Below are 72089 nucleotides of genomic sequence, written 5' to 3' on the forward strand. Positions count from 1 at the left end.
TCTCTAACTTAAATGAATAACCGTATTGCAATAAACATGATCAAATCATATTCATGCTCAACGCAAACACCAAATAACACTTATTTAGTTTCAACACTAATCCCGAAAGTATAGGGAGTGTGCGATGATGATCATATCAATCTTGGAACTACTTCCAACACACATCGTCATCTCGCCTTTTACTAGTCTCTGTTTATTCTGCTACTCCCGTTTTCGAGTTACTACTCTTTAGCAACTGAACCAGTATCAAATACTGAGGGGTTGCTATAAACACTAGTAAGTACACATCAATAACATGTATATCCAATATACCTTTGTTCACTTTGCCATCTTTCTTATCCACCAAATACTTGGGGTAGTTCCGCTTCCAGTGACCAGTCCCTTTGCAGTAGAAGCACTTAGTCTCAGGCTTAGGTACAGACTTGGGCTTCTTCACTTGAGTAGCAACTTGCTTGCCGTTATTTTGAAGTTCCCCTTCTTCCCTTTGCCCTTTTCTTAAAACTAGTGGTCTTGTCAACCATCAACACTTGAAGTGGTCTCGTCAACCATCAACACTTGATGTTTTTCTTGATTTCTACCTTCGTCGATTTCAGCATCACGAAGAGCTCGGGAATTACTTTCGTCATTCCTTGCATACTATAGTTCATCACAAAGTTCTACTAACTTGGTGATGGTGACTAGAGAATTCTGTCAATCACTATTTTATCTGGAAGATTAACTCCCACTTGATTCAAGCGATTGTAGTACCCAGACAATCTGAGCATATGCTCACTAGTTGAGCGATTCTCTTCCATCTTTTAGCTATAGAACTTGTTGGAGACTTCATATCTCTCAACTCGGGTATTTGCTTGAAATATTAACTTCAACTCCTGGAACATCTTATATGGTCCATGACGTTCAAAACGTCTTTGAAGTCCCGATTCTAAGCCATTAAGCATGGTGCACTAAACTATTAAGTAGTCATCATATTGAGCTAGCTAAACATTCATAACGTCTGCATCTGCTCCTGCAATAGGTCTGTCACCTGGCGGTGCATCAAGGACATAATTTTTTCTGTGCAGGAATGAGTATAATCCTCAGATCACGGATCCAATCCGCATCTTTGCTACTAACATCTTTCAACATAATTTTTCTCTAGGAACATATCAAAAATAAACACAGGGAAGCAACAACGTGAGCTATTGATCTACAACATAATTTGCAAAATACTATCAGGACTAAGTTCATGATAAATTTAAGTTCAATTAATCATATTACTTAAGAACTCCCACTTAGATAGACATCCCTCTTATCATCTAAGTGATTACGTGATCCAAAGCAACTAAACCATGTCCGATTAACACGTGAGATGGAGTAGTTTCAATGGTGAACATCACTATGTTGATCATATCTACTATATGATTCACGCTCGACCTTTCGGCCTCTGTGTTCCGAGGCCATATCTGTATATGCTAGGCTCATCAAGTTTAACCTGAGTATTCCGCGTGTGCAACTGTTTTGCACCCGTTGTATTTGAACGTAGAGCCTATCACACCCGATTAACACGTGGTGTCTCAGCACGAAGAACTTTTGCAACGGTGCATACTCAGGGAGAACACTTTTATCTTGAAATTTTAGTGAGAGATCATCTTATAATGCTACCGTCAATCAAAGCAAGATAAGATACATAAAGGATTAACATCACATGCAATCAATATAAGTGATATGATATGGCCATCATCATCTTGTGCTTGTGATTTCCATCTCCGAAGCACCGTGCTCGTGATCTCCATCTCCGAAGCACCGTCATGATCACCATCGTCACCGGCTCGACACCTTGATCTCCATCGTAGTATCGTTGTCGTCTCGCCAACTTATTGCTTTTATGACTATCGCTACCGCTTAGTGATAAAGTAAAACTATTACATGGCGATTGCATCTCATACAAATAAAGCGACAACCATATGGCTCCTGCCAGTTGCCGATAACTCGGTTACAAAACATGATCATCTCATACAACACATTATATCACATCATGTCTTGACCATATCACATCACAACATGCCCTGCAAAAACAAGTTAGACGTCCTCTACTTTGTTGTTGCATATTTTACGTGGCTGCTACGGGCTTAGCAAGAACCGTTCTTACCTACGCATCAAAACCACAACGATAGTTTGTCAAGTTGATGCTGTTTTAACCTTCGCAAGGACCGGGCGTAGCCACACTCGGTTCAACTAAAGTGAGAGAGACATACACCCGCCGGTCACCTTTAAGCAACGAGTGCTCGCAACGGTGAAACCAGTCTCGCGTAAGCGTACGCGTAATGTCGGTCCGGGCCGCTTCATCTCACAATACCGCTGAACCAAAGTATGACATGCTGGTAAGCAGTATGACTTATATCGCCCACAACTCACTTGTGTTCTACTCGTGCATAGCATCAACGCATAAAACCAGGCTCTGATACCACTGTTCGGGAACGTAGTAATTTTAAAAAATTTCCTACGCACACGCAAGATCATGGTGATGCATGGCAACGAGAGGGGAGAGTGTTGTCCACGTACCCTCGTAGACCGACAGCGGAAGCGTTATCACAACGCGGTTGTTGTAGTCGTACGTCTTCACGATCCGACCGATCAAGTACCGAACGTACGGCACCTCCGAGTTCTACACACGTTCAGCTCGATGACGTCCCTCGAACTCCGATCCAGCCGAGTGTTGAGGGAGAGTTTCGTCAGCACGACGGCGTGGTGACGATGATGATGTTCCACCGACGCAGGGCTTCGCCTAAGCTCCGCAACGGTATTATCGAGGTGTAATATGGTGGAGGGGGGCACCGCACACGGCTAAGAGATCTCAAGGATCAATTGTTGTGTCTCTGGGGTGCCCCCCTGCCCCCGTATATAAAGGAGCAAGGGGGAGGCAGCCGTCTAAGGGAGAGGTGCGCCATAGGGGGAGTCCTACTCCCACCGGGAGTAGGACTCCTCCTTTCCTTGTGGGAGTAGGAGAAGGGAAGGGGGAAGGAGAAAGAAGGAAGGGTGCGCCCCCCTTCCCTAGTCCAATTCGGACCACACCATGGGGAGGGGTGCGGCCACCTTTTGAGGCCTTTCTCTCCTTTCCCGTATGGCCCATTAAGGCCCAATACGAATTCCCGTAACTCTCCGGTACTCCGAAAAATACCCGAATCACTCGGAACCTTTCCGAAGTCCGAATATAGTCGTCCAATATATCGATCTTTACGTCTCGACCATTTCGAGACTCCTCGTCATGTCCCCGATCTCATCCGGGACTCCGAACTCCTTCGGTACATCAAAACTCAATAAAACTGTCATCGTAACGTTAAGCGTGCGGACCCTACGGGTTCGAGAACTATGTAGACATGACCGAGACACGTCTCCGGTCAATAACCAATAGCGGGACCTGGATGCCCATATTGGCTCCCACATATTCTACGAAGATCTTTATCGGTCAGACCGCATAACAACATACGTTGTTCCCTTTGTCACCGGTATGTTACTTGCCCGAGATTTGATCGTCGGTATCTCGATACCTAGTTCAATCTCATTACCGGCAAGTCTCTTTACTCGTTCCGTAATACATCATCCCGCAACTAACTCATTAGTCACAATGCTTGCAAGGCTTATAGTGATGTGCATTACCGAGTGGGCCCAGAGATACCTCTCCGATAATCGGAGTGACAAATCCTAATCTCGAAATACGCCAACCCAACAAGTACCTTTGGTGACACCTGTAGAGCACCTTTATAATCACCCATTTACGTTGTGACGTTTGGTAGCACACAAAGTGTTCCTCCGGTAAACGGGAGTTGCATAATCTCATAGTCATAGGAACATGTATAAGTCATGAAGAAAGCAATAGCAACATACTAAACGATCGAGCGCTAAGCTAACGGAATGGGTCAAGTCAATCACGTCATTCTCCTAATGAGGTGATCTCGTTAATCAAATGACAACTTATGTCTATGGCTAGGAAACATAACCATCTTTGATTAACGAGCTAGTCAAGTAGAGGCATACTAGTGACACTCTGTTTGTCTATGTATTCACACATGTATTATGTTTCCGGTTAATACAATTCTAGCATGAATAATAAACATTTATCATGATATAAGGAAATATATAATACTTTATTATTGCCTCTAGGGCATATTTCCTTCAGCACAATGCTTGGGGGAGCTATCCTATTTTTCTTAGAACGCTCACCTTGTGATCCTTATCAAGTGTGTGTTGGTGGAATGCAAACCTTTTATTTTTGGTACTTTGTGCCATCATGAAACTTTGTAGAGCACTTGGTTTGTTCGGAACCATTCTCTCTTTTGGGAGTTTGACATCTTTCTTTTTGTGTTTATCAATGGATATCTCATTCCTTGATGTACCTTTCAGTTGATATCCTCCAAGTGTTGATTTATTCAATTGGTATTTTTTCTTCACTTGGTATTTCTTTGTCAACTGGTATTGGTTCTTGAAAGTATTGAGCATGCATATTAACTTCATGTAGTATCTTTGGCATGCTTTCTTTCTTTGACCCAATATATAAGGGAAACTCCACCAAGTCTCAAATTGGATGAGATGTACATGAAATTCATTTTCATATATATATATATATGCACATATTTATGTGGAGTTTGTCCTATGTATTGTTGGTTCTCTAACTCTTTGGTCCCAATGAGGTTGGATGATGTCTACTACACAACCTTCTTCTTCTAGACGTTGTTGGGCCTCCAAGTGCAGAGGTTTGTAGGACATTAGTAAATTTCCCACAAGTGGATGACCTAAGGTTTATCAATCCGTGGGACGCGTAGGATGAAGATGGTCTCTCTCAAGCAACCCTGCAACCAAATAACAAAGAGTCTCTTGTGTCCCCAACACACCCAATAAAATGGTAAATTGTATAGGTGCACTAGTTCGGCGAAGAGATTGTGATACAAGTGCAATATGGATGGTAGATATAGTTTTTGTAATCTGAAAATATAAAAACAGCAAGGTAGCAAGTGGTAAAAGTGAGCGTAAACGGTATTGCAATGCGTTGAAACAAGGCCTAGGGTTCATACTTTCACTAGTGCAAGTTCTCTCAACAATAATAACATAATTGGATCATATAACTATCCCTCAACATGCAACAAAGAGTCACTCCAAAGTCACTAATAGCGGAGAAGAAACGAAGAGATTATTGTAGGGTACAAAACCACCTCAAAGTTATTCTTTCCGATCAATCCATTGGGCTATTCCTATCAGTGTCACAAACAGCCCTAGAGTTCGTAGTAAAATAACACCTTAAGACACAAATCAACCAAAACCCTAATGTCGCCTAGATACTCCAATGTCACCTCAAGTATCCGCAGGTATGATTATACGATAAGCATCACACAATCTTAGATTCATCTATTCAACCAACACAAAGAACTTCAAAGAGTGCCCCAAAGTTTCTACCGGAGAGTCAAGAAGAAAACGTGTGCCAACCCCTATGCATAAGTTCACAAGGTCACTGAACTCGCAAATTGATCACCAAAACATACATCAAGTAGATCATGTGAATATCCCATTGTCACCACAGATAAGCACATGCAAGACATACATCAAGTGTTCTCAAATCCTTAAAGAATCAATCCGATAAGATAACTTCAAAGGTAAAACTCAATCCATCACAAGGAGATAGAGGGGGAGAAACATCATAAGATCTAGCTATAATAGCAAAGCTCGCGATACATCAAGATCGTGCCACATCAAGAACACGAGAGAGAGAGAGAGATCAAACACATAGCTACTGGTACATACCCTCAGCCCTGAGGGTGAACTACTACCTCCACATCATGGAGAGCGCCGGGATGATGAAGATGGCCACCGGTGATGGATCCCCCCTCCGGCAGGGTGCCGGAACAGGGTCCCGATTGCTTTTTGGTGTCAATAGAGGCTTGCGGCAGCGGAACTCCCAATCTAGGTTTCTTTCTGCGGGTTCCTGTATTTATAGGAATTTTTAGCGTCGATCTCACGTCAAGGGGGTCTCCGAGTCATCCACGAGGCAGGGGCGCGCCCAGGGGGGTAGGGCGCGCCCTCCACCCTCGTGGACGGCTCGTGATTCTTCTGGCCCAACTATTTTACTCCGGGGGCTTCTTTTGTTCCATAAAAAATCATCAAAAATTGGCATGTCAATTGGACTCCGTTTGGTATTCCTTTTCTATAAACTCAAAAACAAGAGAAAAAAAATAGAAACTGGCACTGGGCTCTAGGTTAATAGGTTAGTCCCAAAAATCATATAAAATAGCATATAAATGCATATAAAGCATCCTAGATGGATAATATAATAGCATGGAACAATCAAAAATTATAGATATGTTGGAGACGTATCATTGGGTACCATTTTGTTTGTGTTGTTGTTCTAGGAACAATTGGAGATACATTGGAGCTTGGCTCACTACAAGGAAGGTGGTGTCACCATGTGCTTATTAGAGTCAAGCTAGGATGTTCAATGAACTACTATCTAATACCTTCAATTGGTATCTTCTGCATCCTTCCGATGCTATCTCGGTAACAATTATCTATTCATGCTTTCCTCTCTTGCATTCAACCTTGTGTAGGTTGCATCTTGGCATGATATTCATTTCATATCTTATGATACTTGTTTCCTTTCTCAAAGCATCCCAACGATGATCTCTTGTTGCTAGTTGTGATGTCTTTGATGGATGTGTGGTTGGACTTCATTTATATACAATAAGACCATATCTAGCCAAGTTCTATGCTTTCAAGCAAATATCTTATTGGTATATTTATGACTTCCTTGTGGATATCTTGTACTTTCCTTTTTTTAACTTTTTCATGTGTACATCCTTCTTTGTGGATTGATGTCATCATGATCGTCATCTACCTAGAATCTTATACACATGAGAGAAGTTGCATATCTAGTTGGTATCCCTTTCTTTCACATCCACCATTTCTTTCTCATGTTATTTCTTTGGTGGCTCCGTGAAAGTGTGTGCCTTGAGTGCGGGTCATATCTCGTTGCATCTTGATGCACTCTTGTGTGGTGAAGATCTTTTTGCTCATGCTTGTCTTGACGAGGCTTTTGCCATCTTAATTGATATCCCTCGTCTTGATGAGGCTTTCACTTTCTATCTTCACCATGGGTTGTTACAAGCTTGGTTGTAATTTTGCTTTTTAGTAAGCTTGTGTATCCATTTGCTTGGTGTGTGTGTGTGGGAAGGACATGTCATGCACCTTGTATCTCCACTATTCAAGACTATGTTGATGCTTAATGCTCACCCTTACATTAGTCTTCTCAAGTGCTTTGCCATGACTCACACACATCATTTTGGTTGAGCCTACTCCTGCTTCTTTTATATGTTGCTCAACTATTTGTTTGTTGCAAGTGCTAGGCTTTGTTTCCTACATGCTCACTTGCACTTGTTGTGAGTTTCTATTGATTTTCGGGGAGTGATGACACTGGTACATGTCGGTCCTAAACAAACGTTTTTTAACCCCTTTCCCCGACGGCATTCGGAACCGTCTGTGGGCGATAGGGGGGTCCTTCCCACACGACCCAGAAACCGTCGGGGATATGCTATCCTGGCACACACGCTTGGCAAAATGAGGTCGTGTGCGACTAGCGAGCACTCAAATACAGAAATATGTACAGTAGTGCTGATACGTCTCCGTCGTATCTATAATTTTTGATTGTTCCATGCCAATATTATACAACTTCCATATACTTTTGGCAACTTTTTATACTATTTTTGGGACTAACATATTGATCCAGTGCCCAGTGCCAGTTCCTGTATGTTGCATGTTTATGGTTTCGTAGAATACCCTTATCAACCGGAATCCAAACGGGATAAAAACGGACGGAGAATATTTTTGGAATATTTGGAGAATTCCGGAAGAAAAATCCACGCGAAATGGTGTCCAAGGTGGGCACGGGGCAGGGGGCGCGCCCCACCCCCTGGGGGCGCCCCTGACCCTCGTGGTCCACCTGTAAGGCGGTTAATGCCCTTCTTCGGCCGCAAGAAAGCTAATTTTCGGGAAAAAACTCACGGCAAAGGTTTCAGTCCAATCGGAGTTACGGATCTCCATATATATACGAAACGGTGAAAGGGCAGAAAACAGAACGCAGAAACAGAGAGAGACAGAGAGATAGATCCAATCTCGGAGGGGCTCTCGCCCCTCCCATGCCATGGAGGCCAAGGACCAGAGGGGAAACCCTTCTCCCATCTAGGGAGGAGGTCAAGGAAGAAGAAGAACAAGGGGGGGGGGCTCTCCCCCTCTCTTCTGGTGGCGCCGGAACACCGCCGGGGCCATCATCATCATCCCATCTTCACCAACCACTTCACCGCCATCATCACCAACTCTTCCCCCCTCTATGCAGCGTTGTAACCTCTCTCTTACCCGCTGTAATGTCTACTTAAACATGGTGCTCAACGCTATATATTATTTCCCAATGATGTATGGCTATCCTATGATGTTTGAGTAGATTCGTTTTGTCCTATGGGTTATTTGATGATCAAGATTGGTTTGAGTTGCATGTTTTATTATTGGTGATGTCATATGGTGCTCTCCGTGTCGCGCAAGCGTGAGGGATCCCCGCTGTAGGGTGTTGCAATACGTTCATGATTCGCTTATAGTGGGTTGCGTGTGTGACTGAAACACAAACCCGAGTAAGGGGGTTGTTGCGTATGGGATAAAGAGGACTTGATGCTTTAATGCTATGGTTGGGTATTACCATAATGATCTTTAGTAGTTGCGGATGCTTGCTAGAGTTCCAATCATAAGTGCATATGATCCAAGTAGAGAAAGTATGTTAGCTTATGCCTCTCCCTCAAATAAAATTGCAATAATGATTACCGGTCTAGTTATCGATTGCCTAGGGACAAATAACTTTCTCGTAACAAAAGCTCTCTACTAAAACTAATATAGTTGTGTCTTTATCTAAACAGCCCCTACTTTTTATTTACGCTCTCTTTATATTCTTGCAAACATATCCAAAAACACCTACAAAGTACTTCTAGTTTCATACTAGTTTCCGGTAAAGCGAACGTCAAGCGTGCGTAGAGTTGTATCGGTGGTCGATAGAACTTGAGGGAATATTTGTTTTGCCTTTAGCTCCTCGTTGGGTTCGACACTCCTACTTATCCAAAGAGGCTACAATTGATCCCCTATACTTGTGGGTTATCAAGACCTTTTTCTGGCGCCGTTGCCGGGGAGCAATAGCGTGGGGTGAATATTCTCTTGTGTGGTTGTTTGCTTTATCACTAAGTAATTTTTATTTGTTGTTCTTAGTTGTTTATTATCTTTAGTTATGGGTAGGAAACGCAAAATACCAAAAAAATTAGTTGTACCTACTGAACCAATGGTTGAAGAACCACTTAAAATCTATCGTACTACTGAAGCTTATTACATGGATCATCTTCGATCCCTATGTGCTCGTGCTGAAACCCCAACTAGCTTAGTTGAGGGCAGATCTTTAGATGAGCATGCTTGTTATGTCCGACACCGCATATCCGAAAAAGGGAAACGTTTACTGGATCAAATTCATCGTTTGCAATGCTATGCTTGGAATTTATGTGAAATTTATGACGTGACTTGTTGTTCTGAAGATCCTAAGAAACACCTTCCCTACCAATGTTTATTTAGTGATAATGGAATCGTATCTTCTTATGCTAAAGGGGTTTATAATTACTATGATGTTCAACAAATTGAAGAATTTGTTGCTTTTATGGGTGCTTATGAAATTGCTTCTTTGATTGAAACGTATGATGCTACTCTTTACAAATCTGAAATTTTTGCCATACTTCAATATTTCTATGATGATTATGCTTCTAATGCCTATGTTGAACCATATATTGAGGATTACCCCACTATCCAAGAAGAGACTAATATTTTGCATGAGTCTATGGAAGAAGAAATTGATGAAACTGTGAGCTCATTGGATAAAAAGATGAGGAGAAGAGCGAAGAACAAAAGGAGAAAGAGTGGATTAGCTACCCGTGTCCACCTTCTAATGAGAGTAACTCTTCAACTCATACATTGTTTAGTTTCCTTTCGTGCTTACCAAAGGGTGATTGCTATGATGACTGTTATGATCCCGTTGATTCTCTTGAAATATCCCTTTTTGATGATGCTTGCTATGCTTGTGGCCAAGATGCCAATATGAATTATGCTTATGGAGATGAACTAGCTATAGTTCCTTATGTTAAACATGAAATTGTTGCTATTGCACCCACGCATGATAGTCCTATTTTTATTTATTTTTTGAATTCTCCTGATTACACTATATCGGAGAAGTTTGCTTTTATTAAGGATTATATTGATGGGTTGCCTTTTACCGTTGCACATGAAGATTTTGATGAATATAATATTAATGTGCTTGCTGCTCCTACTTGCAATTATTATGAGAGAGGAACTATATCTCCACCTCTCTATGTTTCCAACACGATAAAATTGCAAGAAACTGTTTATACTATGCATTGACCTTTACTATGTGTGCATGAATTGTTCTTTTATGACATGCCTATGCATAGGAAGAGGGTTAGACTTCGTCATTGCTTGATATATGTTACTTTGTGCTCATTACTAAATTACAAATCATTGTTAATTAAAACTAGCAAAGTGGCCCTCCCGATGTGCGGGCTAGAATTTTATAATGTTTTTATTATATTACATTATTTTATTTGTAAAGAAAATTGTAATCACATTCATGAATATGAGCCTTTCGTAAACTTAGTTTTGTCATAGGTATGTTTGTTTTTCTCACAGATAATAAATATATATGATATGCACCTTAATTTTTGCTATTTTTATTTGAATTATTTTATTATCTATGTATGTATAATTACATTATCTCTTTTAAAGGAAATATTTTTTCCTCTCTATAGAAGGAAAATGAATTATAAGATCTATCTTTGACTACTCCCTCGGATTCTAAAACGATGGTCGCTCCTAAAAGAGAAACACAGGAAGCCAAGGCAATGTGGGATCTGACTCCACATCCAGACCTGCATACTGGATTTTCGTCCACATTGCTTCAGACATGTGCCCGTGCATGCACCTATATTCCCTCCCTCTCCTATTGATATATTATTTCTAGCCAATTAGATCTGAAACAGATTTTTACGTACAAAATCAACTCGAGGCAACTGGTAATGCCATGATACTGAACAGAGCAATAATATATACCAAATATTTAAAATAGCTAATTATGTGATGCAACAAAACCAAAATGGATTTATTAGTTAGTACGAAAATATTGGAAGTTGAGATATGTATATGTAATAAACGCACTACTAAATTTTTTTGGGGATAACGGATGACTACTATGTAATATTTTACAGTATGTTTTAGTATGGTGGAAGGACATGAAAAGACTACTAATATAACGTCATATATCTGCATAATTTATGAAATAAAAAATTGATAGAGAAGAGTAACTACGGTTCCAACTATTTAGAAGAAACCTAAAAAAAGTTAACTCTGTTGTATATGAGCGAGCAAAGTAGATGCATACCTCCCATTAAACACTACACTTTTGCATCAACTGGAGCTGCACAAAAGGAGGAAAGAAAATAGTGCAATTCGGTTTAAGATAAGAAATCTGCTTACGTTGGAAAATATCTAATTGGTGTAACATATTCAGGTCTGCGTGTATCGGAGAATCAGCTGCGGGAAAGGATTCAAAGCATGCGTTTCTCTAAAACAAAAGCAGTACTCACAACATGTGATGATCATTCAGTAACCACTCCTTCACATGGCGTCATATAACTAAGGGGAAAGTTGTGATTGCATAACTGAACCACCTCCAGCCATCATTTCATCATTCATAGAATATCACGGCTGTCATCTTGTGCACATATTTCTCTATCAACTCATGGTACAAAGGATAACACCCTTGTCATTTTTCCTACATTTCTCACTCTCTGTAATTGGTGGAAGCACATTCTTTCAAGGACCAAGGAGCTAAAAGAATGTGCCGAACACAGATGGTAATGTATTGTCTGTACAATTGGTACAGATAGAGCCATCTTATAGATTTCCTAAAATTTGGCATACCAACTAACAAACCTACAATAGCAAAAACAAAAAGAATCATCAGGCTTATTCTGCAAATTAAAAATAAATAAATAGGGACCCACTGGACTTTTCAGTTTTTGCTATACATATAATATCGTTACCTAATTTGCAAGGCAGTTAGGAATAGATGTTTACAAAAAAGTTTCATTAAATTTGCCGTATTGATTTTATTAACCCATTCCCTTGCCTGTCTATGATGTATCTTCTTCCCCCATCTTTCAGTATGTGATGCAAATATAGTTATAAACTAATATTAATTTGGCCTAACCAACAATTCTACTAATACAGATCAATCTAGGTCCACCAAAGAACTCCTCGCAGCTACCCTTAGCAGGTAGTGGTGCTCTAATGGTTGTAAGCAAACATTAGGTAACAATTAAATTTGGGTGGAGGAGATATCATACGTAACTTCGATGAGGAGTGATTTGTATCCGGGAAAGAAGAGACTTCTGTGGCAGAAGGAACAACCTGATGACTTGCTGAGAAGGGAGTAGGCACCAGAGGGACTTGCTGTTAGCAGGATCTTAGACAATATCAACAAAGGATCACTTGAAACAAAGATAAACCAAGTACTGAAGACCGACACTTAAATCTAAGATACTCTAAAGCTAGCAAAAAAATCTGGTTAACGTTATAATTCGCTCAGATGCAAGATGCCAAGACTAAAAGATATTGATCTATTTTAAGTTGTCGGATCTCACAAAATTAGATGACTGTAAAATACGGCGAAACAAAACATACCATTACCTTAAACTATTATGAACAAAAGTTGTATACTTGCACATGCAATCTGAAATCATGGTTGACCATTACATCATGACCATTTTTCCTATTGAAGTAATTAAAAATATTAGAAAAAACTGACCACCTCAGCCCTCCAAATACAAATGCAGCTAGCAGTGCACTGATGTGGGAATAGTAATTGTGTTTTGTACTGGCTCAAAGATCTACTTTCAGTGGATGCTGAAGAAAATTAATTACTCACATGTAGTAGTGCTCTACTCTGGATGCATATTGAAGCAGCTAGAAGCTCATCGTCGACCGGTACCTCATCACGTGCGCACGGCCGGCCATTGTCTCACAGAGTTAACACCAGAGTTTAATGCAACTAGAGCTACGCAGGAACGCATTAGACGCTAGCTAGTTTAGAGATGAGTTTTTTAGTTTTTTCTCGCGGGCCTAGTGCCTGCCCATTGGTCGATAGCAGTGTGTCCGCTTAATACACGTATGAGCGGCCACACTTTTCTTCTCTCCTCATGTCTGCACCCGATCAGATTAATGGCTATTTTGTCGATTGGATCTCGCGAACGGCACTTCTCGCTCGTCTGATCAGGGGAATCTAGGAAATTGGAAGAATATATGGTATGGATAGATAGAGGGGCATGCAATGACATGTGATAGTTTAGGAGATGATCTTAATTCACGGAAAAGAGAGCACACGGTGCTGACCTGTTTGATTTTTCCCTCGTGCAAGAGATCGTCGCTTGGACGTGTTGAATCAAGATCTTCTCTTCCGCTTCTCACGTGAGTTGAGGGCACAGTCTCCGGCCATGGAGGTGAGGACGTGAGGAATCACAAGGAGGTTACCAACGGGCATGCATTGTTAGAGATATATTTGGGATACTTGTATTTAGTAGTCTAGGATTTGTAATCCGTCTCCTATCTTATCTCCAGGAGAGGCGTCTTGCCCTCCAAGTCTTGTACTCAATATATACTCGCCCTCGAGGCTCAATAATACATCCATCATATTCCGCCACAATCCTTCTCTCTCCCTTCTAACATGGTATCAGCCTAATCACGATCCAAACCCTAGCCGCCGCCGCCGCATCCGCACCCGCGCGCTGCCCCCGGGGCGGTCGGCCTCCATGACCGCTGCTGGGGGCCGCGCCGCCCGTACCTAGGGTTCGTCCGCCGGCCGTGTTGGCCGGCTGCCTTAGAGAGTCTTTTTCCGGAGCCCTTGCTCAGGGTTTTTTCGCTCTCTCGCCGGTCGTTTTGATCGGCTTTTTTCTTTTTGGTTTTCCGATCTAATCTTGATCGGTTTGCGTCGCCCGCCGCCGCCGTCGACCCCCGTGCGCCTCTATTCCGACCCCGGCGCGACCAGCCGGCCTCTCCTTCGACCCGGCGGCCACGCGCGCCACGGCGGCCTGTCCGGTCCAGCCGCCGTCTGCGCGTCGGTCCGCCCGTCGCCCTGCGTCGGCCGTCACCGCCCTGCTTCGCCCGGAACACATGCATCACCCCGACCCGGCGGCCTCGCGCCATGCAGCGGCCAATCATAGCCGCCCTGCCGCCCGCCGTCGCCGGCCTCATCGCGGACTCTGCCGCCACCCCGCCTCCACCGAGCGGCGTCCCCAACCTCGCGCGCGATCGGCTTGATCACCCGCTCGCCGCCGCGATCCGCCTCATCTACGCCGCGTGACCGACCTGGCCCGTTGGTTACGCGCGCCTCCGCAGGTCCCGTGAAGATCGTCTCCGAGTTCAGCGCGCCCCTCCACCGATCGAGCAACGGGCTGCCGCTGCGTCGCCCCGTCGGGCCGCAGCGCCGCCGCCCAGTGATTCTCCTCGCGGCTGCATCGACTCGTGCGTCGCCGCTGCGTTGCCCCTACGGGCCGTAGTGCCGCGATACACGGTCTCTGCCGCCGCCCGAGGCCTTCCCCGTGGCTGCACCGACTCGCGCGCCGCCGTTGCGTCGCCCCTTCGGGCCGCAGCGCCACGGCCCGCGGTCCCATCCGCCGTCCCGAGGTCTTCCCGCCGTCGCCCCGACCTGCCCGCCGCCACTGCGTCGCACCTTCGGGCCGTAGCATCGCGGCCCGCGGTCCACTCTGCCGTCACCGCGCGTCGACCTCCCGTGGTATGCGCCGCGCTGTCTCCGTTGGCGCGGGAACGCCACCGTCCGCGCTGGTCTTCGTCACGCTGTCAGGGTTCTTCGCCTACTTCGAGCACCGCCGCCGCACTCCTAACCTAGCTGCCGCCGCCGCCGTCAGGCCGCCGCCGCCGCTCTTCTTTAGCCACTGCCGCCGCTACCTTCGTAGCCGCCGCCGCCCGTCCACCCCCTTCGTCTTCGTCCAAGCAACAGCCCGTCGCCAGCGTCGCCGTCATCTACCCCGACCACTTCGTCTACTCCGACCATCGTTGGTGACATCGGCCCCGAGCCGATGGACGCCGCAATCGTCGTCGAGTTCTTCTCTGCTGGCCCCTCCGACTTCTCCGACATGGCGTACAGCTCGTGCAGGTCCCTCGTCTACGCATGCCCGGTGCTGGCAACACCGATGCGTGCCTTCATCCACGACGTGTCCCCAGGCCTGGCAAGCCTGGTCGACGCTTCGTCAACTTCGTCTTCGTCCGTCTACGCATGCCCGGTGCTGGCAACACCGGTGCGTGTCTTCATCCACGATGTGTCCACGGCTTGGCAAACCCGCCGCGACGCGTCGTCAACAACATTTTCTTCCCGGCGCACCCCTACTTCGACACCACTGCGCCCATGCTAACTCGGCGCCCCTTGCGCCCGCGGCTCCATGGCGACTTTCTCGACACCGGCTACCCCGACTCGACATCGACCACGGCGTTCTTCGCACGGCTACCTCGACCACGGCTACACCACCCTACGCTCTCGGCTACATCGACATCGGCACAAAGGGCTATCATCCGCTTGAGCAACTCGTCGGTTTCCTCTACAGTCAACGCGTCCGCGACGCGACACCGTCCACGACGCTCCCGCTAGGACTGCGGGGGGATGTCAGTCCGTCGGCTGCTATTCTCTCCAGTCTGACCGTCCGCGACGCTCATGTTGTTCGCAACACTACCGCTACGACTGCGGGGGATGTTAGAGATATATTTGGGATACTTGTATTTGGTAGTCTAGGATTTGTAATCCGTCTCCTACCTTATCTCCAGGAGAGGCGTCTTGCCCTCCAAGTCTTGTACTCAATATATACTCGCCCTCGAGGCTCAATAATACATCCATCATATTCCGCCACAATCCTTCTGTCTCCCTTCTAACATGTATGGCGATGGCGACTGCGGCGGCAGCGACGGCATGAGGATTGGAAAGATGGAAGATATTGGTTGTGTGATAGGAACGTGGACGTGAAGCTTTATACCTTTTTTTGGATCGATGGTTTTGTCTAGATCGTGTGTAGGTTCTGTTATGGTCATGGGTCCACCCTTGTATTTAGATCGTGTATAGGTTTATTTAGATTGCGTATAGGATTCGTTCTGGTCATGGGTCCACGCTTGTTTTTACTTTTTTTAGGGGTACCCTTGTTTTTTCTAATATCTAATATCTAATGGTTATAGTTCGCTGATTACAAAAGGCCCACCTAATTAATGGTTAGATCTTTCTAATTATTGTGGGAATTTCTACTCTATTTCTCTTTTTTCTAGTGAGTCTATCAATACTTTTTATATATAAATAGATAGATTGGCTTTGATATACCTTGGGATCTGGGTGGATCCATTACTTGAGCACTATATGCCTAGCTTAATGGCTTGAAAGAAAGCGCTGCCAGGGAGACAACCCGGAAGTTTTAGAGAGTCATTTATTTCTGTTGAGTGCTTTCATATAGTTTAAAAACAATAAAAATAAAGAGAGGAATCCAAAACTTTTTCAAAAAGGAAAGTGAAAGTGAGAGAGACAAGCATTGTTGAAGTGGGAGCTAGCCTTGAACTTTGTTCATGCTCACGGAAACTTTGTGAATCTTGATTACAGAAACTATTCAACAAAAATAATTATCCCCTTGTACAATTCCATTGTATTATAAAAATAATGTGCCAAGGTTTTCCTTTAGGATGTTTACAATGCTTGTTGGTTTGTACGGTGCAGGACAGAAACTTTGGCTGTAGTGCGCGATTTTACATTTTTTTTGCTGGAACGTCAAATGGTTCTGATTCTTTTTGCACTGTCTTTCTATACAAATTGTTTATTTTTCCTAATTTTGGCAGAATTTTTCAAGTATCAGAAGTATGGTAAATGTTCAGATTATTACAGACTGTTCTGTTTAAGACAGATTCTGTTTTTTATGCATAGTTTGCTTGTTTTTATGAAACTATCGATTTATATCAGTGGATTAAGCCATGAAAAAGTTATATTACAGTAGACACAATGTAAAAATAAAATATGAATTGGTTTGCAACAGTACTTAGAGTAGTGATTTGATTTATTATACTAACGGATCTTACCGAGTTTTTTGTTGAAGTTTTGTGTGGATGAAGTGTTCGATGATCGAGAAGGTTTCGATGTGAGGAGAAGAAGGAGAGGCAAGAGCTCAAGCTTGGGGATGCCCAAGGCACCCCAAGTAAATATTCAAGGAGACTCAAGCGTCTAAGCATGGGGATGCCCCGGAAGGCATCCCCTCTTTCTTCAACAAGTATCGGTATGTTTTTGGATTCGTTTCGTTCATGCGATATGTGCAATCTTGGAGCGTCTTTTGCATTTAGTTTTCATTTTTCCTTTATGCACCATGCTGGTATGAGATAGTCCTTGGTTGATTTATAGAATGCTCATTGCACTTCACTTATATCTTTTGAGTATGGATTTATAGAATGCTTCATGTGCTTCACTTATATCATTTGAAGTTTGGATTGCCTGTTTCTCTTCACTTAGACAACCGCCATTTGTAGAATGCTCTTTTGCTTCACTTATATTTGTTAGAGCGTGGGCATATCTTTTATAGAAAGAATTAAACTCTCTTGCTTCACTTATATCTATTTAGAGAGATGACAGGAACCGGTCATTCACATGGTTAGTCATAAAATCCTATATAAAACTTGTAGATCACTGAATATGATATGTTTGATTCCTTGCAACAGTTTTGCGATATAAAGGTGGTGATATTAGAGTCGTGCTAGTTGAGTAATTGTGAAATTGAGGAATACTTGTGTGGTGGTTTGCAAGTCCCGTAGCATGCACGTATGGTGAACCGTTATGTAACGAAGTCGGAGCATGAGGTGTTCTTTCATTGCTTTCCTTATGAGTGGCGGCCGGGGACGAGCGATGGTCTTTTCCTACCAATCTATCCCCCTAGGGGCATGCATAGTAGTACTTTGCTTCGAGGGCTAATAAAATTTTGCAATAAGTATATGAGTTCTTTATGACTAATGTGAGTCCATGGATTATACGCACTCTCACCCTTCCATCATTGCTAGCCTCTTCGGTACCGTGCATTGCCCTTTCTCACCTCGAGAGTTGGTGCAAACTTCGCCGGTGCATCCAAACCCCGTGATACGATACGCTCTATCACACATAAGCCTCATTATATCTTCCTCAAAACAGCCACCATACCTACCTATCATGGCATTTCCATAGCCATTCCGAGATATATTGCCATGCAACTTCCATCATCATCATATACATGACTTGAGCATTTATTGTCATATTGCTTTGCATGATCTTAAGATAGCTAGCATGATGTTTTCATGGCTTGTCCGTTTTTTGATGTCATTGCTACGCTAGATCATTGCACATCCCGGTACACCGCCGGAGGCATTCATATAGAGTCATATCTTTGTTCTAGATATCGAATTGTAATATTGAGTTGTAAGTAAATAAAAGTGTGATGATCATCATTATTAGAGCATTGCCCCAGTGAGGAAAGGATGATGGAGACTATGATTCCCCCACAAGTCGGGATGAGACTCCGGACTTTAAAAATAAATAAAAGAGGCCAAAGAAGCCCAAATAAAAAAAAGGAGGCCAAAGAAGGCCACCAAAAAAAGAAAATAAAAAAAATGAGAGAAAAAGAGAGAAGGGGCAATGTTACTATCCTTTTACCACACTTGTGCTTCAGAGTAGCACTATGTTCTTCATATAGAGAGTCTCTTGAGTTATCACTTTCATATACTAGTGGGAATTTTCATTATAGAACTTGGCTTGTATATTCCGATGATGGGCTTCCTCAAATGCCCGAGGTCTTCATGAGCAAGCAAGTTGGATGCACACCCCACTTAGTTTCCAGTTTGAGCTTTCATACACTTATAGCTCTAGTGCATCCGTTGCATGGCAATCCCTACTCCTCACATTGACATCAATTGATTGGCATCTCAATAGCCCGTTGATTAGCCGCGTCGATGTGAGACTTTCTTTTTTTTTGTCTTCTCCACATAACCCCCATCATATTATTCTATTCCACCTATAGTGCTATGTCCATGGCTTGCGCTCATGTATTGTGTGAGGGTTGAAAAAGCTGAAGCGCGTTAAAAAGTATGAACCAATTGCTCGGCTTGTCATCGGGGTTGTGCATGATTTGAATGCTTTGTGTGGTGAATATGGAGCATAGCCAGACTATATGATTTTGTACGGATGAGCTTTCTTTGGCTATGTTATTTCGATAAGACATAATTGCTTGGTTCGTATGCTTGAAGTATTATTGTCTTTATGTCAAATGATAGACTATTGCCTTGAATCGCTCGTGTCTTAATATTCATGCCATGATTAGATACATGATCAAGATTATGCTAGGTAGCATTCCACATCAAAAATTATCTTTTTTATCATTTACCAACTCGAGGACGAGCAGGAATTAAGCTTGGGGATGCTGATACGTCTCCGTCGTATCTATAATTTTTGATTGTTCCATGCCAATATTATACAACTTCCATATACTTTTGGCAACTTTTTATACTATTTTTGGTCCTAACATATTGATCCAGTGCCCAGTGCCAGTTCCTGTTTGTTGCATGTTTTTGGTTTCGCAGAATATCCTTATCAAACGGAATCCAAACGGGATAAAAACGGACTTTGAATATTTGGAGAATTCTAGAAGAAAAATCCACGCGAAACGGTGTCCGAGGTGGGCACGAGGCAGGGGGCGCGCCCCACCCCCCTGGGCGCGCCCCTGGCCCTCGTGGTCCACCCGTAAGGCGGTTGATGCCCTTCTTCGGCCGCAAGAAAGCTAATTTTCAGAAGAAAAAAAATCACGGCAAAGGTTTCAGTCCAATCGGAGTTACGGATCTCCATATATGTACGAAACGGTGAAAGGACAGAAAACAGAACGCAGAAACAGAGAGAGACAGAGAGATAGATCCAATCTCGGAGGGGCTCTTGCCCCTCCCATGCCATGGAGGCCAAGGACCAGAGGGGAAACCCTTCTCCTATCTAGGGAGGAGGTCAAGGAAGAAGAAGAAGAAGGGGGGCCCTCTCCCACTCTCTTCCGGTGGCGCCGGAATACCGTCGGGGCCATCATCATCATCGCCATCTTCACCAACAACTTCACCGCCATCATCACCAACTCTTCCCCCCTCTATGCAGCGGTGTAACCTCTCTCTTACCCGCTGTAATCTCTACTTAAACATGGTGCTCAACGCTATATATTATTTCCCAATGACGTATGGCTATCCTATGATGTTTGAGTAGATTCGTTTTGTCCTATGGGTTATTTGATGATCAAGATTGGTTTGAGTTGCATGTTTTATTATTGGTGCCATCCTATGGTGCTCTCCGTGTCGCGCAAGCGTGAGGGATCCCCGTTGTAGGGTGTTGCAATACGTTCATGATTCGCTTATAGTGGGTTGCGTGAGTGACTGAAACACAAACCCGAGTAAGGGGGTTCTGTCGTATGGGATAAAGAGGACTTGATGCGTTAATGCTATGGTTGGGTTTTACCTTAATGATATTTAGTAGTTGCGGATGCTTGCTAGAGTTCCAATCATAAGTGCATATGATCCAAGTAGAGAAAGTATGTTAGCTTATGCCTCTCCCTCAAATAAAATTGCAATAATGATTACCGGTCTAGTTATCGATTTCCTAGGGACAAATAACTTTCTCGTAACAAAAGCTCTCTACTAAAACTAATTTAGTTGTGTCTTTATCTAAACAGCCCCTACTTTTTATTTACGCTCTCTTTATATTCTTGCAAACCTATCCAAAAACACCTACAAAGTACTTCTAGTTTCATACTAGTTTCCGGTAAAGCGAACGTCAAGCGTGCGTAGAGTTGTATCGGTGGTCGATAGAACTTGAGGGAATATTTGTTCTACCTTTAGCTCCTCGTTGGGTTCGACACTCCTACTTATCGAAAGAGGCTACAATTGATCCCCTATACTTGTGGGTTATCAAGTGCTCAAAAAAATACAATTATACATGTGAAATCATTTCTGGTCGTAAGTACATCCCACACAGTCAGTCACGGCTAAACGTTTGCGTTCGTATATACATCCCACATAGTCACTCCAAGGAAAACGTTTGCGCAAGGTGGCGTAACGCAAACAGTTTTCAGGAGAATGTTGTGTGTGATTGTCCATTGATCCAACACGGTTTATTCCTAGAAACTGTGTGCGTTGCCTGAGGTCATCGCCCACAGTGTTGTCTCATTAACCGTTTGCAATAGGAAAACCCAATTAGCAAGCTAATTGGCCAATTAGCGGGTTAATTGCCCTATTAATAATAATCCATTTACTAATCTAATTGACATTCATATTAAGCACATAATATATTCCATTTCCATATTAAGGAAGCAGGATTTCATAATTGAAATACATCATAGTACAACATGATATAGCTTCAGCACTCAGCCACCCCATTACACAACTGCATCAGCAGCAGGTTTCACATGCAACATCTAGAACCTTTCGAAATTAGCATCATAGACAGTACATAGAGAGATGCATCTCATCTGGAAACCTGCTGAAGCGGAAGGCGAATATTGAGCCTTCATTCATGTTGAAGGTCTTTGCAACTTTAGGCCAGTGCCTGTGGATGATTGACCGTCCATCCTTCGACCTCTTCAGGAACACTTCAATATTGAACCGTGGTGTTGTATGAAAACTTTCCTTCCCTCCTGACCATGGAGGTGGTTTGAGAGGAAATCATCAGTGAAGCCTGAAAACAAAGATGTGCATAAATATCTTCTCTATATTGGAAATGGGGCAAAGGAATACAAAAAGGCAAGGTATAATAGTTAGTACCATCTTGTAAACCTCAGTGCTTCCCATTGTTTCCCCGCAACACATATAAGGTAGTTAGTCATCAGGTTAAGTAAGGGTTCGCATGCTATCAGTAAAATATGTTGATGAAAAACAAGCACATTGCAGATTCATCAGATTAATTCAAGCCACATGGAAAACCCATTTATCCAAACCAAGCATGATTAAGAACTAGGAAATATAGCACTTGTATATGTTTCTCATGTATTAAGTGCAACCAAATTAGATTTATTCCTCACATGGTATACAATAAGAGAATGCAGCTGCTACCTATTGAGCATGCGTTGGTTTCCCTTGAAGAGGAAAGGGTGATGCAGCAAAGTAGCGTAAGTATTTCCCTCGGTTTTTGAGAACCAAGGTATCAATCCAGTAGGTGACTACACGCAAGTCACCTAGTACCTGCACAAACAATCAAGAACCTTGCAACCAACGCGATAATAGAGTTGTCAATCCCTTCACGGCCACTTGCAAAAGTGAGATCTGATAAAGATCATAAGATAAATATTTTTGGTATTTTTGTTGTATGGATTGGAAAGTAAAGATTGCAAAATAAACGGCGACGGAAATTGGCAAGTTGATGGGAAACTAATATGATGTAAAATAGACCTGGGGGCCATAGGTTTCACTAGTGGCTTCTCTCAAGATAGCATATATATTAAGGTGTGTGAACAAATTACTGTCGAGCAATTGATAGAAAAGCGCATAGTTATGAAAATATCTAGGCATGATCATGAATATAGGCATCACGTCCATGTCAAGTAGACCGAAACGATTCTGCATCTACTACTATTACTCCACACATCGACCGCTATCCAGCAAGCATATAGAGTATTAAGTTCATAAGAACAGAGTAACGCATTAGGCAAGATGACATGATGTAGAGGGATAAACTCAAGCAATATGATATAAACCCCATCTTTTTATCCTCGATGGCAACAATACAATACGTGCCTTGCTGCCCCTACTGTCAATGGGAAAGGATACCGCAAGATTGAACCCAAAGCTAAGCGCTTCTCCCATTGCAAGCAAGATCAATCTAGTTGGCCAAACTAAATCGATAATTCGAAGAGACTTGCAAAGATATCAAATCATGCATATAATAATTCAGAGAAGAACCAAATATTGTTCATAGATAATCTTGATCATAAACCCACAATTCATCGGATCTCGGCAAACACACCGCAAAAAGTATTACATCGAATAGATCTCCAAGAACATCCAGGAGAACTTTGTATTGAAACCAAAGAGAGAAAAGAAGCCATCTAGCTAATGAATATGGACCCGAAGGTCTGTGGTAAACTACTCACACATCATCGGAGAGGCTATGGTGTTGTTGTAGAAGCCCTCCGTGAGCGAATCCCCCTCCGGCAGTTCGCCGAAAAAGGCCCCAAGATGGGATCTCACGGGTACATAAGGTTGCGGCGGTGGAAAAGTGGTTTCATAGCTCTCCTGGATGTTTTTAGGGTACAAGGGTATATATAGGCGAAAAAGTAGGTTGGTAGAGCTACATGGGGCCCACGAGGGTGGGGGCACGCTCTCCTGCCTCGTGGCTGCCTCGTTGCGTCTCTGACTTCCCCTCCAAGTCTCCTAGATTGCGTTTGTTCCAACAAAGATCCTCGCGAAGGTTTCGTTCCGTTTGGATTCCGTTTGATATTCCTTTTCTGCGAAACACTGAAATAGGCAAAAAAACAGCAACAGGCACTGGGCCTCCGGTTAATAGGTTAGTCCCAAAAATAATATAAAAGAGCATATTAAAACCCATTAAACATCCAAAACACATAATATAATACCATGGAATTATCAAAAATTATAGATACGTTGGAGACGTATCAGCATCCCCAAGCTTAATTCCTGCTCGTCCTCGAGCAGGTAAATGATAAAAACAGAATTTTTGATGTGGAATGCTACCTAACATATTTTTAATGTAATTTTCTTTATTGTGGCATGAATGTTCAGATCCGAAAGATTCAAGACAAAAGTTTAATATTGACAAAAAAATAATAATACTTCAAGCATACTAACCAAGCAATTATGTCTTCTCAAAATAACATAGCCAAAGAAAGCTCATCCCTACAAAATCATATAGTTTGGCCATGCTTGATTTTCGTCGCACAAAATGCTCTCATCATGCACAACCCCGATGACAAGCCAAGCAATTGTTTCATACTTTAGTATTCTCAAACTTTTTCAACTTTCACGCAATACATGAGCGCGAGACATGGACATAGCACTATGGGTGGAATAGAATATGATGATGGAGGTTGTGTGGAGAAGACAAAAAGGGAAAAAGTCTCACATTGACGCGGCAAATCAACGGGCTATGGAGATGCCCATCAATTGATGTCAATGCGAGGAGTAGGGATTGCCATGCAACGGATGCACTAGAGCTATAAATGTATGAAAGCTCAATAAAAGAAACTAAGTGGGTGTGCATCCAACTTGCTTGCTCACGAAGACCTAGGGCATTTGAGGAAGCCCATTGTCGGAATATACAAGCCAAGTTCTATAATGAAAAATTCCCACTAGTATATGAAAGTGACAAAATAAGAGACTCTATATCATGAAGATCATGGTGCTACTTTGAAGCACAAGTGTGGAAAAAGGATAGTAACATTGCCCCTTCTCTCTTCTTCTCTCATTTTTTGGGGCCTTCTCTTTTTTTTATTTGGCCTTTCTTTTTGGGGGGGGCTTCTCTTTTTTTATTTGCCTTTCTCTCTCTCCTTTTTCCCTCACAAGGGGCAATGCTCTAATAATGATGATCATCACACTTCTATTTATTTACAACTCAAGGATTACAACTCAATACTAGAAAAAATATGACTATATGAGTGCCTCCGGCGGTGTACCGGGATGGGCAATGAATCAAGAGTGACATGTATCAAAAATTATGCATGGTGGCCTTTCCACAAATACGATGTCAACTACATGATCATGCAAGGCAATATGACAATGATGAAGCGTGTCATAATAAACGGAACGGTGGAAAGTTGCATGGCAACATATCTCGGAATGGCTATGGAAATGCCATAATAGGTAGGTATGGTGGCTGTTTTGAGGAAGATATAAGGAGGCTTATGTGTGATAGAGCGTATCATATCACGGGGTTTGGATCCACCAGCGAAGTTTGCACCAACTCTCAAGGTGAGAAAGGGCAATGCGCGGTACCGAAGAGGCTAGCAATGATGGAAGGGTGAGAGTGCGTATAATCCATGGACTCCACATTAGTCATAAAGAACTCACATACTTATTGCAAAAATCTACAAGTCATCAAAACCAAGCACTACGCGCATGCTCCTAGGGGGATAGATTGGTAGGAAAAGACCATCGCTCATCCCCGACCGCCACTCATAAGGAGGACAATCAAAGAAACACCTCATGCTTCAAATTTGTTACACAACGGTTACCATACGTGCATGTTACGGGACTTGCAAACCTCAATACAAGTATTTCTCAAATTCACAATTACTCAACTAGCACGACTCTAATATCACCGTCTTCATATCTCAAAACAATCATCAAGTATCAAACTTCTCATAGTATTCAATGCACTCTATATGGAAGTTTTCATTATACCCATCTTGGATGCCTATCATATTAGGACTAATTTTATAGCCATAGTAAATTGTCGGTGTGGAACGACACCTATGGGATCACAAGAATCCCTACTACAGTTGCCGGGGCGTGGGGTTGCGAGAAGAGCAGGATTAGTAACCAGCACGAGGATCGTTTACCCAGGTTCGGGCCGCGAGGATGCGTAAAACCCTAGTCCTGCTTTGGTGGGTGTATTTTAGAGAGTTCTTGAGCTCTCGAACTAGTTGTGGTGAGTGTGCGGTTCCAAAGAGCCGAATCCCTCTCCAGTATGCCATGGGCCTCCTTTTATAGTCGAAAGGGGCTGCCACAGTGGCACACAGGAGGTGGAAAGGCGCACAATGCTATGAGCTTATCGCTCGTATTACAGGACAAGACGCATTTAATGCGTAGCTTAGGTGTGCTCTTGCTTTATTGGGGACGGGGGCGAGGCCCGTCCCGTCCGTCGCCGCTCCTCCTTGCTTCAGCACGTGCCCTGGCTAGCGACGCATGTGGCGCCACGTAGGCAGGCAGGCAGCTGAGGTGGCGCGGTGGTGGAGCCTCTACGAAGATCTGCATACCGCCACGCAGGCGCTTGATGAGTTGGCCTAGAAGCTGCTTGTTGCCATGCAGGTGCTCGCCCAGCTAGTTGGGCTGGCAGCTGCATGTGAATGGCGGTGGAAACTTGGTTGGCGCGGGCCTCGCGGTGGCCCCGCTGGCGTCCTCGGTGAGGGCCTTACTGGGCGGCCCGGCAAGGGTCTTGCCGTGCGCCCGGCAAGGGTCTCGCCGTGGCACCCTGTCGTCCCCGGCAAGGACCTTGCCGGGGGTCTGGTGGTCTTCCTCGGCAAGGATCTTGCCGAGGACCGTCGTCTTCTAATCCTCATCTGATCTTGAGTGTTCCTTGTCTTCACAAATATCTGCATGCCACCACGGAGGTGCCTCCCGAGCCCTGGCCCAACGTGATGTTGGAGGCCGTGGGCTCAAGGGTGGCTCGCTCTGCTGGTGTGGGGCGAGCTGCCCCGGCAAGGGTCTTGCCGGGGGAACATGCTTCGTCCCTCTGCTCTTTGTGGTCTTGGCCTTGGCATTGCTCTGGTTGTCTTGGGCTTCGGTCTTACCTTGGCTCACCTCCCCTGTTCTGCTTGGTGTGACCGTGGGCGCGGCTCTGACTGCCCGTGCACAGGTAAAGGGGTACAAAAGTGCGCCCCTCTTTTTGTACACCGACACAAATTACCATGCTATTCTAAAAGACTCTCAAAATAATTTAAGTGAAGCATGAGATATCAATAATTTCTATAAAATAAAACCACCACCGTGCTCTAAAAAGATATAAGTGAAGCACTAGAGCAAAATTATCTTGCTCAAAAGATATAAGTGAAGCACATAGACTATTCTAATAAATTCTGATTCATGTGTATATCTCACAAAAGGTGTGTACATCAAGGATGATTGTGGTAAACTAAAAAGCAAAGACTCAAATCATACAAGATGCTCCAAGCAAAACACACATCATGTGGTGAATAAAAATATAGCCTCAAGTAAAGTTACCGATAGACGAAGACGAAAGAGGGGATACCTTCCGGGGCATCCCCAAGCTTAGGATTTTGGTTGTCCTTGAATTTTACCTTGGGGTGCCTTGGGCATCCCCAAGCTTAATCTCTTGCCACTCCTTATTCCAAAATCCATCAAATCTTTACCCAAAAACTTGAAAACTTCACAACACAAAACTTAAACAGAAAATCTCATGAGCTCCGTTAGTGTAAGAAAACAAACCACCACTTTAAGGTACTGTAATGAAATCATTCTTTATTTATATTGGTATTATACCTACTGTATTCCAACTTCTTTATGGTTCATACCCCCGATACTAGCCATAGATTCATCAAAATAAGCAAACAACACACGAAAAACGGAATCTGTCAAAAACAGAACAGTCTGTAGTAATATGTATCAAACGAATACTTCTGGAACTCCAAAAATGCTGAAATAAATTGGTGGGCGTACGGAATTGGTCTATTAATCATCTGCGGAAAGAATCAACCTAAAAGCACTCGCCAGTAAAAAAATGGCAGCTAATCTCGTGAGCGCTGAAGTTTCTGTTTTTTACAGCAAGATCGCAAAGACTTCACCCAAGTCTTCTCAAAGGTTCTACTTGACACAAACACTAATTAAAATATAAACCACATCTAAACATAGGCTAGGTGAATTATTTATTACTAAACAGGAACAAAAAGCAAAAAACAAAAATAAAATTGGGTTGCCTCCCAACAAGCACTATCGTTTAATGCCCCTAGCTAGGCATTGATAATTTCGATGATGCTTACATGAAAGACAAGAATTGAAGCACAAAGAGAGCATCATATAGCATATGAAAAACACATCTAAGTCGAACATACTTCCTATGCATAGGCATCCTATAGGCAAATAAATTATCAAGACAAGCAAAAACTAGCATATGCAAGAAAGAAGTGAGAAACAATAACAATCTCAACATAACGAGAGGTAATTTAGTAACATGAAAATTTCTACAACCATATTTTCCTCTCTCATAATAATTACATGTGGGATCATATTCAAAATCAACAATATATTTCTCACGTAACATATTTTCAACACGATCCACATGCATGTGAAGTTGACACTCTTCCAAAATAGTGGGATTAACATAAAATAAAGTCATGACCTCTCCGAACCCACTTTTATCAAAAACTTCATAAGATTGAACATTATCCAAATATGTGGGATCTAAAGTTGACACTCGTCCAAACCCACTTTCAATAATATTGCAAACATTATTATCAATCTCATATTCATCATGGGGCTTAAATAAATTTTCAAGATCATAAGAAGCACTATCACCCCAATCATGATCATTGCAACAAGTAGAGGACATATCAAAACTAGCATCCCCAAGCTTAGGGTTTTGCATATTATTAGCACAATTTAAATCAATAGAATTTATAATAAAATCATTGCAATCATGCTTTTTATTCAAACGTCTATCATGAATCGCTTCATAAAGTACTTCATCACAATTTTCATATTCACGAATTTCAAGCAAAACCTAATAAAGATAATCTAGTGCACTCAACTCACTAGCAATATGTTCATCATCATTGGATCTCTTAAAGATATTAGCAAGTGCATGAGGACCCATAAACTTTTAGCAAGCGAAGATGCAAGCAAAAAGAAGGTACATGGTAACACAAGCAAGCAAAAGATCGAACGGAAGAAGGGCGAAGAAAAGGAAAAGGTTTTTGAAAATCGTTTTAGAAGTGAGGGAGAGGAAACGAGAGGCAAATGGCAAATAAGGTAACGCAAGGGAGAAGAGTTTGTGATGGGTACTTGGTATGTCTTGACTTGAGCGTAGATCTCCCCGGCAACGGCGCCAGAAATCCTTCTTGCTACCTCTTGAGCATGCGTTGGTTTTCCCTTGAAGAGGAAAGGGCGATGCAGCAAGGTAGCGTAAGTATTTCCCTCAGTTTTTGAGAAACATGGTATCAATCCAATAGGAGACTACACGCAAGTCACCTAGTACCTGCACAAACAATCAAGAACCTTGCAACCAATGCGATAAAGGGGTTGTCAATCCCTTCACGGCCACTTGCAAAAGTGAGATCTGATAAAGATAATAAGATAAATATTTCTGGTATTTTTGTTGTATAGATTGGAAAGTAAAGATTGCAAAATAAACGGCGACAGAAATTGGCAAGTTGACGGGAAACTAATATGATGTAAAATAGACCCGGGGGCCATAGGTTTCACTAGTGGCTTCTCTCAAGATAGCATATATATACGGTGGGTGAACAAATTACTGTCGAGCAATTGATAGAAAAGCGCATAGTTATGAAAATATCTAGTCATGATCATGAATATAGGCATCACGTCCGTGTCAAGTAGATCGAAACGATTCTGCATCTACTACTATTACTCCACACATCGACCGCTATCCAGCAAGCATATAGAGTATTAAGTTCATAAGAACAGAGTAACGCATTATGCAAGATGACATGATGTAGAGGGATAAACTCAAGCAATATGATATAAACCCATCTTCTTATCCTCGATGGCAACAATACAATGCGTGCCTTGCTGCCCCTACTGTCACTGGGAAAGGACACCGCAAGATTGAACCCAAAGCTAAGCACTTCTCCCATTGCAAGAAAGATCAATCTAGTAGGCCAAACTAAACCGATAAATTGAAGAGACTTGCAAAGATATCAAATCATGCATATAAGAATTCAGAGAAGAACCAAATATTGTTCATAGATAATCTTGATCATTAAACCACAATTCATCGGATCTCGGCAAACACACCGCAAAAATTATTACATCGAATAGATCTCCAAGAACATCGAGGAGAACTTTGTATTGAGAACCAAAGAGAGAGAAGAAGCCATCTAGCTAATAACTATGGACCCGAAGGTCTGTGGTAAACTACTCACACGTCATCGGAGAGGCTATGGTGTTGTTGTATAAGCTCTCCATGATCGAATCCCCCTCTGGCAGATCACTGGAAAAGGCCCCAAGATGGGATCTCATGGGTACAGAAGGTTGCGGCAGTGGAAAAGTGGTTTCGTGGCTCTCCTGGATGTTTTTAGGGCACAAGGGTATATATAGGCGAAAGAAGTAGGTCGGTGGAGCTACGAGGGGCCCACGAGGGTGGGGGGCACGCCTACCCCCCCTGGGCGCGCCCTCCTGCCTCGTGGCCGCCTTGTTGCGTCTCTGACTTCCACTCCAAGTCTCCTGGATTGCGTTTGTTCCAAGAAAGATCCTCGCGAAGGTTTCGTTCCGTTTGATATTCCTTTTCTGCGAAACACTGAAATAGGCAACAAAACAGCAACTGGCACTAGGCCTCCGGTTAATAGGTTAGTCCCGAAAATAATATAAAAAAGCATATTAAAGCCCATTAAACATCCAAAATAGATAATATAATAGCATGGAATGATCAAAAATTATAGATACGTTGGAGACGTATCAGCAGCCACAACAATTGAACATCGCATTGCAGAATTGAACCAAGCAGTTAACTAAACACCACAACAAATGAACCAAACGTTAACTGAGCACCACATTGCACAATATAACATACTCCTAATAGAAGATCAGACAGTTAACCAAACCAAGCATGCTTAACAACTTGGAAATATAGCAATTGTATTTGTTTCTCATGTATTTAGTACAGCCAAATTCGATTTATTCCTCACATGGTATACAATAACAGAATGCAGCCACAACAATTGAACATCGCATTGCAGAATTGAACCAAGCAGTTAACTAAACACCACAACAAGTGAACCAAGCCACAACAAATGAACCAAGCAGTTAACTAAACACCAATTGAACAATATAACATACTCCTAATAGAAGATCAGACAGTTAACCAAACCAAGCATGCTTAACAACTTGGAAATATTGCACCCTGAAGAATTGAACATCACATTTGCAGAATTAAACCAAGCAGTTAATTGAAAACCACATTGCACGACATATAGAACATATACACTATAGCAGAAGATTGCATGGTAAAAGTAGACACACAATTCACTAGAAGTTTTTAAGGAAAGGCGGTAGCAAGCAAACTGAACATGGGTCCTTATAGTGAGCTAATAAGACAAGCTACTCCTCATTGTCGGAGATATCGATGACGATTAGCTCCTTGGACATGGAAGAGGGCGATGCCTCTGCATCGTGGGTGCCCTCGTTGTAGTGGTGAGTTGCCTGAGCCGCTCCGGGCACCAACCTGTTGGCTCTTGAGATGAGGTAAGCACGTGCACGCTGAGAAAACACCTCGTAGCCTTCGTCAAAGGCACCGATGGTGGCCTCGAGAAAACGCCACGAACTGTCGTTTAAAGAAGCCAACCGCGTCGCGGCGTCGGCGCGCATGGCATCAACAGTGGCCTCGACAGCGAGGTGCTCCTCCAAGATCTGGGGGCCGACACGAATGGCAGCCATCGCGACCTCATCCGCGCGTGCGGCCGCGATTTGCTTCTCCGCTGCCAAATGCTCCTTGAGGTCCTGGCTAGACTGCGTGCACCATGGCTTAGGGCGGCGCTTATTTGGTGGAGGGGTCGGTGATTTGGGTGGAAGGTGTCGCGCTCGCGCTGGCGGTCAGGGCATGTGGGATGTGGAAGGAGGAGGATGGGGGTCGGGCGTGGATTACCTACCTGGATAGGCGAGGCCGAGCAGCGTGAAGGAGGGTCGCCGGTGAGGACGCGGCGGCGCTGCAAGCAAGGAGTGAAGGTTTCAACTTGGAAAGGAAGGCGGAAACAGGGGGAATGTGGCTTTTGGTAAGGGGGAGGGGGCGGGGAGGTAGATATTTCCGCGGAAGCCAAAAATTTGGAATCGCTTCAGACAAAAAACAAGCGCTCAAAGTGACATCAAACACGGTCCCTTATTCAGAGCGGGCTGTGGACTGTAGCCGTCGCACCTTCTCACGGTGCTCCAAGATATTTTGCGCTGCATCTCACACGGTTGGTTATAATAAACTGTGTGGGATCTACTTGATTTTTCGTCTTGATTTGAATTACATAATGGGGTCACAGCGGCCATGGACGGTGTTTAAATTGCTAGACCTTTTATCTGCAGTGATCATAAAAGAATTGGAATTATTCAGGTTTCGTTTGGACATTTTTATGCATTAAGTGAGTTTTCAATGCATTTGTGTGCATAATTCAAATTTGAACTACATGCACATGCTCCGGTGCATATAAATTGGTTGAAAAATCAAATCTTTGTCCATGGCTGCATGCTTTGGTCCCATGCAAGAAATGGGAATGAATGTTAAACACCCTGCCACCGTCACTCGGCCGCAAACATTGAGATACCTAGTTTTTAAACTCTAGTAAATCAAAAACTCGTCTGAAATTCATGAAACTTGGCATGCTATCATGGAGCGGCATCAACATGGCGTGGTAAAGTTTTTGTCCCATTTGGGGCAGGTTTGCGTATATGCTTCTCACAAACCAGAGCTTCTCACAACAAGCATGATGCTTTCGGTAGGGAACGACCCAACTTTGGGGATCAAACGATATCCATTGCCTCTAATTGCTTTCAAATTTTTTCTCGTGTCAACATAGAACAACAGGAGTGTTGTGGTATTTTTTGTGATTTTTCAGGGTTCGTTTGGATATTTTTATGCATTAAGTGAGTTTTCAATGCATTTATGTGCATAATTCAAATTTGAACTACATGCACATGCTCCGGTGCATATAAATTGGTTGAAAAATAAAATCTTTTGTCCTTGGGTGCATGCTTAGGGCCCATGCAAGAAATGGGAATTAATGTCAAACACCCTACCACCGTCACTCGGCCGCAAACATTGAGATACCTGGTTTTTAAATTCTAGTAAATCCAAAACTCATCTGAAATTAATGGAACTTGGCATGCTATCATGGAGAGGCATCCACATGGCGTGGTAAAGTTTTTGTCCCATTTGGCGCAGGTTTGGGTATATGCTTCTGACAAACTAGAGCTTCTCACAACAAGGATGATGGTTTCGGTAGGGAACGCCCCAACTTTGGGGGCGAAATGATATCCATTGCCTCTTATTGCTTTCAAATTTTTTCTTGTGTCAACATAGAACAACAGGCGTGTTGTGTTATTTTTTGTGATTTTTCGGGGTTCGTTTGGACATTTTTATGCATTAAGTGAGTTTTCAATGCATTTATGTGCATAATTCAAATTTGAACTACATGCACATGCTCCGGTGCATATAAATTGGTTGAAAAATCAAATCTTTGTCCTTGGGTGCATTCTTAGGTCCCATGCAATAAATGGGAATGAATGTCAAACACCCTGCCACCATCACTCGTCCGCAAACATTGAGATACCTGGTTTTAAAATTCTAGTAAATCCAAAACTCGTCTGAAATTCATGAAACTTGGCATGCTATCATGGAGCGGCATCGACATGGCGTGGTAAAGTTTTTGTCCCATTTGGGCAGGTTTGGGTATATGCTTCTCACAAACTAGAGCTGCTCACAACAAGCATGATGGTTTCGGTAGGGAACGCCCCAACTTTGGGGGCGAAACGATATCCATTGCCTCTTATTGCTTTCAATTTTTTTCTCGGGTCAACATAGAACAACAGGAGTTTTGTGTTATTTTTTGTGATTTTTCGGGGTTCATTTGGACATTTTTATGCATTAAGTGAGTTTTCAATGCATTTATGTGCATAATTCAAATTTGAACTACATGCACATGCTCCGGTGCATATAAATTGGTTGAAAAATCAAATCTTTGTCCTTGGGTGCATTCTTAGGTCCCATGCAATAAATGGGAATGAATGTCAAACACCCTGCCACCATCACTCGTCCGCAAACATTGAGATACCTGGCTTTAAAATTCTAATAAATGCAAAACTCGTCTGAAATTCATGAAACTTGGCTTGCTATCATGGAGCGGCAACAACATGTCGTGGTAAAGTTTTTGTCCCATTTGGCGCAGGTTTGGGTATATGCTTCTCACAAACCAGAGCTTCTCACAACAAGCATGATGGTTTCGGTAAGGAACGCCCCAACTTTGGGGGCGAAACGATATCCATTGCCTCTTATTCCTTTCAAAAAATTTCTCGTGTCAACATGGGCCTTTTCTAATTTCCTTATTATTGTTATTTCTATCAAGATTGTGTTAGCCCTTGTCGCTATCTTTCCAACAAACTTGGTTCCTTGAATACGGAGTCCGTTTGTAGAAGTTGTGTCAGTTTTAGTGTCCTTAAAAAAGTTGCAGTGGTACTACCGCTCATGGGAGCGGTACTACCGCTTGGAGGGGATGTAATTTTTTACTACCGCTCTTGGGAGGGTACTACCGCGGCTACTTTCGTTCCGGACCAAAAACTCGTCTCAAGTCCAGCGGTGGTAGGCACGGTTGTATTTTTTTAGTACCGCTTGCAAGCAGTAGTACCGCTACCCGTAGCGGTAGTACCGTGAGGATGAGCGGTAGTACCACTCTGTGCGGGCTGTGAGTATAATGGTTGGATTTTTTTCCCACCTATAAAAGGGGGTCTTCTTCCGGAATGAACCTTATCCTTGGAGCTCATGTTCTTCCCCCATTGTTGACCTTCGTCGAGCTTGCTATCTCTCAATCCCTTCATGGATTCTTGCTAGTTTTGGGGGGGGAAGAGAGAGGAGATCTAGATCCACATTTCTACCAATCTCTTTCTCCTCTATGTGAGGGGAACCCCTTGGATCTAGATCTTGGAGTTCTTGGTGTTCTCCTCCTTGTTCTTCTTCTCATTTTCCTCGCTACCATTTGTTGCTTTGGTGGGATTTGGGAGAGAAGGACTTGGGCAATCCGTGTTCCCTTGCCATTGCATTTGGTGCATCAGTTTGAGTTCTCCATGGTGATACGTGAATGTTACAAGTCGAGAAGCTTATTACTCTTGGGTGCTTGGTACCCTTCAGCTTGTTCCTCTTGGGTGCTTGGGCGCCCTAGATGATTGGTGGTGTTCGGAGCTCAATCATTGTGGTGTAAAGCTCCGGGCATCCATCGGGGTCTCCAATTAGGTTGTGGAGATCACCTCGAGCAATTTGATGGGTTCCGGTGGCCGCCCCAAGGGTTGCCAAAGTGTACGGGTTCGGTGACCGCCCCCAAGGGTTGCCATTTGTACGGGTTCGGTGACCGCCCGCAAGGGTCCCTTAGTGGAATTACGACATCTTGGATTGTGCGAGGGCGTGAGGAGATTACGGTGGCCCTAGTGGCTTGTTGGGGAGCATTGTGCCTTCACACCGCTCCAAACCGAGATTAGCATCTGCAAGGGTGTGAACTTCGGGATACATCGTCGTCTCCGCGTGCCTCGGTTATCTCTTACCCGAGCCCTTTACTTATGCACTTTACTTTGTGATAGCCATATTGTTTTTTGTCATATATCTTGCTATCACGTAGTAGTTTATCTTACTTAGCATAAGTTGTTGGTGCACATAGGTGAGCCTAGTTGTTGTAGGTTTTGTGGTTGACAAATTAACTGCTAGGTTTATTCCACATTTGTTCAAGCCTAAACCGTAATTATTTTTAAAGTGCCTATTCACCCTCCCCCATCTAGGCGACATCCATGATCTTTCAGATGGGAACGACCATATACGTGCACGAAAAAATATTCATCTAGTGGTGCCAAGGAGAGGCTAATAAAATATGTGGCTCGGGCGATCCCCACCTTTGCAATGAGTGTGTTTATGTTTTCAGCAACACTTTGTGAGGAGCTCATGCACAGGACCATAGACCTTTGGTGGGGAGATGATAAGGATCATCGTCATATTCACTGGCTGAGTTGGCAGAAACTCACACAACACAAAAACCAGGGAGGTATGGGTTTCAACCGCCTTAAAGTTTTAACCAGGCTCTCCATGCGAGGCAGCCTGGCGACTTATTGCATATCCGGATAGGTTGTGCGCGAGAGTACTTAAGGCAAATATTATCATGGCGGCTTGACACAGTGTTTATCCATAATGTATCGCTGGGTTGGCAGGGCATCATGCACGGCTTGGAACTCCTCAAGAAAGGATGCGTGTGGCGCATCTGCAACGGAAAAAGTGTTCGCGTCTAGAGAGACAATTGGATCCCGAGGGGAAACATGAAAATTAATGTAAACCCAACAAACTCCTGAATCCGGTGGATTGCGGATCTCATTGACCAAGAATCTCATTCTTGGAAGGAGGATTATATATGATGCTTCTATGAATTAGTTCTTATGTATGTGATCCTTATAGAGTATGTAAATTTATCTATGTGATTCTTAGAGGATACTACTATTATATATGTTTTTGCTGCAGGGTTATATGAAAAAGAATTAGGAACTAGGCTGACAATACCATTTACGACAGCCACACTCAGGAAAGATATAATTTTCAAAAGTCAACCTTGGCATATTCGACACGTGGCTGGCGCTGGCGGCTTGGTTATCCTTTTGCCGAGAGGAAGTAAAACGAACTCGGCAAAAGGTAACACCTGGGAGTTGCCTATGCCTAGAAAGCAAAGATCTTGGCGGTACTCTTGACGAAATGTGACACGTGGCAGTTCCTGGGAGTTGCTTGTGTCAGGTAAGCCGAGAGCTGGTGCTCGGCAACCGGTAATGTTCTTGCCGAGTTTCACACTGGCTCTCGGCAAAGACCTGATGATGCCGTCCTCACCCGACGGACATGAAGTCACTCTATTATGCCGAGAGTGCACTTTTGGTTATCTCATGTAACTCATTTCGTCATTCCCTAAGATTAATTTAAGAGGTACAGAATATGCTCTGAGTCATCTCTCCTTTGAGCGTACATGCGCTAGGGTTTATGCCTTCCATCGGCGGCGCCATCGATCTGCCTCGTCTCATATAGCTTAAGGGCCATGTGGGCGTGGTGGATCACAGCGTTTGTTGGTGGGAGGGATCCGCTTTTATATGTTTCTTCGAGTTTTGCTAGGGTTTGTATCTTGTTCACGAAGACGAGACAACAATGGTTCCCTGAAGATGGAATAAGGTTCTCCCTGCTTAGGCCCCCAACCAAGTGGTGCGTCTAGCATCGTTGGAGGGCGAGTGGAGGTGTGTCTCCGGCGGATCTCTCGGGGTTCATTCGGTGGTTGTCTTTGGTGGATCCGCTCGGATTTAGTCTTCATCCGTTTACGTAAGTGTGTCTTCATGGTTGGATCCTTCTGATCTACGCTTCTGATCATTGGCGGTGGTTGATGTCCTGGTGCGTCCTATAGGGCCTTAGCACGACGGCTTCCGGTGTTTACTACAATACATTTTGCCTGGCCTCGGGGAGTGAGGGGTGGTGATGGCGGCGCGCATTTGGCGCGCTTCAGTGCTTCTAGTCGTCGCTAGATGGTCTACCGATCTGAATGTAATTTTTATTAATTCATGTGTTCATTGTACTGCCATGATTGATAATTAATAGATTGGAAATTTTCCGCAAAGAAAAGTATACGCCGGCAAAAAAAAATTATGAAGAGTTCTCTTTGCTGGCTCTATTTTATTGTTCCTCTTCTCCTTGGTAGAAACGAGGGCATCACATGCTTGATTAAAAAAACTAGAATCAGAAAGATCAAGCGACGGAGAATAAGTGTGAGGCGGATGCGATCCTAGGATCGCTGTCGAATAGTAATAAGTGGAAGTAACCGATCTTTCAAAATTATTGTACGGAAACCAATCGGCAAATAAACATATGTATATCACAGGTTTACAAGGTATCCTTGACATGGCATATACCCCAATTTAATTGTGGAATCATAATAACAATCAAAAGCGTTATATAGAGAGGTAAATAGGGAGGGCGTAATCAACGCACCGCACCAAAAAACTGCTCCATCTAGGCCTACAAATAGCCGGCAGAGAAAGATGCAGAATAGCACTACAACAAGCACAACACACTCGTACAGCAAAAGTAGGAGAGAAAAAAAAATGGAGGCCAAGATGATGAGGATCTTCGCGATGCTGATGCTCTTCGGCCTCTGCAGCAGAGGTATTTGTTGATCCACTCTCGGAATCCAAATCGGACGAATCTAATTTTCTCATGTGGATTTTGATCCATTTCTTCTTCTTTTTGTTGTTGGTATTGGTAAAGGCAATGCGGAGTTGCGGGAGTGCACCCTATCGGACCTCCACGTGACCCAGACGGCCACGGGAAAGAACGCCGGAGGGAACCCGGAGTACGCCGTGGAGGTGGAGAACAAGTGCATCTGCACACAGACAGACGTCAAGCTGCTTGCGCCCGGGTTCAAATCCTCCGAGCCCGTGGACCCCAACGTCTTCCGGCCGGACGCCGACGGCAAGCTCGGCACCCTCAACAACGGCTCCCCGGTGTACTACGGTGACAAGATCAAGTTCAACTACGCGTCGGCCACCAAGTTCAGCCTCGCGCTCTTCTCCTCCAGCGTCGCATGCTCGTGATTGGGAGGATTACTTGGAATCGGTTGGGCCCGATGAATAAGTTTGTGTCGATTGATTGATGATATATACGTTTGTAAATTAATCCGCACATGCATGAAACGTTATTTTGAGAATTGATGGGTTTGTTTAAATTCGAGGGTGGATGTATCTTGCTACCATTGGAAAATTTTGTGAAAATCCCACTAAAAAAGTCAGCACATAATATAAAGTCTCAATTCCTCAAAAAAACTTAATGTAATATGACCCAAAAAGTTTAGATCTAAACTTGTTTCATAGTGTCATGTGAATCAAATTTAGATCTGGAAAATTTTGTGCCATCGTAGCTCTCACTTGCTGGAAATTTGTAATTAGTGTATGTTTGTCATGCTGCGAATCAAAATTAAATATAAAAACATGTGCTGAATTAGTGTCTTGGTCGACTATATATGTGCTGAATTATTTTTTACAGATGTTCACAAGTTTAGTGATATGTTCTCCTTGGCAAGGTTTTCAATTTCATAAACAAAACAATTTCGGGTCTCACCGCAATATCAGAACTTTTGAAAAAGAAATCAGATTTTGAGATTTCAAATTTCATTGGATTTTAACCTAATTTAAAGAAATTAGTTTGAATTTGTCTCAAAATTTCAGGATTAAAAATATTTCGGACCCCACCAAAATTTTGAAAAATTTAATAAAATTTGGTTGATATTTTTAATCCTGCTCCTTGGTATTATCGGTAGGATTTATAGTTCATATATTTTTGCGGGAAATTTAGAGTTCATATTTATTTTACTAATAAAGCAAATTGACATTATGTATATTTTATTTTATTTCATATATACGTAACGATAAAACTAGCTAGTAGTCAAACTTCTCCATTGACATCTGACAACAATATTTGTAGCTATAAGAAGGAAGAATTGGCCATTATTTATGTGTACCATTATTGCCGATAGCACCTTCTTTATAAAGAAAAGCATTATGCGACATAACACACTATTTAGCTTAGTTTTATTTTTGCGACTACATACGTGATTTTGGAATCAACAATAGTTTCTCCTTCCTACGGACGGTTAGCCCAAACACCTCTGTCATATCAATGTATTTTCGCTCAACCCCAAGCGGAAGTTGTCAGTCAAAATGGCACACAAGGTTTGCCAACATAAGCTCCACATTCGCGATCCCAAGGTTCATACCAGGGCACATCCTCCGTCCTGTTCCGAACGGCAAGAACGGGAAATCATTCCCCTTGAAGTTGACATGCATACTGCTGCCTTCATCTGTAAATCTTTTAGGAACGAACTCTTCCGCATACTCCCAGGAGCTCGGATCACTACCAATGGCCCATGCATTGACAACCACACGTGTCCCAGCAGGAATTATGTATCCATCGATGATGCAGTCAGCCATGGCAAGGTGCGGAGCAAGGAGAGGAGCAAGAGGATGTAGCCGGAGCGACTCTTTTATGACTGCTCTTAGGTACGTCATGTTGTTCATGTTGGTTTCACTGATAATTTCTTGTCCTTGGGGTACAATACCCCTCACCTCATCTTGTAGCTTCACCATCAGGTGTGGCTTCCTCACACTGGTAGAAAATGGGCCTTTAGTCCCGGTTCGCAAAGGCCTTTAGTCCCGGCTGTGCAACCGGGACTAAATATGCGCGACTACCCCCCCTAGTCGCGCCTCTTACGAACCGCGACTAAAGGCCCGTCCACGTGGGCGCCAGGAGTCCGTCGGGGCGGAGGACCTTTAGTCCCGGTTCTCGTGGCTAACCGGGACTAAAGGCCTCCTCCGCAGGTTTAGGGTTTTAGCCCCCCTAAACCTGGTTTCTTTTTAATTTGTAGTGTTTTATTTCTTTTATATTTTATTTTGTGTTTTATTTTAATTTTGATGAAGTTTCAGTACACATATTCTATGCTACTATATACATGCATATGAAATTTCAAACAAGAAGAATTCAAGAGGAATATATAATATATATTCAATCTCGGGTGACCATATACAACTTCGAACAAGTTTCCATACACAATTAGGATGGATGGCCATATACAACTTCGAACAAGTTTCCATCTCGGGTATGCATATAAATTTCTTCGTCCTCGGTATAGTGTTCTCCTTTAGGATTGATGACTTCCCTCATGAAAAATCCTGCTAATTCATCTTGAATTGGTCGGAAGCGAGCTTCTGGACTAAGCCTCCTCCACAAGTTATCCGTCGCTTTCCGCACGCTATCCGATGCCTTCCGCTCAGAGGTGTGTCTCCGGATGTTCTCACAAACATAGTATCCACATAGATTGGTCCCCGGTGGCTGCTTATCCACATTAACTAACCTTCTAAAATCTAGCTCATGTTTGAATTCACCGACAATTTCTTCTGAGAACCGTCTCCAAACCCTACAGGGCAAAGAAAATTAAATGAACAAGGGAGTTATTAGTTACTTGATATTAGGAAATGAACGAAAGAGACCGATCGATATAGAGCTCAAATGATTGAAAATAATTACTTTTGCAGCATTTTTCTCATGTCGGCCCAACGCTTTGGATCCGAATCCATAGAGTCCATGATTAGAACTCTGGAGGTGTGAAGTTCAATATTTAGCAGAATCCAGTGGAACCTGCGGACACGTTACATGCACAGTCATGCATAACTCATCGATTAGACATACCATGCATGGAGTAAACAAAAGAGAATGGGCACAAGAGAGAAACACTCACCCAAAATGGTAAGGAAATAGAATATGACTTTTGAGTTGATGCTTTCTAAGAAACTTGTACAAGTCTTTCTCCACGTCTTCGGGGTGATTTTGTAACACATGTCCATTAACGATATGTGGGTCAATGAACCCAACATCATGGATGTTTCTTATTTTGCATTCCCAAATCTTCAATCTGCATAATAGCGTACGCAACAATATAGTTAGGACAATATATATATATATATATATATAGTGCAGGCAATGAAGAATGAGATGAGGTAGAAATAAATCACTTACAGAACGTAGCAACTCAGCATAGATTTGTCGAGGTCACGCAGATTGAACAGCTGGAACAATTCACTCATATGAACTTGTACAGAGTACCGTTTGGTGTGATGCTCCTCTGTAACATCCGCATAAACATATTCTTTGTCGGCCCATATTATGAATTGCTTGTACCAACGTAGCAGATTTCGCATTTGTGGTGGTAGACTCTTTTCCCGCGCAGGCTCGACGAGAGGCCCATTCCGCACATATTGTAATGCTATCTCACATACTGGCGCATCCTCAAGGCCTAAGAAGGCACGAAGAGTCAAACCCATCTCGGACGCTTGTTTAATGGCAGTCGCTACAGTCAATCCAAGTGCTGCCGCAGCTGCTATGATCTCGGGGTCCTCTTCCGGACCGGCTTTCACTATGAGCGGGGGGATCGATTGTTTATTCTGCATCCCGAGCTGGTCAACTTGTTTCCCGCTTTTTTTACTTTCTTCTTTCTCCTCCTTCAATATTTTTGCTTGCCTACGAAGTTCATGTCCATAGTCGTCAGGCATATTCAGCTCGGCTTGGGACGGTGTCGTCAAAAAATCCTTAGCCCACTTCTTTTGCTTCTCAGTGAATACTTGCTTGGGCTCAGGCTCTTTTATCGCCTTCATATCCGCCTTCCATTTCTCATAATGAGCAGACGCGGCCAATTTGGTTTCAGCTTCACTAAGTTCCCAAGGCCTTGGGAGGAGAGGCTTCAGTGATGGCTCCGGTACCCTTGTGGTCTTAGGTACATAAGGGTCCGGGTTAATAGTCCAGGAGCGGGTTTCCTTGCTGTCCGCCTGCTTCTGCTTCTTCGCCGGAGGTGGATTGGGGGGCGTCGTACCCGCCGGAGGAGGATTGGGGGGCGTCGTACCCGCCGGAGGTTGTGGATCGGGGGACGGCGTCGAATGGCGTGAAGGAGGTGTAGGTGAACCACCACGACCACCACCACCGCCACCACCACCACCACCACCACCATTGGAGGGGGGTGGACTTGTTAGCCTTGGCGCCTCGCCTGGAAACACTATGTACTTCTTTTTCCATAGAATGATCTGGCGCTTGACATCTCCAAGTCTTCTCTCCCCTTCGGGTGTAGCTTTGTCAATCTCCAGGTCCTCAAACCCTTGGACTATGTCTTCCACCGTGACACGAGCATAGCCATATGCAATGGGGTTGTTGTGGTGGAGTGCTCCAGGTGTACAGGGTAAAGCACTGCCGGTAGCTACCTTCGTGGAAACGTTCCCCACGGGATAATGCAGATCACATTCTTTCATCTCTTTTACATCATCCACGGGGTAGTGAGGCTCCGGTGCACGAATCTCGATCATCGGTGCATTAGCACCAGGCGGGGCATCCGTGGAAGCCACGCTGCTTCTCCGCTGCTGGCTTCCGCGATCCGCTTCATGATCTTCATGCGGCCCTGCAGCCGATTTATCTTTTACTAGTTCATGCACGGTCTGCTTCAACTCATGTAGTTCCGATGCAAACTTCGCCAGAAGATCTGCATCCCGGTCCGTCTTTCTCTTACGGCTTCTGTAATAGTACGGGTCATTGTCCTGGGAAAACCCTACTTTCCACGGAACTTTGCCTTTGCCTCGTACACGTCCTCTGTGTTCATCATTCCCGAGGGCTGTTGTCAGTGCGTCTTTCTCTCTGTTGAACTTGATCAAGCTCTCTTGAGCTTGGGTCATTGCGTCAATAAGGGCTTGGGTGGGAGCAAACTTTTTCTTCCGGTGAACACACACCCCTGTCTCCGGGTCTAGCGATCCCCCATGCCCGTACCACCAGCTTTTGGCCCTTGGGTCCCATCCCTCTGTACCTAGAGGGATTCCTCGCACCCTCAGGTCCTCCTCCATCTTCTGCCACTTAGGCTCTGAAAGGCGGTATCCTCCAGGCCCCATAATATGATGGAACTTTTTCTTACTCGCATTATCCTTATTTTTTTCGATATTTCCTTGAAATGCTCCGATTGCTTTTGCCTCACAAATTCTGGCCAATCATCTTTCAGTTTCTCATGTTGTCCATTGAAATCCGGAGTCTTGCCCTTGTTGACATAGTCACGGGTTAAATTTTTCTTGAAATTCCGGAATGCTTCGCCCATCTTCTAAAGAGCGAACTCTTTAACTAGCCTCCTCCTCTCACGTCCACCCGGAACCTCGTTACCGAATTCATCGACTTTGTTGTATTCCGGAGGTAGAATGAAATGTTCCATAAGCTTTCTCCAGCAATCCTTTTTCGTTCTCTTGTCGACAAAACTGAAACCAAGACGTGCCTTCTTTGGCTCCTTCCATTCCTGGACGGTGATCGGGACGTTGTCTCTAACAACGACTCCGCATTGGTTGATAAACTTTGAGGTGTGCTGTAGGGGCTTGCCGGTTTCACTGACAAAATCAATGGCATATGTTTCTCCTGTTTTCATCGCCTTGGATTTGCCACGCTTTGTCAAACTCGATCCGGCCGAGGGCTAAAAAAAGAAAGAGAGTCACGCGTGTTAATACATATGTATTCACATTTCAGTAAGTTTGTATCACGAGAGGCTCAATGTATATATATACCTCGCCGGAGGTGGTTGCTACTTGCAATTCGAGATCGTCGTTTGTTGACGGTTGACCTCCATCGACAATGTCCGTTCCTTCACCTTCTTGATCATTGACAATGTATGTTCCACCGTCAAGGTTCAGAAAAGAAGAGACTACATCCTCTTCTTGCTCATATTCTGAGCCCAGCACATAAGGAATCTCGTTGTTGATGATGCCCATTAAATAACGTTCAGCCTCCGGATCCCTAAGCGGCTCGGCTCTATCGTCTGCCATATGTCACTCCTGCATGTAGTAAAAATTAATTAAGTATAAAGGAATTAAAAAATAAGATTAAGGGGACATAGAGGAGGAGTAATTAAAAAATAAGATTATTGAGCACTAATTTGCATAGAAGTTTTTGTTTAGCACTGCCAAGTATTTTGTTTTTCCTTTTCTTTTTTCTTTTCTTATTTTGTTTTTCCTTTTCTTCTTCCTTTTCTTTTTCCTTTTCTTCTTCCTTTTCTTCTTCCTTTTCTTCTTCCTTTTCTTATTTTGTTTTTCCTTTTCTTCTTCCTTTTCTTCTTTCTTTTCTTTTTCCTTTTCTTCTTCCTTTTCTTTTTCCTTTTCTTATTTTGTTTTTCCTTTTCTTCTTCCTTTTCTTTTTCCTTTTCTTCTTCCTTTTCTTTTTCCTTTTCTTCTTCCTTTTCTTTTTCCTTTTCTTCTTCCTTTTCTTCTTCCTTTTCTTATTTTGTTTTTCCTTTTCTTCTTCCTTTTCTTTTTCCTTTTCTTATTTTGTTTTTCCTTTTCTTCTTCCTTTTCTTTTTCCTTTTCTTATTTTCTTTTTCCTTTTCTTATTCTGTTTTTCCTTTTCTTATTTTCTTTTTCCTTTTCTTATTTTCTTTTTCCTTTTCTTCTTCCTTTTCTTATTTCGTTTTTACTTTTTTCTTCCTTTTCTTTTTCCTTTTCTTATTTTCTTTTTCCTTTTCTTATTCTGTTTTTCCTTTTCTTATTTTCTTTTTCCTTTTCTTCTTCCTTTTCTTTTTCCTTTTCTTCTTCCTTTTGTTCTTCCTTTTCTTTGTTTGAGGAGGACGGCGGCGGGAGGCAGGCAGGGGCAGGGGCAGCGGCGGGAGGCAGGCGGCGGCGGCAGGGGCAGGGGCAGCGGCGGGCGTTGGCGACGGCGAGGAGGAGCGGGCGGCGACGGGGCAGGGCGCGGCAACGGCGACAGTGCAGGGCGTCGGAGCTCACTGGGGGCAGGGCGAGGTCGGGGAGGCGTTGACGACGGCGAGGTCGGGGAGGCGTTGGCGACGGCGAGGAGGAGCGGACGGCGACGGGGCAGGGCACGGCAACGGCGACAGCGACGAGGAGCAGCCTGGCGGCGTCGAAGCGCAGGGGCGTTGGCGTCGGGGGAGAATGTGGAAAAATCCTAAGTGCCACTTATATAGGAAAAGCATTAGTCCCGGTTGGGGAGACCAACCGCGACTAAAGGATACCTTTAGTCGCGGTTGGTGTCCCCAACCGGGACTAAAGGTATCCTTTAGTCGCGGTTGGTCTCCCCAACCGGGACTAAAGGTTCTTTCGCGCCGCTTTCGTTCCCGCGCGGAAAGAGCCTTTAGTCGCGGTTCGTGTCACGAACCGCGACTAAAGATCCTTTTTCATATAAAATAAGACTAATTCATTTTAAAATCTTAAAAATACAAATAATATATCAAAAAATCAGAAAAATAAAACTAATTCATTTTAAAATCTTAAAAATACAATTATATATCAAAAAATCAGAAAAATAAAACTAATTCATTTTAAAATCTTAAAAATACAAATAATATATCAAAAAAATCAGAAAAATAAAGCTAATTCATTTTAAAATCTTGAAAATACAAATAATATATCAAAAATCAGAAAAATAAAACTAATTCATTTTAAAATCTTGAAAATACAAATAATATATCAAAAAAATCAGAAAAATAAAACTAATTCATTTTAAAATCTTAAAAATACAATTATATATCAAAAAATCAGAAAAATAAAACTAATTCATTTTAAAATCTTAAAATTACAAATAATATATCAAAAAAATCAGAAAAATAAAACTAATTCATTTTAAAATCTTAAAAATACAAATAATATATCAAAAAATTCAGTTCATCGATCCCTTGAAGGTTTGACAAAGGTTTGATACATCATTCAGTTCATCGACCAAATACAAATCATCCGGATTCGCCATCGTACGTTTTAATTCACATGATCCATTCAACAAAGTTTGGTACAATAAATTATTACACATCAATTCTTCCCTTGTGTCCCTGCTTGCTTACGATTGTGCCGTATCCATGGAGCATCCTCATCATTTAACTTAATGCTTGGGTCAGTGTTCACTTTGAAGGGCGGAATTTCACCAAACATATTATAATCTTCTGACATGTCTGTCTTGTCCTCCACTCCCACGATGTTTCTTTTCCCTGAAAGAACAATGTGGCGCTTTGGATCATCGCATGATGTACTGATCGTTTTCTTATCTTTCCGTTTCCTCGGTTTGCTACTCATGTCCTTCAAATAAAAAACCTGAGCGACATCTTTGGCAAGGACGAATGGTTCGTCAAGGTAACCAAGATTGTTGAAATCCACCATTGTCATTCCGTATTGCTCGTCCACCTTTACCCCACCTCCTGTTAGCTTGAACCATTTGCACCGGAACAAAGGGACCTTAAAGGAGGGTCCATAGTCAAGTTCCCATATCTCCTCTGTGTAACCATAATATGTGACCTTTTGCCCATTCTCGGTTGCTGCATCAAAGCGGACACCACTGTTTTGGTTGGTGCTCTTTTTATCTTGGGCGATGGTGTAAAATGTATTCCCATTTATCTCGTACCCTTGGAAAATCGTTATAGTCGAAGATGGTTTCTTGGCCAACATGTACAACTGATCTCCAACATCATTGTCATTCATTAAATGTTTTTGCAACCAACTGCCGAAAGTCTCCATGTGGGCCTTTCTAATCCAGGATTCAGGCTTCCCCGGGTTGTCCGAGCGTAAAATATTCTTGTGTTGCTCGAAGAACGGAGCCACCAAGCTGGAATTTTGCAGAACTGTGTGGTGTGCTTCAGTCATAGAATGACCGTCCATACATATCGTTGATTTCCTTCCGATCGTGCCTTTTCCACTTAGTCTCCCCTCGTGCCGCGATTGAGGAATACCAATCGGCTTAAGGTCAGGAACATAGTCAATACAGAACTCAATTACCTCCTCATTTCCATAGCCCTTGACGATGCTTCCTTCTGGCCTAGCACGGTTACGAACATATTTCTTTAATACTCCCATGAACCTCTGAAAGGGGAACATATTGTGTAGAAATACAGGACCGAGAATGGAAATCTCTTCGACTAGGTGGAGCAGGAGGTGCGTCATAATATCGAAGAAGGATGGTGGGAACACCAACTCGAAACTGACAAGGCATTGGACCACATCGTTCTGTAACTGTGGTAGATCTTCTGGATTGATTACCTTCCGAGAGATTGCATTGAGGAATGCACATAGCTTCACAATGGCTACTCGAACATTTTCCGGTAGGAGCCCCCTCAAAGCAATCGGAAGCAATTGCGTCATAATCACGTGGCAGTTGTGAGACTTCAGGTTTTGGAACTTTTTCTCCGCCATGTTTATTATTCCCTTTATATTCGACGAGAAGCCAGACGGGACCTTCATACTGCTCAGGCATTCAAAAAAAATGACCTTCTCTTCTTTGGTAAGAGCGTAGATGGCACGACCTTGAAACCATTCCGGATGCCGGTCATCTGGGTCTTTCAAAAGTTGCTGGTCCTGCCGTGCTTCCTTTGTATCATTTGTCTTCCCATACACGCCCAAGAAGCTTAGCAGGTTCACGCAAATATTCTTCATAACATGCATCACGTCGATTGCAGAGCGGACATCTAGGACTTTCCAATATTCTAGCTCCCAAAATATAGATTTCTTCTTCCACATGGGTGCGTGCCCGTCAACTCCCCGTGGAACTGATTGTCCGCCAGGACCCTTTCCAAAGATGACATTCAAATCCTTGACCATATCAAATATCTCAGCACCAGTACGTTCCGCAGGCTTCGGCCGGTGATCTGCCTTGCCGTTGAAATGCTTGCCTTTCTTTCTTACGTTATGATTTCGGGGAAGAAATCGACGATGACCCAGGTACACGTTCTTCTTACAATTAACCAAACGTACACTTTCAGTCTCATGTAAGCAGTGCGTGCATGCATTGTATCCCTTATTTGTCTGTCCCGAAAGGTTACTGAGAGCAGGCCAATCGTTGATGGTTACAAAAAGCAACGCTCGTAGGTCAAATTCCTCTCCTTTGTGCTCATCCCAGACACGTACACCAGGTCTGGCCCACAACTGTAAAAGTTCATCAACTAATGGCCTTAGGTACACATCGATGTCGTTCCCGGGTTGCTTTGGACCTTGGATGAGCACTGGCATCATAATGAACTTCCGCTTCATGCACAACCAAGGAGGAAGGTTGTAGATGCATAGAGTCACGGGCCAGGTGCTATGGCTGGAGCTCTGCTCGCCAAAAGGATTCATGCCATCAGTACTTAGACCAAATCTTATGTTCCTTGCGTCAGCTGCAAAATCTTTGAACACTCTGTCGATCTTTCTCCATTGCGTTCCATCAGCGGTGTGTCTCAACTCCCCGTCGGACTTACGGTCCTCTTTGTGCCATCGCAACGACTTGGCATGCTTTTTGTTCCTGAACAGACGTTTCAACCGTGGTATTATAGGAGCATACCACATCACCTTGGCGGGAACCCTCTTCCTGGGTTTCTCGCCCTCAACATCGTCACCAGGGTCATCGCCTCTGATCTTATAACGCAATGCAGTGCATACAGGGCATTCATTCAAATTCTCGTATTCACCGCGGTAGAGGATGCAGTCGCTAATGCATGCATGTATCTTCAGAACCCCTAAACCTAGAGGGCAGACAACCTTCTTTGCTTCGTACGTACTGGCGGGCAACTCGTTATTCTTCAGAAACATATTCTTCAACATTTTCAGCAAATTTTCAAATGATGAGTCACCTACACCTTTCTGTGCCTTCCATTTTAGCAAATCCAGTGTGCAGCCCAGCTTTTTCAGACTATTATCGCATCCTGGATACAACGACTTTTTGTGATCCTCTAACATGCGATCCAAATTCTCCCTATCCTTGTCAGTTTCGCAGCGTCTCCGTGCATCAGCAATGGTCCGACCAAGATCATCAGCGGGCTCATCATGTGCCTCTTCTTCACCTTCACCTAACCCTTCCCCACCTTCAGCATCATCCTCCATGAAAGTATCACCGAAATGATCATGATAGTTGTCATCGATATCATCCCCTTCTTCATCTTCCTCCATTCTAACCCCTCTTTCTCCATGCTTGGTCCAACAATTATAGCTTCGCATGAAACCGTGCCGAAGCAGGTGCATAACGTCTCTTGAGGAGGAGTAACCCTTCTGATTCTTACAGACAGCACATCGACAGATAATAAAACCTTGCTGCTTGTTCGCATTTGCCACTACGAGGAAATCTTTCAAACCCGTAGTGAACTCGCCCGAGAGTCGAAGACCGTACATCCATTGCCGATTCATCTGCATTATTATTATATAAAGTATATAATTAACCATCATGCATTTGTTAAACTAACTAGCTAGAAATAATACAAATTAAACAATGAACTACACACATGCATATTTTATCAATGACACATGAAAGGTTCAAGTTGCTAACCGCGATCGCGGAGGAAAAATAAATGAGAAAGCTCAAGTGTGGCTCGGACACTTCATATCATGTTTGTTTCAGGCTCTCGGGCATTTCATCGAACACCTTGTGTGCATAGGAGGAACCAAAAGCAAACCCACCACCCCCTTCTGAATATTGTGAAGTGAGCTGAGTGAAGTGAAGTGAGCTGAGTCCTATATATAGGGATGGGCCTTTAGTCCCGGTTGGCCTGGCCAACCGCGACTAAAGGCCTTCGGGGACCTTTAGTCCCGGTTGGCCAGGCCAACCGGGACTAAAGCCCCTCCCGTCCGCCAGCTGTCGACCGAGCGCGCTGGGCCCAGATAGTTGGTCGCGGGTCTCCTCCCGAACCGCGACTAAAGACCCCTTTTGTCGCGGTTCGATTATTTTAGGGACTAATGGGGGTGTATGGAAGCCTCTTTTTCTACTAGTGTCATGAGCTCAGCCAAGGTGAATTCGAGGGCGTTAGCTGATGTGTCTGTCGCACCAAAAAATACATCATGTGTATATCAATTAATTAGGACAATGCATGAAAGATATATACAAATCAGCTTGTTTAGTTTGAAAGGTATATCTGTACTCACTGTGAGGAGAGCTTTCATGTGCTCTCTTGTGAGATCATACTCCTATTGGACAGACAACATAATATCCACAAAATCGTCATCCTTGTGATCAGATGTTGACTTGCGCTTGCTTACACGATCGTCGATCACCTTGTCCAACAGATCGGCCCATCTGTTCCTCACTGCTTCGGCCTTGGCACAAACCGCCTTCTTGAGCACTCCTACCCTACCCAATGCTGGGAAGTACTCCTCCAAATTGAAACCGCCTAGCAACCGTGAGGTATCCTTGATGAGTTCCCGGAACAACTTGCTTCGACCATCTTTCAGGAAAAACTTCCCCGACACGATGCGGCACGCCATGTCATTCCCGAAAGTGTGGAGCAGCTCGCTCATGTCCACCACACCATCGGCAGCTGCTGCCTGATTGATCTTGGCCATGGCCATGCTGACCTATAATAGCATGGGTCGTAAAGTATGAGAAACTAACATTTACATATGTAGTACTTTCTCGGTCTGGGTTTACATATATAAGTTCCCTTCATATTTTTTGTCAAAGTTGGACCACAGATTTAACTAGCATTGGATTCGCAAAAAAAAATTGCATTGGATTTGTATTCACAAGAAGTTTCAGATGGTATTTTATTAGTTAATCCGGTGATCAAAGTTAGACACAAATTATAAGTGAAACAAATGAACCCGGACGGAGGGAGTAACACGTCGTCCTGACGTAGTGAGAGTTCAAATCAGTATGAGAATAATGAGAGCAATATCTTCAAAAAAAAGAAAGGCTGCCAGCGCCTCAAGATTGCAAGATAATTGAAAATCAGTACCTCCTCGGCAGCGGCGCTGCGGAAAGACTGCACCTTCTTGACGCTGAGCACACTCGTGTAGCCATCATCAGGTCCTCCTTAGCGCCCGTCGTGGAATTCAGTCACGCGGGAAAAGCATATCTGTGGTGCACTGAACATGGAGCAATATTGGCGATGGCGTGTCCACGTTTTGTCTTCCAGATGGATTAACACGTCGTACAATCGTTCTCAATCAGTCGCTCGCCCAGGCAGCGCCTCATCCGTAGGGATTTACAGGCCCGCCCGTCGTGGAATTCAATCAATCATGCGGTTGAAGTAGGAGGCCAAGCGCACCACGGCACTGGAAATTTACCCGCCGTAGAAGGACCGTGCGTGCGTGTGAGGAAGACAAGTGGAACACGGTGTGTTTTGATAGGCTCGATTTTTGTCCAAGAGAGAATTTTGGACCGCACATGGATTTTAAAGGAGTTTACAAGATTGTTTTATGTGGCAGTTTTTGATTGGGTGTTAGTTGGGGAGGAGGCCCACCCCATGAAAATCAGGGGGGCAACGTTTATGAAATTTGCGAGGAGTCCGTAACAACCTGTAAAGCCCCGTAGATGTAGCATTTTTGACAGAGATACACCGTCCACAGTTCCACACACATATTCATCGTCGGTTGTTTTTTCTTTTGCGCTGCAAACCTTCTTTATTCACTTATCAGAATGGTTGCACCCTTTACAAGCATAGGAATTGCAGCCACCGGACCGAATCTAGCCAAGTATTAGGTGGAGATATCCTATCCAAGGTAGCTAACTCATCAGCTACATTTCCTATGACAGTGATTTCTCTACCGTACATCGTCGGTTGTTGCTCTAATATTTGTGTCATGTTTCTATTATTTTTTTGTTAAAAAGGATCTTGTTTTTCCGTTATTGCATAATGATAATGGAACAGATAGAGCGAATAAACATGAGTCTAGAGAGGCGACTTGCGATGGCGATCCTGACAAGCGTACCTCCTTCTGCTCGTACGGCCATCGGGGCTCATTGCAACCTTCCATCTTCCCCACCCTCCACTATATCTTAGCCCGAGGATGCCCTCACCTACTGTCAACGGTGTCCAAGATCTTGCGTGCAGACTAAGAGACGCGGCGGTGGTGGTTGTTGGATAAATTAGCAATTCTTTGGCTGATTTAATTCATATAACCGATTATACCCACCAGTTGGCCAAGTCAAAGCTGCGACGGCGGTAACCGCATCCTCGGCAACCTTCTTCTATGTTTCGGAGTCTCCAGACATGGTGATATTGAGGAAGTAGAGGACGTAGTTGAAGTTGAGGACAAAGACGATCAAATTTGATCTAAACTTGTTCCATAGGGTCCAGCAGATCGAATTTAGATCTGGAAATTTGTGTCATCGTAGATGCATGTTCTACTTATTTGTATAATTGTATAATTAGTCTTTGTTTCCCGAGCTGTGAATCAACATTAAATCTGAAAATATGTGTCATGGTAGATGCGTGTACGATATATGTGCTGATTTTTTTTTCCAGAGCTGTTTACAAGTTTAGGGATTCATTGTCCTTGGTATTGGTAGGATTTAGAGTCCTTGTGGCCGAACTTACGCACATTACTTTTACGGTAAGCATGTGAGTTTTCATTTCGTATTGTCCCAATGGATGTTATATTGTAATATAAGATAACATTAAGAAATTCGAATCGCAAAAGTAATAGACAACTAGCATGTTGCACATGCATTTGTGCATGCAACCATGCTAGTTTACTTCAAAAGTAGTCTGACATTATGGTTTTTCTCTTTTATTTCATATATTGTATGTAATGATAAAAGTAATAGCCTAATATGTGCATTGACGATTGTCAACATTCTAAACAACAATATTGTAGCTATAAAAGGAAGTATTGGCCATTATCTATTGGTGCCATTATACCCTGGTAACACCTTCGTCCCTAGAAAACCGTTATAGTGATAACATAAAGTATTTGGCTTAGCTTTATTTTACATGCATGATTTTGGAATCAACAATAGTTTCTCCTTCCTACGAACGGTTAGCCCGAACACCTCTGTCATATCGATATCTTTTCTCTCAACCCCAACCGGAAGTTCCCAATCAAAATGGTTCATGAGGTTTGCTAACATAAGCTCGACATTTGCGATTCCGAGGTTTATACCAGGGCATATCCTTCGTCCTGCCCCGAACGGCAAGAACTGGAAATCATTCCCCTTGAAGTTAACATTTGTAGCGTTGCCTTCATCTGTAAATCTTTCAGGTATGAACTCTTCTGCATCCTCCCAGGAGCTTGAATCCCTCCCAACCGCCCATGCATTGACGACGACACGCGTCCCAGCAGGAACCATGTATCCATGGATGGTACAATCAGCCATGGCCAGGTGCGGAGCAAGGAGAGGCGCAACAGGATACAGCCTGAGAGACTCTTTTATTACTGCTCTTAGGTACACCATGTTGTTCATGTCAGCTTCGTTCACAATTTCTTGTCCCCGGGGTATGATACTCCTCACTTCATCTTGTAGCTTCCGCATGAAGTGTGGCCTTCTCATGAGCTCAGCCAAGGTGAATTCGAGGACATTAGCTGACGTGTCCGTTGCACCGAAAAATACATCCTGTGGATAACAATTAGTTAGGTGATACCGAGAGACATATAGAAATCAAGGTATATAATTTGAAAGGTATTATCTGTACTTACCGTGAGGAGAGCTTTCATGTGCTCTCTTGTGAGATCATACTCCTGCTGAACAGACAGCAGAATATCGACGAAGTCGCCATCCTTGTGATCAGACGCTGATTTACGCTTGCTCACACGATCGTCGATCACCTTGTCCAGCAAATCAGCCCATCTGTTCCTCACTCTTTCGGCCTTGGCACAAACCGCCCTCTTAAGCACTCCTACCCTACCCAATGCTGGGAAGTACTCCTCCAAGTTGAACCCGCCCAGAAGCCGCGAGGTGTCGTTGATGAGTTCCCGGAACAACTTGCTCCGTCCATCTTTCAGGAAGAACTTGCCCGACACGATACGGCATGCCATGTCATTCGAGAATGAGTTGAGCAGCTCGCTCATGTCGACTGTACCACTGGCTGTGGCTGCCTCGTTGATCTTGGCCATCGCCATGCTGACCTATGAGAGCATGCATCTTAATTAATATATGAGAAGCTAACAGTTACTCCCTCCGTTTCAAAATAGATGACTCAACTTTGTATTAAAACTAGTACAAAGTTGAGTCATCTATTTTGAAACGGAGGGAGTAGATATGTAACTGTTAATTAGCTAGCAGAGGACAACATGGAAGTCATTTTTCTTTCTCTTGCAAAAGACATGGAACATGGAAGTCTTTTTTTCCTTTTTGCGAGAGACAGGGAAGTCATTGTTTTCCTTTATTTATTGTCAGATGTACTCCCTTTGAATAAAAATATAAAGACGTTTTTGCAGTTCTAACGTCTTATATTTTGGTGCAAAGGTACAAGTAGCCAAGTCCAAATGAGTGTGACAAGAATGATCGCAATATCATGAAAGAAAAGTCTGTCAGAGTGGCGAAAACTGCAAGATAATCAGAAATCAGTACCTCCTCCGCGGCGGCGCTGCGGAAAGACTGCACCTTCTTAACACTCAGCATGTGGGTGGTGACAAGCTTCCTCGCCTGCCGCCAGTACTCGCCGTATGGCGCGAAGGCGATGTCAGATGAGCCGTACATGATGACGTCGGAGACAACGGAGGGTGGCCGTGACGCCAGGACGTGGTCGTGCGTGCGCAGCACTGCCTCCGCAGCGCGCGGAGAGGACACGACGAGGGTGGGCACGGCGCCCAGCCGGAGGAGCATCACGTCCGGACCGTGCTTCCTGGCGAGGTCACGGAGGGAGACGTGTGGGAGGGCGCCGACGAGGTGCAGGTGCCCGATTATGGGCAGCGCCGGCGGCGAAGGTGGGAGGCGCTGCCCTGTTGATCCTGTCTTTCTGGTGAACCAGTTATGCAGAGACAAGAGGAGGAGGGGGAGCAGGAACAGAAACCATGCCCGCGGTGGCGTCTCTAGCATGAGCTCCTGCACGAGGTTTGCCATGCTGAGCTCAGTTGCTCTATCAGGTTTTGCATCACAAGCTCTGTTGCTTTATAAGCAGCCAGGCCGGGTAGAAGGCGAAAAAGCATAGGCATACATCGACACATATCTGCGGTGCACTGAACTTGGAGCAATATTTGTGCTTGTGTGTCCAAGTCAGGTCTAGTCTTCCAGATGGATGAGCTCTTCGTATTCAATTAGCATACGTGTGTTAACGTTGTCACTCCTCAGCTACCGATGAATAGGCAGGTTGTCCTTGTCCTCGTAGAGATGAACAGCCTTCTCCTCCCACCGATCGTGCAGCAGGTTGTCCTTGTCCTCGTAGCTACCGATGAATAGGCCAGAACAGCCTTCTCCTCCCACCGATCGTGGAATTCAATCACGCGGGAGAAGTAGACGTCCAACCTCCACACCACGTACGTCTCTAGAAGTAGACGTCCACGGCACGGAAAGATCTCCACAATGCTAAGTCACGTAATACTCATACTAATATGCATGCATGTAAGCAAGACAACTGAAACACGGTGTTTAAATTGATCAACTCGATAGGACCATTTTTTTCCCAAGTGATCTTTTTGAGTTTTGACAAATTTGCTGGGTTTTATTTTCTTATTGCAAAGTGTATCATAATGTCTCATTGTGCACCAACAAATAAGGGTGCACTTGTTTATGGTACAGAATAAAACATTATGATTCACTTTGACAAGACAAAAAGGACCCGCTGTAAATTGTGTAACATTATGAAATAAAACAAATCTTATTACAAACTAAAAATACACAACACGAATCTCAAAACAATGATGAGCGGTGGATACATGCACGAGATACCTATGCATGGTAGAATTCATTTTTTGTCTATACAACTACCACAATATGGGGAGGGAGATAGGGATCATATATAGCTACTGCCGTTCATTTGCCAAAAAAAACAGAACCCTAGCAGCCAGCTGACTCGCCCTCTCCACCTCCTAGCATCCCATCATCTGCTTCCCCTCTCTTCCAAATACTCACGGACGTTGGGTGTTTGGGGGTGGGGGGTCGGGTGCCACAGATCTGGTGGTAGTAGTAGTTTCGGATTCTTCCCCGTAGTTAGGGTTTAGAGTCATCGGTGCTTTGGCCATGGATGTAGTGCCAGGTCGCTCGACGTCCTCATCAAGGAGATGACATACTAGAGTCATAATGATGTCCTCCCCGCCATATCCCCATTTTGGCGGTGCATCTAGCGCCGGCGGAGGGCACGTGGAGCTGTTTCTCCTACGGGTCTGCTTGGGTATAGTCATCTTTGGTCTTTTGCGGATCTGTCTAGATTTGGAAGGTGTTAGTCTCTAGTAGATCCATCTGGATTTATCTGAAGCTCGTGGTTGTTGGTGTGTTTGTATATATAATCCGTCTGATCTATGTTTTTCTTCATCGGTGATGGGTGTTGCTCTAGTATGCCTGATGTTTGGGGTCTTAGTATGACGACTTCGTGACTGTCAACTACACCTGGCCCCAGTGAAAGAGGGGTGATGATGACGGCGCACCTTCAGCTCGTTACAGTTCTTGTATTCGCTAGGCAGTCTGTCGACCTTGTTATATATTGTTTTACGCATGTGTATCTGTGTACCACTATTATATCTTATTACTCCCTCCGTTCCTTTATATAAGGTGTATTTGTTTTTTAATAAAATTCCACAATGTAAGGTGGATTTGTTCTAATTCCTCGTAATTCCGATCTTGGCCCTTCAGAAATAGGAAAGTATCTCTCCCCTGATTGCATGTATCTCTTCTTGTAGAGAAAGAAAAGGAAACTATCTCTCTCTTGATTGTGCGTATCTCTTCCTTTCCTAGCCTAAATGATTTACTAGCCGCTAATCTATGAATTAGACAAGGGTAATTTCGTCCTAAATAGTCCATAATTATGTGCCTTGGTTAACGTGCTAAAAATAATACACCTTAGATAAAGGAATGGAGGGAGTAATAGACAAGAAGAATTTGTGAAAAGTAAAAGTATGAAGAGGAGTGGAGGTGTTGGGGAACGTAGTAATTTCAAAAAAAATCCTACGCACACGAAAGATCATGGTGATGCATAGCAACGAGAGGGGAGAGTGTGTCCACGTACCCTCGTAGACCGAAAGCGGAAGCATTAGCACAACGCGGTTGATGTAGTGGTACGTCTTCACGATCCGACCGATCAAGTACCGAACGCACGGCACCTCCGAGTTCAGCACACGTTCAACTCGATGACGTCCCTCGAACTCCGATCCAGCCGAGCTTTGAGGGAGAGTTCCGTCTGCACGACGGCGTGGTGACGATGATGATGTTCTACCGACGCAGGGCTTCGCCTAAGCACCGCTACGATATTATCGAGGTGGATTATGGTGGAGGGGGGCACCGCACACGGCCAAGAGATCCAAGGGATCAATTGTTGTGTCTATGCGGTGCCCCCCTCCTCCGTATATAAAGGGGGGGAGGAGGAGAGGGCCGGCCAAGGGGAGGAGGCGCGCCCAAGGGGGCAATCCTACTCCAAGTAGGATTCCCCCCTCTTTCCTAGTCCAAGTAGGAGAGGGGAAGGAAGGGAAGGAGAAGGAGAAGGAAGGAGAGGGAGGAAAAGGAGGAAAGGGGGGCCGGCCCCCTAGTCCAATTCGGTTTGGGCTAGGGGGGGCGCGCGCCCTGCCTCCTCTCTTCCACCACTTGGCCCATGAGGCCCATTGCTTCTTCCTCGTATTCCCGTAACTCCCCGGTACACCCGAAAATACCCGAATCACTCGGAACCTTTCCGATGTTCGAATATAGTCGTCCAATATATTGATCTTTACGTCTCGACCATTTCGAGACTCCTCGTCATGTCCCCGATCTCATCCGGGACTCCGAACTACCTTCGTTACATCAAATCACATAAACTCATAATACAATCGTCATCGAACTTTAAGCGTGCGGACCCTACGGGTTCGAGAACTATGTAGACATGACCGACACACGTCTCCGGTCAATAACCAGTAGAAGAACCTAGATGCTCATATTGGCTCCCACATATTCTACAAAGATCTTTTATCGGTCAACCCGCATAACAACATACATTGTTCCCTTTGTCATCGGTATGTTACTTGCCCGAGATGCGATCATCGGTATCTCAATACCTAGTTCAATCTCGTTACCGGCAAGTCTCTTTACTCGTTCCGTAATGCATTATCCCGCAACTAACTCATTAGTCACATTGCTTGCAAGGCTTATAGTGATGTGCATTACCGAGAGGGCCCAGAGATACCTCTCCGACAATCGGAGTGACAAATCCTAATCTCGAAATACGCCAACTCAACAAGTACCTTCGGAGACACCTTTATAATCACCCAGTTACGTTATGACGTTTGGTAGCACACAAAGTGTTTCTTCGGTAAATGGAAATTGCATAATCTCATAGTCATAGGAACATGTATAAGTCATGAAGAAAGCAATAGCAACATACTAAACGATCAAGTGCTAAGCTAACGGAATGGGTCAAGTCAATCACATCATTTGTGATTCCGTTAATCAAATGACAACTCATGTCTATGGTTAGGAAACTTAACCATCTTTGATTAACGAGCTAGTCAAGTAGAGGCATACTAGTGACACTATGTTTGTCTATGTATTCACACATGTATTATGTTTCGGGTTAATACAATTCTAGCATGAATAATAAACATTTATCATGAAATAAGGAAATAAATAATAACTTTATTATTGCCTCTAGGGCATATTTCCTTCAGTCTCCCACTTGCACTAGAGTCAATAATCTAGTTCACATTGCCATGTGATTTAACATCAATAGTTCACATCTTTATGTGGTTAACACCCATAGTTCACATCGATATGTGACCAACACCCAAAGGGTAGTAAGATGTGATCATGTTTTGCTTGTGAGATAATTTTAGTCAACGGGTCTGTCACATTCAGATCCGTAAGTATTTTGCAAATTTCTATGTCTACAATGCTCTGCACGGGGCTACACTAGCTAATAGCTCCCACTTTCAATATGTATTCAGATTGAGACTTAGAGTCATCTGGATCAGTGTCAAAACTTGCATCGACGTAACCCTTTACGACGAACCTTTTGTCACTTCCATAATCGAGAAACATATCCTTATTCCACTAAGGATAATTTTGACCGTTGTCCAGTGATCTACTCCTAGATCACTATTGTACTCCCTTGCCAAACTCAGTGGTAGGGTATACAATAGATCTGCTACACAGCATGACATACTTTATAGAACCTATGGCTGAGGCATAGGGAATGACTTTCATTCTCTTTCTATCTTCTGTCGTGGTCGGGCTTTGAGTCTTACTCAATTTCACACCTTGTAACACAGGCAAGAACTCTTTCTTTGACTGTTCCATTTTGAACTACTTCAAAATCTTGTCAAGGTATGTACTCATTGAAAAAACTTATCAAGCGTCTTGATCTATCTCTATAGATCTTGATGCTGAATATGTAAGTAGCTTCACCGATGTCTTTATTTGAAAAACTTCTTTCAAATACTCCTTTATGCTTTCCAGAAAATTCTACATTATTTCCGATCAACAATATGTCATTCACATATACTTTATCAGAAATGTTGTAGTGCTGCCACTCACTTTCTTGTAAATACAGGCTTCACCGCAAGTCTGTATAAAACTATATGTTTTGATTAACTCATCAAAGCGTATATTCCAACTCCGAGATGCTTGCAGCAGTCCATAGATGGATCGCTGGAGCTTGCACATTTTGTTAGCACCTTTAGGATCGACAAAAACTTATAGTTGCATCATATACAACTCTTCTTTAAGAGATCCATAAGGAATGTAGTTTTGACATCCATTTGCCAGATTTCATAAAATGTGGCAATTTACTAACATGATTCGGACAGACTTAAGCATCGCTACGAGTGAGAAAATTTCATCGTAGTCAACACCTTGAACTTTGTCAAAAACCTTTTTCGACAAGTCTAGCCTTGTAGATATAACACTACTATCAGCGTCCGTCTTCCTCTTGAAGATCCATTTATTTTCTATGGCTTGCCGATCATCGGGCAAGTCAACCGAAGTCCAAACTTTGTTCTCATGCATGGATCCCATCTCAGATTTCATGGCCTCAAACCATTTCGCGGAATCTGGGCTCATCATCGCTTCCTCATAGTTTGTAGGTTCATCATGGTCAAGTAACATGACCTCCAGAACAGGAATACCGTACCACTCTGGTGCGGATCTTACTCTGATTGACCTACGAGGTTCGGTAGTAACTTGGTCTGAAGTTACATGATCATCATCATTAGCTTCCTCACTAATTGGTGTAGTAGTCACAGGAACAGATTTGTGTGATGAACTACTTTCCAATAAGGGAGCAGGTACAGTTACCTCATCAAGTTCTACTTTCCTCCCACTCACTTCTTTCGAGAGAAACTCCTTCTCTAGAAAGAATCCATTCTTAGCGACAATGTCTTTCCTTCGGATTTGTGATAGAAGGTGTACCCAATTGTCTCCTTTGGGCATCCTATGAAGACACATTTCTCCGATTTGGGTTTGAGCTTATCAGGATGAAACTTTTTCACATAAGCATCGCAACCCCAAACTTTAAGAAACGACAACTTAGGTTTCTTGCCAAACCACAGTTCATACGGTGTCATCTCGACTGATTTAGATGGTGCCCTATTTAATGTGAATGCAGCTGTCTCTAATGCATAACCCCAAAACGATACTGGTAAATCGGTAAGAGACATCATAGTTTGCACCATATCTAATAAAGTGCGATTATGACGTTCGGACACACCATTACGCTGTGGTGTTCCAGGTGGCATGAATTTATGAAACTATTCCACATTGTTTAATTGAAGAACAAACTCGTAATTCAAATATTCGTCTCTGTGATCAGATCGTAGAAACTTTATTTTCTTGTTACGATGATTTTCCACTTCACTCTGAAATTCTTTGAACTTTTCAAATGTTTCAGACTTATGTTTGTTCAAGTAGATATACCCATATCTGCTCAAATCATCTGTGAAGGTCAGAAAATAACGATACCCGCCGCGAGCCTCAACACTCATCGTACCTCATACATCAGTATGTATTATATCCAATAAGTCAGTTGCTCGCTCCATTGTTCCGGAGAACGGAGTCTTAGTCATCTTTGCCCATGAGGCATGGTTCGCAAGCATCAAGTGATTCATAATCAAGTGATTCCTAAAGCCCATTAGTATGGATTTTCTTCATGCGCTTTACACCAATATGACCTAAACGGCAGTGCCATAAATAAGTTGCACTATCATTATTAACTTTGCATCTTTTGGCTTCAATATTATGAATATGTGTATCACTATGATCGAGATCCAATAAACCATTTTCATTGGGTGTATAATCATAGAAGGTTTTATTCATGTAAACAGAATAACAATTATTCTCTAACTTTAAATGAATAACCGTATTGCAATAAACATGATCAAATCATATTCTTGCTCAACGCAAACACCAAATAACATTTATTTAGGTTCAACACTAATCCCGAAAGTATAGGGAGTGTGCGATGATGATCATATCATTCTTGGAACTACTTCCAACACACATCGTCACCTCGCCCTTAACTAGTTTCTGTTCATTCTGCAACTTCCGTTTTGAGTTACTAATCTTAGCAACTGAACTAGTATCAAATACTGAGGGGTTGCTATAAACACTAGTAAAGTACACATCAATAACATGTATATCAAATATACATTTGTTCACCTTGACATCCTTCTTATCCGCCAAATATTTGGGGTAGTTCCGCTTCCAGTGATCAGTCCCTTTGCAGTAGAAGCACTCAGTCTCGGGCTTAGGTCCAGACTTGGGCTTCTTCACTTGAGCAGCAACTTGCTTGCCGTTCTTCTTGAAGTTCCCCTTCTTCCCTTTGCCCTTTTCTTGAAACTAGTGGTCTTGTCAACCATCAACACTTGATGCTTTTCTTAATTTCTACCTTCGTCGATTTCAGCATCACGAAGAGCTTGGGAATTACTTTCGTCATCCCTTGCATATTATAGTTCATCACTAAGTTCTAGTAACTTGGTGATAGTGACTAGAGAACTTTGTCAATTACTATCTTATCTGGAAGATTAACTCCCACTTGATTCAAGCAATTGTAGTACTCAGACAATCTGAGCACATGCTCACTGGTTGAGCTATTCTCTTCCATCTTGTAGGCAAAGTACTGTCAAAGGTTTCATACCTCTAGACATGGGCATGAGTTTGAAATACCAATTTCAACTCTTGGAACATCTCATATGCTCTGTGGCGTTCAAAACATTTTTTAAGTCCCGGTTCTAAGCCGTAAAGTATGGTGCACTAAACTATCAAGTAGTCATCATACCGAGCTTTGCCAAACGTTCATAACATTTGCTTTTGCTCCTGCAATCGGTCTGTCACCTAGCGGTGCATCAAGAACATAATTCTTCTGTGCAGCAATGGGGATAATCCTCAGATTACAGAGCTAATCCGCATCATTGCTAGTAACATTTTTCAACATAGTTTTTCTCTAGGAACATATCAAAAATAAACGGGGAGCAACATCGTGAGCTATTGATCTACAACATAGTTATGCAAATACTATCAGGACTAAGTTCATGATAAATTAAAATTCAATTAATCGTATTACTTAAGAACTCGCACTTAGATAGACATCCCTCTAGTCATCTAAATGATCACGTGATCCAAATCAACTAAACCATGTCCGATCATCACGTGAGATGGAGTACTTTTCAATGGTGAACATCACTATGTTGATCATATCTACTATATGATTCACGCTCGACCTTTCGGTCTCGAGTGTTCCGAGGCCATATCTGCATATGCTAGGCTCGTCAAGTTTAACCTGAGTATTCTGCATGTGCAAAAACTGGCTTGCACCCGTTGTAGATGAACGTAGAGCTTATCACACTCGATCATCATGTGGTGTCTCGGCACGACGAACTTTGGCAACGGTGCATACTCAGGGAGAACACTTTTATCCTGAAATTTAGTGAGAGATCATCTTATAATGCTACCGTCAATCAAAGCAAAATAAGATGCATAAAAGATAAACATCACATGCAATCAATATAAGTGATATGATATGGCCATCATCATCTTGTGCTTGTGATCTCCATCTCCGAAGCACCATCATGATCACCATCGTCACCGGCGCGACAGCTTGATCTCCATCATAGCATCGTTGTCGTCTCGCTACTATTGCTTCTACGACTATCGCTACCGCTTAGTGATAAAGTAAAGCAATTACAGAGCGATTGCATTGCATACAATAAAGCGACAACCATATGGCTCCTGCCAGTTGCCGATAACTCGGTTACAGAACATGATCATCTCATACAATAGAATATAGCATCATGCCTTGACCATATCACATCACAACATGCCCTGCAAAAACAAGATAGACGTCCTCTACTTTGTTGTTGCAAGTTTTACGTGGCTGCTACGGGTTCAACAAGATAGACGTCCTCTACTTTGTTGTTGCAAGTTTTACGTGGCTGCTACGGGCTGAGCAAGAACCGTTCTTACCTACGCATCAAAACCACAACGATAGTTCGTCAAGTTAGTGCTGTTTTAACCTTCTCAAGGACCGGGCGTAGCCACACTCGGTTCAACTAAAGTTGGAGAAACTGACACCCGCCAGCCACCTGTGTGCAAAGCACGTCGGTAGAACCAGTCTCGCGTAAGCGTACGCGTAATATCGGTCCGGGCCGGTTCATCCAACAATGGCGCCGAACCAAAGTATGACATGTTGGTAAGCAGTATGACTTGTATCGCCCACAACTCACTTGTGTTCTACTCGTGCATATAACATCAACGCATAAAACCTGGCTCAGATGCCACTGTTGCGGAACGTAGTAATTTCAAAAAAAATCCTACGCACACGCAAGATCATGGTGATGCATAGCAACGAGAGGGGAGAGTGTGTCCACGTACCCTCGTAGACCGAAAGCGGAAGCGTTAGCACAACGCGGTTGTTGTAGTCGTACGTCTTCACGATCCGACCGATTAAGTACCGAACGCACGGCACCTCCGAGTTCAGCACACGTTCAACTCGATGACGTCCCTCGAACTCCGATCCAGCCGAGCTTTGAGGGAGAGTTTCGTCAGCACGACGGCGTGGTGACGATGATGATGTTCTACCGACGCAGGGCTTCGCCTAAGCACCGCTACGATGTTATCGAGGTGGATTATGGTGGAGGGGGCACCGCACGCGGCTAAGAGATCCAAGGTATCAATTGTTGTGTCTATGGGGTGCCCCCCTCCTCCGTATATAAAGGGCGGGAGGAGGAGAGGGTCGGCCAAGGGGAGGAGGCGCGCCCATGGGGGGCAATCCTACTCCAAGTAGGATTCCCCCCTCTTTCGTAGTCCAAGTAGGAGAGGGGAAGGAAGGGAAGGAGAAGGAGAAGGAAGGAGAGGGAGGAAAAGGAGGAAAGGGGGGCCGGCCCCCCTAGTCCAATTCGGTTTGGGCTAGGGGGGCCGCGCGCCCTGCCTCCTCTCTTCCACCACTTGGACCATGAGGCCCATTGCTTCTTCCTCGTATTCACGTAACTCCTCGGTACACCCGAAAATACCCGAATCACTCGGAACCTTTCCGATGTCCGAATATAATCGTCCAATATATCGATCTTTACGTCTCGACCATTTTGAGACTCCTCGTCATGTCCCCGATCTCATCTGGGACTCCGAACTACCGTCGGTACATCAAATCACATAAACTCATAATACAATCGTCATCGAACTTTAAGCGTGCGGACCCTACGGGTTCGAGAACTATGTAGACATGACCGAGACACGTCTCCGGTCAATAACCAATAGCGGAACCTGGATGCTCATATTGGCTCCCACATATTCTACGAAGATCTTTTATCGGTCAAACCGCATAACAACATACGTTGTTCCCTTTGTCATCGGTATGTTACTTGCCCGAGATTCGATCGTCGGTATCTCAATACCTAGTTCAATCTCGTTACCGGCAAGTCTCTTTACTCGTTCTGTAATGCATCATCCCGCAACTAACTCATTAGTCACATTGCTTGCAAGGCTTATAGTGATGTGCATTACCGAGAGGGCCCAGAGATACCTCTCCGGCAATCGGAGTGACAAATCCTAATCTCGAAATACCCCAACTCGCCAAGTACCTTCGGAGACACCTGTAGAGCACCTTTATAATCACCCAGTTACGTTGTGACGTTTGGTAGAACACAAAGTGTTCCTCCGGTAAACGGGAGTTGCATAATCTCATAGGCATAGGAACATGTATATGTCATGAAGAAAGCAATAGCAACATACTAAACGATCAAGTGCTAAGCTAACGGAATGGGTCAAGTCAATCACATCATTCTCCTAATGATGTGATCCCGTTAATCAAATGACAACCCATGTCTATGGTTAGGAAACTTAACCATCTTTGATTAACGAGCTAGTCAAGTAGAGGCATACTAGTGACACTATGTTTGTCTATGTATTCACACATGTATTATGTTTCCGGTTAATACAATTCTAGCATGAATAATAAACATTTATCATGAAATAAGGAAATAAATAATAACTTTATTATTGCCTCTAGGGCATATTTCCTTCAGGAGGCGGCGGCTGGCTTAGGATAGGGTTGCCTGCAGGATCTCCCAGTGTTTGTGGTGTGCATTTAGAACATTTTTATGGATGATTGCTTTAACTTATGAAGCTGGGATAGATGCCTTTGGTTTAGAAATAACAAATGCACAAGCTGTATTCAAGGTTTATTCATCGTCGAAACCTTAAGCTGTAATCCGTAGCAATTTCATACCAAATACGCCCTTTTGTATGGAGGTTTGCGTGACTGAAGTAACTACTGAAGTATAGTTTGAGTGTCTCTAACTATCCCTGAAAAACGTACAAGTCCTTAAATTTTTTAGAGTTAAACTAGACCTAGCCGAATCTTTATTCACTTTAACTCCTGAAATAATTTAAGCAGTGCGTAGGGTGACGATGCTTATACTTGAGTGCCGCAACCAAGTCTTAGGATAATGTTCGCTATTTCCCCCATGCTGCCCCTCCTCACGCTCGCAGCGCAGCAACACCGGTGCTGCCCAAAGCCACCCCATAGCCCTCTTTGGCACCGTCGCCGGCCCGAGCCGCAGACCCGGACTCCCTCCAACCCTCTTCCAATCAATCGCCACCGCCCCCGGTCGTCCCAAATGGCCAGATCCGACAATTGGGGGTCGCGCCACTGCCGGATCGGCGCTGTGTTTGGAACAGGCCCGTGGAGCTACCCCGAGCATACATCGATGTACAAAGCTCGGGATCCATGTCTGACCTGCCACCGCAACTGAAGGAGAAGAAGTACCACGCCGTGCCCCGGTGGGGGACATGGGTATCATAGATTAACAATTGGGACATGGGGAAGCGGCACTGGATCAGTTTGCTCTAGTCGGCAAAGTAGGTGGCTCGCGCTTATGATGTGGCGGCAGTCCGCCTCCACAGTAGCCAGAAGAAGACAAAGTTTCCTCTCAGCAATGGCACTGTCTCGTAATTCGTCTTCGTCAATCCCCGAGTAGTCTCCCTCCGTGAGGTGCGGGAGAATCGGGAGGCCTTTGAGTAGATCAAGGCAGCACACACCTATGAGGCATATATGGCCGATCTCCAAGCAAATCATCTGGAGCTCGTCATTGAGGAGCTCTGGGTCTGCGAGCTCTACAAGAATATCACCGATGAGGCTAGACAGTCCGGTGGGGGCTCGGTGATGAGGATGGAACGGTAGTGCTCAATCTTTTCTCTGTGACCCCAGCTCCGGAGGCTCCGGCGTAGGTGACGAGGATTGGGAGAAAATCTTGGCCGAAGAAGATTAGTTTTATTTAGTTTAAGTTCGAATCGAGTAGTTTAAGTTGATGTTATACAATGTACTGAATTGTCCTATCATTGTTTAAATTTTTGTTTCAATCGAGTAGTTCCAATATATGTTTGAAATACATTAGTGTGAAAAATATTTTAGGGAGTTAAGTTAAGAGTTTGGCTAGGAACTATTTTTATTTAACTCTTCAAAATATAATGAGTTAAGGTTTGAGGGGTCGTTTGAGGGGCTAGAGATGCTCTTATGTGGTGAGATTATTCCCAAAACCAAAAAGCTTAATTAGGTAGGATTGATCTAAATGTGTGGGGTAGAAGTAACCGGAACAGCCGAGACAAGGGACTGAACTTGTCTGATTTCAAGAGACCGAGGTGCAACTTGTCTAGTTTGAAAGTTAAGGAACTAAAAGTACACTTTTCCCTTGAGAAAATCAAATTAACCTTTTGTTTTTTACATGAAGCTACGACGGACGGTAACGATAAAAGTGATCCTATATGTAAACGTAGATCCGTTTGAGTCACAGGTAGCCTGGCCTAGGCGGGAGACCATTCTGCGCTGCTGCTTTCATACTGTCCTCTGATGCAGTGAACCAGTAATGCACAGAAAAAAGTACACAATTGAAACCATGATATCTACTAGCGTTTCGTTGTCTCTAGCTTGCTCTCATCAAACATCGATTTGCCACCACAATCCTTTGTCCATGTTTAGTCTCCAAGACGAGATCTTCTCACTCAGTTGGTATACTTTTGTCACGTCATGAGTCAACATATCTATGCTTTGAGAGTGACTCGTCAAGATGACTGTTAGAATTAAACACGGCTTTCTCTACTTCGAAGTACCAGACTATTCCCTGAATAGCGGGATATTGTAACTAGCGGAGCCTCAGTAAATGGGCTAAATGGCACTATAGCGCGCTAAAGCGGAGATTGCTAATGGAGCTCGAGCCCCATGGAGCATGCATTTAAAAAAATATCAGAAGTTTATGTTTAACAAGGACCTGGAAAAATTACACACATACTTATGGATGTGTACTAGCTAAATATATGTACATGATTTTCTTTCGTACAACTCATATCAAAACGTATTTTATAATGAAATTTTGCACACCTCTAGTATACATCTATAAGTACTTTTTATTTGTTTTCAGACATTTTTTGAACTTAAAAGGTTGAATTTTGATTGATTTATTTATTTTTGGAAATTGTGGTCTCCATGGAGAGCCCAAGAGCCAAAAGGCCTCACTGGCTCACTCCATCACTCGTGCTAAAGCCACTACATTGTACATGTTGTAATTAGAGCGATACCCCTCCAAACGGCATAGCGTTGATATATCCCTGAATTAGTTGAATTGTACAGGATGTCAGTTAGCGTGATGCCCCTCTAAATGCTATAGCATTGAGATAGCATGTTATTTAATTTTTTTTAGAAAAACTAGGAACAATCACTCATATGCTGGTGTGGTTCGTGTCTACTGCCTTGCCGTGTGTAAATACTTCGCAGCCCTTCATAATCAAACAACTATGAAGGTGGACAATATTTTTGAACCAGATGGGAAGCACACCCTTACGGGTCTCTAGGACAAGTGCGAACCAACCAGTGGTTGGATGGTTAAGAGGACAGTGATATCCCCCGCCCACCAGAGTTCCTGTATTCGCATGTTACTAGATTTATTTCAAACCTTCCGGCGATGTGCGTTCAGTAGGAGCGGACATTCCTGCCGACTACGAAGGCATCTGTGGCGACTTCGTCAATCTCAATATGATATGTCGATTCGGTCTCTTGAAGGTGCTCATAAGGGTAGGACATGCATAAGGGTAGGACATGCATGCATGCGATCATAGGAATGAATGTATGTGCATTATATAAGCATTTGCGTCTATATTGTGTTAAGAAAGATAGCTAGGACAACTTTGGAGGCGCCCCATCACCGCCACCCAAAGCTCCACCAAGAAGCTCTGCCAACGACGTCACCTCAGTTTGTGCTTTGGTACTCTTTGGTCGCTGCTAGTGTTGATTTGGGATTGGCGGAACACGTGCTCTGGCTCTGGTGCCTCTCCATGCCTCCAGCGGGGCCGTCGGCTGCAACAATTGATCCTACGCTGGTGCTCACGCACATGGGTCTAGTCGTGCGTGCACTCATCAAGCTGCTCCAGTTAATTTTGGTCACCAACGCGAGGAGGTGTGGATCTGTGTCGACTGCCCTCCCCTGTTGCTCCACAGCCCGTGCCCAACGTCTCCCTCTCTACCTAAGAAATCGTCATTGGTCGCCCTCTCCATGCCTCCCTACCACCATTGCTCGTGGAGGTGCTTTCACCGATGGCAACAAGCAGATCTGCTAGGTGTTCGCTTGGGAACTTGGGACTGCTTGGTTTGATCAGGGCCACTATTTACAACTTGGTCTGGAGCAGGTATTATAAATATATAGTTAAATCTGTTTATGTATCTTTTGAACAATGTTTAGGATATCGTTTATCGCAAGCGTTTCGGCTGGCTGGGGATTCGAGATTAATCGAAAATCAATCGATTAATCAATTTTATTAGTAGATTTTGCTTGCAGCTCCCATGTTCCAAGCACTAATAAGGTAAAAATGAAAACAACCATTAGTGTACTCACTTTTTTTTGCGAGGGAAAATGCGACTTTATTTCTTAAGGAGGAGAGTCTGCCATACACAGGCATACAATTTCATTTGTCCCCAAACCCACACCACACCGCGGTGCGAGGTGTGCATCTACCGTAGGCAGCAAGGCCATGAGCGACCTTATTCTGTGAGCGACTAATGTGAGCGAACACTATCTCCCTCATACTCTCAGCAATCATTCCTTTGATGTCCTGTACCAGTGCCGTATACTTCGAGCGATTCTGCATGGGACTCTTGATCATCATTACCGCCTCTGCACAGTCAAGCTCTACAAAGGGGAGCTGGGTTCTGTGCAGCGCGAGCTCGACACCTTCTCTACACGCCAGGAGCTTTGCCTCCAAGCCAATATCACATGCGAAAATCTCCCTGCATGTTGTGTAAATTATAGCGCCGGTGTCGTCCCAGAGGACCATTCCTCCCCCAGCTTCTCCTGTCTCCATCACAAAGCTTCCATCCGTATTCAATTTTGCCCAGCCAGCAGGCAGCCGTGCCCAGCTCAACTCCTCACGTTCCTGCTGTTTTGTTGGAAACACCCCTTCAGACTTTGTAGCTGGTAGGTGCAGCACCATCTTTCCTTTTTCAAGACTGCCATGCGGGTGCTGTTGGATGCACACCAACGAGCTGATGTAGCCATGGAGAAAACACCGTGACGCTTCCGTTCGTGGTGCTTCTTTTCCATGTGTCAGCTCGTTGCGGACGTGCCAAGCGCGCCACATAGTCATCAAGACGACCATGCGGATCATGTCCGAGAGTGGTTCCAGCAGAGAAAAGAGCCATTCCGGCCCTGTGTTTCTGATCTCCTCGATCTTCGGAAGTGGCCAATCCCTCGCCATTGCATGCCAGAGGTTCTTCGCCAGTGGGCACCTGCACATCGTGTGGAACCCGTCCTCTTGTTCCACACCACAGATAGGGCAAACATCGGTGAGCTCAATGTGACGAGAGAATTTATTTGCCCATGTAGCTAGGGAGTTTGACACAAGCCGCCATGCAAAGACGCGTACCTTTGGGGGAGCAGGGCACCCCCATATGATCTTCCAGATGGCACGATGACCATTCGGTGCCCTGCTCGAAGCGCTCGCCGATGGACGCTCGCGCTCATCCATGGTGAGGCGGTATGCAGAACATACAAAGAAGATGCCAGATTTCTCCGGTGCCCATGCGAGTGTGTCTTTAAATAGGACAACACTGCATCAACGCATAATTACCTATTACATATCAAACAATGAGTCAATGAGAAATAAAATAGGGCAACACTAAAACTCATGTCCTATCAAACGGGGATGAAGTGTGATGTGCGGGAGGTTATTGAAGGGGAGGCCCCATATTGGGGTTTCTGACCATAGAAGCCCGCTAGATTCCCGATTAATCGATTGCCAGGTGGTAACATTCTTAGCGACCATCTACCGATAAGCAGTATATTCTTAGCGGCCACCCACCAGTGAAAAATCGCCCAATAGATCACTGAATCGGACGATATTTTGAACATTGCTTTTTAAGCTATATTTTTTATTATTAATAAAATCCAAAAATCTGGAAAAAAAATTGCATTATTGAAAGAATTAGAATCCCTATTTTTACATGGAATTTTTTCTAAAATTATCTTGTGCATTTTTATTATATGTAGCATGGCATTTTCTAGGTCTTTTTGTCATGCCCCATGGCAAGTTTTTGGGAAATTTTATCACTTATTCATGCCATTTTTTTGGATTGTTTCTTGTACATCTTACATGGCACTTATATATATTAAGACTTAAAAGTGTATAGTTTTTAGTAATTACTCACATGACACTTTTATTATTAAGAGAATGACAATTTTATTATTAAGAACATGGCTTTATTATTATTAGTAACATGACATTTTTTTATTATCAAGAGGATGACACATTTTTATTATTAATAACATAGCATTTTTATTATTAGGGGGATGGTCGTTTTGTTATTAATATGATGAATTTTTTTTTTATTGCGAGCATGGCAGTTTCATTATTGTTGGCACACATTTATATTATCAAGAGGATGGTAGTTCTACTCTTAAGAGGATGGCAATTTAATTTTTATTATTATTTAATTTCCTATTATCATAGTAAATTATAAAATTTGAGAAATTCTAGCTTTATAAAGTAGCATGGAAATTTCATATTATCATAGCATGGTATTTATAATTTTAGGTTTTCTGTTTTTTATAAGAAAATGTTTATTATTTTGTTCATGCCATTTTCTATCTAGACGATGGCAGGTTAAAGTTTAGCATGGCAATTTTATTTTACTAGATCACATGACTTTCTTCTTTTTTCGATAATACTCATTGTAAATTTATAAATTAGAGGAATGACATTATTATACAGTAGCATACCATTGTTCATAATTCATAGCATGACATTTCAAAATTTAGTTTTCTAACCTTTATATAAGAAATATCTTTTTTTCTTGGCATTTTCGAAATAAAAAACACTTAATTGGACCTTTGGGCCAATTGGGGGTTCCCTGGCCTGCGCTCCAGCAAACAAGGCAAAAACATTCGCTGTGAGAGGGGAGCTG

At 43.6% G+C, this 72089-nt stretch overlaps 2 protein-coding genes and 1 pseudogene across 2 annotated transcripts; 1 reads left to right on the top strand and 2 right to left on the bottom strand.

Moving 5' to 3' along the window:
- The first annotated feature begins 37908 nt into the window (after positions 1 to 37908).
- On the top strand, positions 37909 to 38397 carry LOC141042655 (TPD1 protein homolog 1-like). The gene is made up of 2 exons (XM_073511516.1): positions 37909 to 37969; positions 38072 to 38397. The coding sequence occupies exons 1-2, from the start codon at positions 37909 to 37911 to the stop codon at positions 38395 to 38397; spliced, it is 387 nt and encodes a 128-aa protein (XP_073367617.1).
- Positions 38398 to 39393: 996 nt separating this feature from the next.
- On the bottom strand, positions 39394 to 52048 carry LOC109769810 (indole-2-monooxygenase-like; annotated as a pseudogene).
- An 866-nt stretch (positions 52049 to 52914) lies between these two features.
- LOC109761308 (indole-2-monooxygenase) lies at positions 52915 to 55133 on the bottom strand. Its single transcript, XM_020320110.4, has 3 exons — positions 54608 to 55133; positions 53734 to 54162; positions 52915 to 53650 (listed from the first exon to the last, which is right to left on the bottom strand). Exons 1-3 carry the CDS (start codon positions 55097 to 55099, stop codon positions 53027 to 53029), a joined length of 1545 nt encoding a protein of 514 aa, XP_020175699.1. The 5' UTR covers positions 55100 to 55133; the 3' UTR covers positions 52915 to 53026.
- Between the last annotated feature and the right edge of the window lie 16956 nt (positions 55134 to 72089).

Source organism: Aegilops tauschii, chromosome 3, assembly GCF_002575655.3.
Source record: "Aegilops tauschii subsp. strangulata cultivar AL8/78 chromosome 3, Aet v6.0, whole genome shotgun sequence".
NCBI classification, from domain to species: domain Eukaryota; kingdom Viridiplantae; phylum Streptophyta; class Magnoliopsida; order Poales; family Poaceae; genus Aegilops; species Aegilops tauschii.

Bases quoted from the DNA above. Each gene is read 5' to 3' on its own strand.
- LOC141042655 (XM_073511516.1), top strand. From the start codon at position 37,909: ATGGAGGCCAAGATGATGAGGATCTTCGCGATGCTGATGCTCTTCGGC. The intron at 37,970-38,071 runs GTATTTGTTGAT...GTATTGGTAAAG, and splicing joins CTTCGGCCTCTGCAGCAGAG to GCAATGCGGAGTTGCGGGAG.
- LOC109761308 (XM_020320110.4), bottom strand. From the start codon at position 55,099: ATGGCAAACCTCGTGCAGGAGCTCATGCTAGAGACGCCACCGCGGGCA. The intron at 54,163-54,607 runs GTACTGATTTCT...ATGCTCTCATAG, and splicing joins GCAGCGCCGCCGCGGAGGAG to GTCAGCATGGCGATGGCCAA. The intron at 53,651-53,733 runs GTAAGTACAGAT...TGTTATCCACAG, and splicing joins ACATGAAAGCTCTCCTCACG to GATGTATTTTTCGGTGCAAC.